This window comes from Neodiprion lecontei, chromosome 5 (assembly GCF_021901455.1).
Source record: "Neodiprion lecontei isolate iyNeoLeco1 chromosome 5, iyNeoLeco1.1, whole genome shotgun sequence".
In the NCBI taxonomy this organism is placed as follows: Eukaryota; Metazoa; Arthropoda; class Insecta; order Hymenoptera; family Diprionidae; genus Neodiprion; species Neodiprion lecontei.
This window is the reverse complement of record NC_060264.1, coordinates 14,780,850-14,852,938: the sequence shown is the minus strand read 5'-3', so window position 1 is coordinate 14,852,938 and position 72,089 is coordinate 14,780,850.

Genomic DNA, 72,089 nt, shown 5'->3' with positions numbered 1-72,089 from the left:
TTATCGGACGATTGTCTTGTAAGTTATTGTTTTGTTTTCTAATTTTTCATTAATAGCATGATTTACACTGTAATATTAACTGTTGTGCTTTTTCTCTTTTGATTCTTGGATATCTGGTGAACCCTCTTTGTTAACGAAACATTGATTGTTGTACAATGGAGCTGCAAAAACTTTGTCAACTAATCAATGATGTCGGCGAGGTTTTTTGTGAGTATTGCGTCGGGTACGTTTTCTGTTAATTGCTACTCTTTGTCCTCCTAAGCTTCGTGTTTAAGATGAATAATTTCTTTATTCCTTGTTACTCATCTCTTTTATTTATTTCATGTTCATCGGCACTAATTACTGACTTCTGGAGCACTGCACCGTAACGAATCTACTCTGGAAATACCTTCTACTGGGTCTCAACCATTCATTTATTTTTAATTTTATCTAAATAAAGAATCTGTTCACAATAAACATTGTTTTTACTTACCTACCTCTGTTTGTCCAGATTTCCACTTGTTAATGACATTTCACGTTGAATGTCAGATTTCTTCTTTTAATAAATAACACCCAATTTCTGTATCATTTGATATTTGCTTTTCCGTTAAATTCTTTATTGCGTCGGTTGAATATCTTCCGAAATCAACCACGGTATTGCTGAACGATACTATTCTTCTTGAACAATTCACGCTACGTAAAAATGAACAGCAGCATAACCTCAATCCACGGCTTTACGCGCGAGAGAATTACAGCTTTTGTTTCAATTTGTGTACGTTGGCGCCTTGCTCAGCAGATGAAAACATCACCGCGGCGCGATTTCACCGACCAATGAAATTAAATTATTTGGCGCATGCGCGTTATATGTATAGTTTCAAGAGATTGTCCCGGTATATATATATATACATGCACACACAATATATATATATATTTATATATATTTATACTAGTATATTTATATTATACATTAATATAAAGAATATGAATAGAGGTCATTAGGTTAAATGATTTATTGAAATAAGAAATGATTTATCTAAATGAATCATTTTTCTTAAATTGGAGGAAAATTAAATTTTAAACATTAAAAACATGAAAACAAAAAAATAATAATTTATCTGTCTGTACGTTTTCGGTAAATTCCATAATTATTTCCAATTCATTGTATAAATGTTCCAAATTACATTTTATAAAGTGAATCGAATGGCATTTTTTCATTGAATAACATTTTTATTTTGATCAATATGTGAGCAAATAATTAAAAACTATATAAGATTTTTCTAATTATTATATATAATTTTGAAAAATTTTAATAACGTCGGAAATTTTTTTTTTTCAAAAATTTCTCTTTTTTCAAAAGTAAATTGAAAATTATAATGTATATATATATATATATATATGTATATATGTATATATATATATATATATATATATATATATATATATATATATATATATGTATATATATTTACATTATACATTAATATTAAAGAATATAAATGGCGGTAATTGGGTTGAATGATTCAATGAGATAAAAAATGATTCATTCAAATGAATCATTTTTCTCAAAGTGAAGGATAATTAATTTTCAAAAATTAAAAATATGAAATTGAATGAATAATAATTCATCTATCTGTATGTTTCCTCCTAATTTCATAATTAGTTTGAATAAATTGTATGAATGTTCCAAATTTTATTTCATAAAGTAAATTAAATGGCATTTTCCTAATAAATTATGTTTTTATTTTAATTAATATGTGAGCAGAAAATTAAAAAATATGTAGGATTTTTCTAATAATTTTATATAATTTTAAAAAATTTGAATCATGTGAAAAAACATTTTTTTTGAAAATTTCCCTTTTTTTGAAAGTAAATTAAAATCATAATACATATATATATATATGCACACACACACACACACACACACACACACACACACACACACACACACACACACACACACACACACACACACACACACACACGCACGCACGCACGCACGCACGCACATATGTATATATATATATTTATATTATACATTAATATTGTTACAAAGGGTGAAATCACCCGTTTTGCCCCCTCTTTAATGATCTAGTAGTCAGCATAGATAAAAGACGTTTATAAACCTCTTATGTCTTTAAAAAGAATAAGGTTGCTGCGCCAACCGATATAATTGTAAAAACAGTCTTGTTTCAGACATTAAACAAGAAACACGTATTACGCATTAAAAGCTTTTCACAACATTTTAATTTCGCCTTTGATTTTGGCTTGTTATTCACGCTCTTGATTTCTACGACTTAATAAGTAAACTCGCGGATCCATATTTTATTAACGTAACGCCTAAAACGTTACAATTCGTGTCAGAAGCGGGATCTTGAGTTCTTATTAATCGAGTCAATTCAGTGCGCGAACTTTTACTATGAGTAGCAGTCGTTTGACGCGCTCTCGTCGTCGGGAAAGTGGCGGAGAAGAACATTCCATCACCGAAAATCCGCGGGTTCCCGAGACAATTTGTGCACCTTCAGTGGACTCTTTACCTGTCCCTACGATGGTCTCAGTCTCACAAATCGACCTACTAGAGATTATGAGACAACAACAAGAAGCGGCAAGACAACAACATGAAGCGGCAAGACAACAACAAGAAGTTGCTGCTCAACAACAGCAACAACTAATCCAGCTGCTTCAAAGAGCAACAGGAACAACGGAGGCGAGAAGAGGAGGCTCGAGAGCGTTCAGAAGCTAATCTTCAGGACCTTCTTCTGACGACTGGGGAGGCTCGAGAGCGTTCAGAAACTAATCTTCAGGATCTTCTTCGGACGACTGTGGCGGCCCTTCAATCCGTTCATCAAATGAGTGGTACTGGAGGACCGGCTGTTACACCACAGGGTTCTAGAGTCGCTACTCCTGTTCCCTCTCCTGTTCCCTCGCCTGTTTCTGTTCCCGTTGTTCAAGAGATCCGACATCCAGGACAAATCCAGGATGTTCGAGATTCAAGGTCTGTGCCTTTTACTAGGGGAGTAGTTGAATCCCCAGTTTGTAGAAATAGAGTAAACAATGAGGTTGATTTTTCGAGCCTCTGTCTCAGGTTCGGCCTCAATACTCTAATTTGAGTCAATTAAATAATTCGAGACTTCCTGGGGTTACTTCTCAGATTAATGAGAAACCTTTTTGTCCTTTGAAACCGCCAATTTTTGATGGAAAGATTCCATGGGCGGAGTATGAACGTCAATTTAATACAATTGCTAAACATAATCAGTGGGACTCCGCCATGAGGGCCCACAGCCTTGCTTCTTGTCTTCGGACGCCGGCTCTGAATGTTTTAACGGCATTGTCTGAAGAAGAAATTTCCGACTACGAAAAACTTAGTTCTGCACTAAAGTTAAGATACGGAAATGACCACTTGACGAAACTGTACACGGCTCAATTACAGACTAGGAGACAAGGACGGACGAAGACCTCGCATCTCTTAGCCAGGATATAGAACGGCTTTCACGTGTAGCATTGCCAGATCACGAGCCGTCTCGTAATTTATTAGCGACTCAAGCCTTTCTAAACGCAATTCGTGATCCAGAAATTGAAATGGCCGTTGGAACATCGGGCCTCACTTCTCTGCGGGAGGCAACGGCCAAAGCCATCGAGGTGGAGGCAATGAGGAAACAGTATTTTGGGCTGAACAAGCTTCGTCGGATTGAGGTGCACGAAAACACCTCAGAAAGACGAAGTTTTGGTCACTCGGAGGAGTCAAAACCTCAAAATTATAAAAATAAAAATAATAATAGTAATTTTAAACAAAGAAATCGAGGTTCTTTTCAAAACCAGCAAAACAAGCGTATAAATAAGAACGCGGTCATGACGAATCAAACCGGCTTGACTTGTATATTTTGTAAAAAAACAGGCCACGACGCCAATCAATGTTTCCTAATTAAAAAAATTAGTGGAAAACCGATGCAAAGCTCGAATTCAAACTCTTATAACTGGCGTAAGAAAAACATAGAAATAGGGGAAGCAAATCCTCAATCGAGTTCTTCAACAGGAACTCACTCAAAAAACTAGTTTCGGATGATTTGTTAGGGCCTAAATCATCGCAGATTGTTAGAAGTGAAAGCCCTCTTAGAGAACAGTTTTTAATTAGAAGTCTACGACAGTCTGGTCTTTACGCGCGTGGTACTGTTAATGGCGTCGATTGTCTGTGGGTAATAGACACGGGCGCGGAAGTAACCGTAGTTCGATCGGATCTCTCTAAATCTGATGACCAGATTGTTCCCTCTTTTTCTCTGCGAACAGCCACTGGAGAGACGACCCCGGTTTTGAGACAGGCTACTGTCCAAATTAACCTTTTTGGGTGTATCGACTCTCCACATAAGGTTTTTATAGCAGATATAGAGGATGAAGGTATTTTGGGAATAGACTTTCTTACAGCTCATAACTGTGTTATCTCGACTAAGAGAAATTCATTAGCTTCAAACAATCGCGAAATAACTCTTTGTACAAATAGAAATGGAATTTACTGGACTCCTCCTAGAATTCGGGAAATAGAACTTTCAGAGGATGATTTGCAACAACATTTCCCTTCACATTTACAGAGCCTTGTTGAGAAATCTTCGATTTCGTTAAATTCAGCTCAGGTAGAATCGTTTAAATCTCTTTTGCTAGAATTTATAGATTCTTTCGCCAAAGATAGTGGTGATAAGGGCCGATGTACTTCTGTCAAGCACAAGATCGACGTCGGAGAGAGTTCACCAATGAAACAAGCTCCTCGAAGACTCGCTCTCAACGCCCGAGAAGAGGTTAAGAAGCTTGTAGAAGACATGCTAAAAAACGATGTTATTGAACCATCGTCTAGTTCCTGGGCCTCACCAATCGTCCTTGTTAACAAAAAGGACGGATCCAAACGATTTTGTATCGATTACAGGAAGCTGAACGATATAACGAAGAAAGATTCTTACCCTCTACCCAGAATCGACGAGACACTCGACCTGATAGCTGGTGCAACTTGGTTCAGCACCATAGATCTTCAGAGCGGATACTGGCAGGTCGAAATGGATCCTCTAGATAAAGAAAAAACAGCTTTTGTTACGGGTTTAGGAGGATTATGGCAGTTCAAGGTTATGCCGTTTGGTTTGAGTAATGCCCTGGCTACCTTTGAACGAATGATGGAGGCTGTTCTCCATGGGCTCACTGGCAAAATATGCCTTGTTTATTTAGACGATATAATCGTTTTTGGCAAGAACTTTGAAGAAGGAGTTCAAAATCTCAGACAAGTTTTCGCTAGGCTGAAGCAAGCAGGTCTGAAAATGAGCCCGAAAAAATGCCATCTATTCCAGAGAGAAGTAGGCTTCCTTGGACATATCGTTTCAGCACAAGGTGTGAAGACCGACCCATCCAAAATAGAGAAGGTTTCTTCTTGACTGACACCTAAGAATAAAGAACAAATTCAAAGCTTTTTAGGCCTTAGTACGTATTACAGAAGATTTGTAAAAGGTTTCGCTAGTATAGCTAAACGTCTCCATCATTTGACCGGAATCAAGATTCCTTTTGACTGGACCCCGGAATGCGAAGAGGCTTTCAAGAAATTAAAGGAAAATCTTATTTCTTCGCCGATTTTAGCTTATCCAGAGGTCGAAATTCCTTTTATTTCAGATACGGATGCATCTCTTTTAGGAATAGGCGGGGTTCTGTCACAAATTCAAGGAGGTCAAGAGAGAGTGATAGGTTATTTCAGCAGAGTTTTGAGTAAAACCGAGAGGAATTATTGTGTCACTCGTAGAGAGCTTTTAGCTGTTGTTAAGACCGTAGTACATTTTCACCATTATTTGTACGGCAGGAGATTTTTGATACGTACAGATCATGCTTCTCTCAGGTGGTTACTTTCGTTTAAATCTCCCGAAGGTCAGGTAGCTAGATGGTTAGAAAGGCTCGGTCAGTACGATTTTGATATTCGTCATCGAGCAGGAATTCATCATGGAAACGCCGATGCTCTCTCTCGTAGACCCTGCGAGGAAATGCCAGAGTGTAAACAGTGTGCACGATTAGAGAAAAATCGTGACCCCTCTCTTATAATACGGAAGATTTCTTTCGAAAATAACCAGGAGGAATGGAGAAAATCGCAACAAGAGGACGACACTTTGAATCAAGTGAAGTCTTGGAAAGAAGCAGAAACTCGCCCAGACTGGCAGAATATATCTTTAGCCGAGTCAGATTTGAAAATTTATTGGGCTCAATGGGACTCTATTCTTTTAATTGATGGAATTTTATACCGAAAATGGGAATCTGCAGACTTGAAAGAAATCAGGTGGCAACTTTTGGTTCCCAGGTCACGAGTTCCAGAGATTCTTGCTCTTTGTCATGATTCTCCTGCAGGTGGACATTTCGCTTCGAATAAAACTCTGGGCAAAATTCGCAACTTCTATTTTTGGCCCCGTTGCCGGATGGACGTTGAAGATTGGTGTCGAAGATGTCGAATCTGCACGGCAAAGAAAGGACCTCGAGCGAAGGGACAAAGCTCTCTTCAAATTTACAACGTGGGAGCTCCATTTGAAAGGATAGCAATGGATATTCTTGGACCTCTCCCGATAACCCATTCTGGAAATAAATATGCTTTGGTTATTGCTGATTATTTTACTAAGTGGCCTGAAGTGGTTCCTCTCGCTGATCAAGAAGCCTCTACTGTAGCACAGGCATTCGTTAAAGAATTTATTTGTAGACACGGAGTTCCTCTAGAACTTCATACTGATCAAGGCCGAAATTTTGAGTCAACCTTAATGAAAGAGGTTACTCAGATTTTAGGGGTTAGGAAAACTCGTACAACTCCTTTGCATCCGCAATCTGACGGCATGATAGAGCGTCTGAATCGGACTTTGCTACAATATTTGTCGTCCTTCGTAGAGCAGAATCAGAGAGACTGGGACTCCTGGATCCCTTTCTTCCTCTTATCTTACAGATCTGCGATTCATGAGACGACGAAGCAGACGCCAGCCCTCATGCTTACTGGAAGAAATCTTCGACTTCCGTCAGATTTAGAGAAAGGCCCTGTTCCTGTGCAAAGACAACATCAAACAGATTATGCCTTTTTATTACAACAACGTTTAGAAGAAATTCATCACTTTGCTAGGAATAGAATTTTTATGGCTTCAGATAAATTGAAAACTCGTTATGATATTCGAGCCAGAGATTTAAAATTTAATCCTGGAGATTCTGTCTGGCTCTTTCAACCTCGAAGACAGAAAGGACGATGTCCAAAACTACAAAGAAATTGGGAAGGCCCTTACTTAGTGGTTAACCGGATAAATGATGTTGTTTATAGAATCCGGAGATCTCCTCATTCGCGTCAGAAGGTGGTTCACTTGGATCGTCTTGCTCCTTTTGAAGAGGATCAACCTGGAACAATTTCTCCAAGACCAGGGACATCCTTCGAGGTTAGATCTTCAAACGAACACCCTTGACGACTGTGATCGACTTGATCTTCTTTACAGACGGTCATCGATTGGGAGAAGAATTTACCTTTCGGAATTCATTTGAGTAAAACTCGACCGCTTACGATTATTATAGAAGGAAATATCGGATGCGGAAAAACAACTTTCACCAAGAGGTTTTTAGCAGATCGCCAGGTCTGTACACTTTTAGAACCTCTTGAAGAATATCGAAATGTAGCTGGAATTATTCTTTTAGATTTGATGTATCAGAACCCAGATCGTTATTGCTATTATTTTCAGCATTTCGCTCAAATGGTTATGTTAGATAGACATCTGCAGACGACTTCATTGCCTGTAAAGGTGATGGAAAGATCGATATTCAGTAGCAATTGTTTTGTAGAAGCTCGTCGAAGGTTAGGTAATTTTCGCGACTTCGAATCTCATTTATTGACAAAAAATTTTGATCTTCTCATTCGCTCGTCTGAGCTCAGAGTAGATTTTATTGTTTATTTGCGAGTTTCCCCAGAAACTTCTTTTGCTCGAGTTAGTTCCCGTTCTCGTGAGGAAGAATCGAGTATTTCTTTAGAGCTACTCAGAACTATTCATGAGGTTCATGAAGATTGGCTAGTAACACAAACCTTTTCTTCTTTATCAGCTCCTGTTTTGGTTATCAATGCAGAATCCACAGCCGACCAAGTTTATTCTAGTTTTTGTTTTGCAATGACACACGGACAAGGCTAGAGAAATTTCTTGTTTGGCGTTTAAGGGATTTATTCAATAAGAAATTTTATTCTAATTTCAACAATCAATGTAATTAAAAAAGAAAGTAACGAGTAACATTTTTAATTTTTTTAATTTCCTCTTTCACTTTTTCGCATTCATTGCACCCACTCGTCCCTCTTTTTGCAATGAATAGACTTTGGCCACAGATCCAACATTTAGCCTTTTCTTCGTGGAATGTGAGGTGAAAGGATATTATATGGTCCAGTAATTTGGGTTCTGAGCTGTTTTATTTTTAAAAAAAAAAATGTTTTTATGTTTTTTTTTATAATTTATTTGTGTTATTCGATATGATGAACTTACTGGAGGATGAAGCAAGATTCGCAAGAATAATCCGTTCTGCCTTTTTCTTGAAATCCTTCTAACTTGCCACAAGACATTTCTTCCCATTTTGAATCAAGAAAATCACAGATTTCTTTTTCTGAGAGATCTTCGATATTACCCGGGAGACATTTGCGTGATAATGCTCCCGCATTTAGGGAAATATGTTCTTTTGAGTTCGGGTTCATGATGTGTGCTTTTGAGTGGTTCGGCGGAATTGTATAAGGATTGTCTTCAATGACTACTTTTCTTATAATGATTTGTTATTTCTGCGTTGCTAATCAATTTGAGATTTGTTTTCTTCGGTTGTTTCTTTCTAGAAACTTCTTCTTTGGAATCGAGTTTTGTATCGGACAGGCTTTGGTTTCTTTTATTAATGTGAAAAGAGCCACGATTATTTTTCGAGGTCGATGAGCGATTGCTTGATTTTCACATTTTATTAACCTAAAGTGTCAGTTTTTGTGAGCACTTTTTCAGGTTATTTGACACAGCCTTTTCCTTTCAATCTTCCCCGATTCCTGAGGATGACTGGTGGCCTTATTTTGAAGAAATACGCAGAAAAGAATCAGATAAGATCGTTTCTTTTCTTTTGAATACATATTCAATTTACTTTATTCAAGTATTCTCCCAAATTCACTTAGTGAATTTGAATTGTTATACCATCACTCACATTTGTCCTTCCAAAACTCTAGGGTGAACTATTTCTAAAGAAGATTAGGATCAGTCACCCATCTATTTCCCTATTTCCTGTGAAAAGGAGTCTGTTTTTATCCTGTTGGGTCCTGGAATTTTCGGTTCCCGCCTCGATGTTTTCACCCGAACCTGTTTCGTTTGGGCAATCCTTCATGAAGAGGATTGGATTTCTTTTCGACATCGATCTGGACCGTTGCTGTTAACTTTGAATTCATGAAGCCACATAACACTCATTGACACTGACCTTTATAAAACATGGCACATAAATTCTTGAGATTATTTAACGCTCAACTATCTGCTCAAGGTTTTCTGTGGTTTACCTTGAGACTGTGGGCAAATGTCAGATAGTAAAAAAGGGAGTTCTTAAATTTTTAGAGCCACAGCTCCAACTCACCTTTGAGCACTGACTACTAGACTATTTTTGAAATTGTTTTATCTTTCCCGAGTCGGGACGACTCTTTTCCTCGGGGGGGAGTAGTGTTACAAAGGGTGAAATCACCCGTTTTGCCCCCTCTTTAATGATCTAGTAGTCAGCATGGATAAAAGACGTTTATAGACCTCTTATGTCTTTAAAAAGAATAAGGTTGCTGCGCCAACCGATATTATTGTAAAAACAGTCTTGTTTCAGACTTTAAACAAGAAACACGTATTACGCATTAAAAGCTTTTCACAACATTTTAATTTCGCCTTTGATTTTGGCTTGTTATTCACGCTCTTGATTTCTTCGACTTAATAAGTAAACTCGCGGATCCATATTTTATTAACGTAACGCCTAAAACGTTACAATATTATAAAATATAAATGAAGGTAATTAAGTTGAATATTAAATGAAATAAAGAATCATTTATTTAAACAGAGTATTTTCCTGAATTTGAAGAATAATTAATTCATGAAAATCAAAAATATGAAATGAAATAAATAATAATTTATCTATCCGTATGTTTTCTCTCAATTTCATAATTAGTTCTAATTCATTGTATAAATGTTCCGAATTTCAATTCATAAAGTAAATTAAATGGCATTTTTCTAATGAATAATATTTTCATTCTATTCATTATGTGAGCAGATAATTAAAAAATATATAGGATTTTTCTAATAATTATATATAAATTATATTATTTTTATATGTAATATTATTATTTTATATTATTATTGTTATTATTATTATATATTAATTATATATATAATTATATATGAAAAATAAATAATATTTTTATTTTAATTAATATGCGAGCAGATAATTAAAAACATATAGGATTTTCCTCATAATTATATACAATTTCAAAAATTTGAATCATGTAAAAAAAATTTTTTTTCTCAAAATTTCTCCTTTTTTAAAAGTAAATTAGAAATTTTGATATATATATATACACGCACAATCATATATATATATTTAAATATGTTTATAGTATACAATAATATAATAGAATATAAATGGAGGTAATTAAGTTAAATGATTTGATAAAATAAAGAATAATTCATTTAAACTAATTTTATTTTCTCAAATTGAAGGATAAATAATTTATGGAAATTGAAAATATGAAAATAAATAAATAATAATTTATCTATCTGTGTGTTTTTTTTAGATTTTATAATGAGTTCTAATTCATTGTATAAATGTTCCAAATTACAATTCGTAAAGTAAATAAATGGCATTTTCCTAATGAATAAGATTTTTATTTTAATTATTATGTGAGCAGATAATTAAAAAATATGTAGGATTCTTCTAATAATTATATATGATTTTAAAAAATTTGAATAACGTAGAAAATTTTTTTTTTTTAATTTTTTTTTCTCTAAAAGTAAATCAAAAATTATAATATATATATATATATATATATATATATATATATATATATGTATATATATGCAATGCTCACACAATACATGTATTTATTTATATACATTTATATTATACATCAATATAAAGAATATAAATAGAGGTCATTAGGTAAATGATTCATGAAAATAAGAAATGATTTATTTAAATGAATTATTTTTCTTTAATTAGAGGAAAATTAATTTTCAAAAATTAAAAATATGAAATTCAATAAATAATAATTTATCCATCTGTATGTTTACTTTAAATTTTATAATTATTCCTAATTTATTGTATAAATGTTCCAAATTACAATTTATAAAGTGAATTGAATGGCATTTTTTTAAAGAATAATATTTTTATTCCAATTAATATGTGAGCAGATGATTGAAAAATATATAGGATTTTTGTAATAATTAAATATCATTTTAAAAAGTTTAAATTTTGTGAACAAAATTTTTTTTCAAAATTTCTCATTTTTTGTAAGTAAATGGAAATTCATAATATTGTAACGATTTAGGCGTTACGTTAATAAAATATGGATCCGCGAGTTTACTTATTATCAAATCAAAGGCGTGAACAAAAATATCGTGATAAATGCTTTTAATGCAATATACGTGTTTCTTGTTTAAAGTCTGAAACAAGACTGTTTTTACAATAATATCGGTTGGCGCAGCAACCTTATTCTTTTTAAAGACATAAGAGGTTTATAAACGTCTTTTATCTATGCTGACTACTAGATCATTAAAGAGGGGGCAAAACGGGTGATTTCACCCTTTGTAACACTACTCCCCCCCGAGGAAAAGAGTCGTCCCGACTCGGGAAAGATAAAATAATTATAAAAGTATTCTAGTAGTCAGTGCTCAAAGGTGAGTTGGAGCTGTGGCTCTAAAAATTTAAGAACTCCCTTTTTTACTATCTGGCATTTGCCCTCAGTCTCAAGGTAAACCACAGAAAACCTTGAGCAGATAGTTGAGCGTTAAATAATCTCAAAAATTTATGTGCCATGTTTTATAAAGGTTAGTGTTATTAAGTGTTATGTGGCTTCATGAATTCAAAGTTATCCGCAACGGCCCAGATTGATGTCGGGAAGAAATTCGATTTTCTTCATGAAGGATCCCTCCGAAACAGGTTCGGATGAAAACATCGAAACGGGAACCGACAATTCCAGGGCCAAATAAGACGAAAACAGACTTCTCTTCATATGAAATAAGGAAATCGTGGGGTGACTTCTTTAGGAATAGTTCACCCTAGAGTTTTGGAAGGACAAATGTGAGTGGTGGTATAACAATTCAAATTCACTGAGTGAATTTGGGAGAATACTTGAATAAAATAAATTGAATATGTATTCAAAAGAAAAGAAACGATCTTATCTGAATTATTTCAGCGTCCTTCTTCAAAATAAAACCACCAGTCATCCTCAGGAATCGGGGAAAAATTGGATGGGAAAAGGCTGTGTCGAGTAACCTGAAAAGTACTCACAAAAACTGACACTTAAGGTTAATAAAATGTGAAAATCAAGCAATCGCTCATCGACCTCGAAAAATAATCGTGGCTCTTTTCACATTATTCCTTAAACCAAAGCCTATCCGACACAAAACTCGATTCCAGAGAAGAAGGTTTTAGAAAAACTTGGTCGGCTGTAGTTTCTTCAATTATAACCAAAACGGCAGCCGATAAAGAAGAAAAGGTTTGATTTACTAGCCAATCCTTATGAACCTCATGAATAGTTCTGAGTAGCTCTAAAGAAATGCTCGATTCCTCCTCACGAGAACGGAAGAAGTTTCTGGGGAAACTCGCAAATGAACAATCAAATCTACTCTGAGCTCAGGCGAGCGAATGAGAAGATCAAAATTTTTTGTCAATAAATGAGATTCGAAGTCGCGAAAATTTACCTAACCTTCGACGAGCTTCATTTCCCTGACAGGCAATAAAATAGGTTGGGAATGCCTGTCACGCATAACCAAAATAATTCAAAGAAAGAGGTTAGCTCCAATGATAATTTTATATAAAAACGTCTGAAACTAGTTCCTCAAACCAGCCTCAGAAGAAAAGTTAGTTTGAGGATTGAGGATTTTCTTCCCCAACCTCTTTATCTCTTCTTCGCCAATTATAGGAGTCTGAATGCGAGTTTTGTATCATTTCTCTACTATTCTTTTTAAGTAAAAAGCAATGATTAGCATCATGTCCTATTTTATGACAAAATAAACACGTTACTACATTTTGATCTGTCATAACTGCGCCTCTAATTTCGTGTCTGTTACTCTGGTTCTGAAGAGAACCACGATTTACACGATTATAATACTTGTTATTATTTTTATTTCTATAATTTTGAGGTTTTGACTCCTCCGAGTGTTCAAAACTTCGCCTTTCTGAGGTGTTTTCAGACACCTCAATCCGACGAAGTTTGCTTAACCCAAAATATTGCTTTCTCATTGCCTCCACCTCGAGGGCTTTGGCGGTTGCCTCCCGCAGAGAAGTGAGGCCCGACGTTCCAACGGCCATTTTAATTTCCGGATCATTAATCGCATTCAAAAAAGCTTGCGTTGCTAATAAGTTACGAGACGGCTCGTGATCCGGCAAAGCTATACGAGAAAGCCGTTCAATGTCCTGACTAAGAGACGCAAGGTCTTCGTCTCGTCCTTGTCTTCTCGTCTGTAATTGTGCTGTGTACAGTTTTGTTAAGTGGTCATTTCCGTACCTCAACTTTAATGCAGAACTAAGTTTTTCATAATCAGAGATTTCTTCCTCAGACAACGCCGTTAAAACGTTCAAAGCCGGCGTTCGAAGACAGGAGGCAAGACTGTGGGCCCTCATGGCGGAGTCCCACTGATTATGTTTAGCAATTGTATTAAACTGGCGTTCGTAATCTGCCCATGGAACTTTTCCGTCAAAAATTGGCGGTTTTAAAGGATAAAGAGGCTTCTCATTAATCTGAGAAGCAACCTCAGGAAATCCTGAATTATTTAATTGATTAAAATGAGAATATTGAGGTCGAACTTGAGGCAAAGACTCGGAAAAACCAACCTCATTATTAACCGTTACTCTACCAATTGGGGATTCAACTACTCCCCTAGTAAAAGGCACAGACCTTAAGTCTCGTACATCCTGGAACTGTCCTGGATGTCGGACCTGTCGAACAGCGGGAACGGGAACAGGAGAAGGAACAGGAGAGGGAAGCGGCGTAATGACTCCGGAACCTCGTGGAGTGACAGCCGGTTCTCCTGAGCCATTCACCTGATGAACAGCCTGAAGAGCTGCCACAGTCGTCCGGAACAGTTCGTGTAGACTAGTTTCGGATCGTTCTTGTGCCTCTCGATCAAGCCTGCGCTGTTCCAGCTGTTGTTCCTGTTCTCTTTTTCGCTGTTCCAACTGTTGTTCTTGTTCTCTTTTTCGCTGTTCCAACTGTTGTTCTTGTTCTCTTTTTCGCTGCTCTTGTTGATCAAGAAGCAGCTGAAGAAGTTGCTGTTGTTGGCGCTCAGCAGCCTCTTGCTGTTGAGACATGATCTTCAGCAGATCAATTTGAGAGATTGTCGAAGGAATTGGAAGAGGGTCCACTGAAGGCGATAAAATTGTTTCAGGGACCCGCGGATTCTCCATAACAAAAGGTTCTTCTCCGCTACTTTCTCTTCTTCGTGAGCGCGTCAAACGACTGCTACTCATAATTAAAGTTCGCGCACTGAGTTGATTCAATTAATAAGAACTCAAGATCCCGCTTCTGACACCAATTGTAACGATTTGGGCGTTACGTTAATAAAATATGGATCCGCGAGTTTACTTATTATCAAATCAAAGGCGTGAACAAAAATATCGTGATAAATGCTTTTAATGCAATATACGTGTTTCTTGTTTAAAGTCTGAAACAAGACTGTTTTTACAATAATATCGGTTGGCGCAGCAACCTTATTCTTTTTAAAGACATAAGAGGTTTATGAACGTCTTTTATCTATGCTGACTACTAGATCATTAAAGAGGGGGCAAAACGGGTGATTTCACCCTTTGTAACAATATATATATATTAGGGTGCTTTTTTATTGGACTATTTTTTTTTTTTCGGTCCCATCGTGAAATTTTGTTAGAAATACAACAAAATAAATTCCCTGAAAGATTGAGCCCTTAATATTAATATTAAGTGCTCGCCCAAGGCATGTAAAGATTTCCCGCTTAAAATACACGTAAACTTCAATTTTTTTCTTCAAAACATCTACAGTTCAGAGGCATTCTATGGTGTAGTCTAGAACGTCAGTAGGTTTTCTTCGGAATGAAATGCTCTACAAAAGTGCTCATTGCGGTGAAGTCGTAACTCACACCGGCGAAGTCGTACGGGCCACCCAAACCCAATTTTTTCATGAAATTCTTGACTTTTTGCCCGTATCTCGTAAATAACAAGAGCTACAAAAAAAAATATTCAACAAATTTGTAGGAAATTCAATTTACAATAAATGAGAAACAATTATGAAATTTAAGGAAAACATACAGATAGATAAATGAATATTTATTTGATTTGATATTTTCAATTTTCATAAATATATTATTCTTGAATTGAGGAAAAATAATTTATTTAAATAAATCATCCAACCTAATGACCTCTATTTATATTCTTTATATTAATGTATAATATAAATATATATAAATATATGTATATATTGTGTGTGCATATATATATAATATTTGATTTACTTTTGGAAAAAGAGAAATTTTTGAAAAAAAAATTTTTTACGTTATTCAAATTTTTTAAAATTATATATAATTATTAGAAACTTCCTATATATCTTTCAATTATCTGCTCACATATTAATTAAAATGAAAATATTATTCTTTAGAAAAATCCCATTTAATTTACTTTATGAATTGTAATTTGGAACATTTATACAATGTATTAGAAATAATTATGAAATTTAAAGAAAACGTACAGATAGATAAAGTATTATTTATTTACTTTGATATTTTCGATTTTCAAAAATTGATTATTCTTTACTTTGAGAAGAATAATTTATTCAAATAAATCATTTTTCATTTTATTAAATCATTTAACCTAATTACCTTCATTTATATCCTATTATATTAATGTATAATATGAATATTGTTAGAATGGTTGGGAAAAAACGAGACTCCAATAATTCTATTGGTATATTTATTCTGTAGAAATACGTTAGGTTAATATTCGAATTTTCTGGACAACACCTGACATTCGTGGCGCTTTCTCTGCGATCTTGTTTTCGACTCTGTTTGACTCTGTGTACAGCAAAACAACACTCTTGCTTCTCACACACTCACTCGGTATTAGAATACATACGTGTAGGTCAGATTCGGTTTCCTCAATGTCACTATACATTACAGAGTGTAGGTATATGTGTGTACAATATAAATGTATAGTACATACATCAACAAATATACATAAATATATATATATATATATATATATATTTATGTATATGTGTGTGTGTTGTGACGTGGTATTTCGTACCCCGTCACTTTGTTCGATTATCGCATTCCCCTAGGTGCAGATATCGCAAAAAATAACGAAAGCACGTCTGAGGCGAATACTCCAAAAATGAACGACTAATTATCTTTAAGTTGAATTCTCTTTACTAAGCTGATTGTATGCTATTTTCTAATTCTGTAATGCTCTTCGAGAACCATCTGCGAGACCTTCGCGTCAGGATACCAGGACACTGCCTGACAGGGGTCACGTACCAGCTCAACATCGACCACCACCGACTACAGACGAACGAATACCGCTGAAACCACTCCCGATGGATGCCTATCTAGTTGTCGAACAGGGTCGTGCGTGATGCACAAACAGCACCTCCAACTATTTGAGACTTATCGGCCAGGAGCCGAACCACGAACGAATGCTTCTACCGCTCGGATGCATCGTTTGGCGGCGTACAGGGCTGTGCGTCAAAAACACAACAAAGCCTCCCGTCGACGATACTTATCAGCCTGGAGCTGAACCGACCCTAACATCTACTAAGTCGTTGACTATCCAATAGAAGACGGTTTTCTCTTCACGAACCGTCTTATCGAAGGACTGCGGCGTGGAATAGGCTAATGATATGCTGACCACGTGGATGTGGTGGATCTAATGTGGGGATCCGGGTTGAGGGCCATCACCACCAGATCGTTCCGGCATGAGGGCTTCGATGAGCGAGGGCCGGGATGCAGCGCCGACGAAATAGCTACAACGGGGAGTACCAGTAAAGCAAGGAGTGAGTTACAGTCGATCGCAAGTCCAAAGGACCGGTGACTTAATATTGCCGCACACCTCAATATCGCAACACATGTGCAGTACGACCCCCCCCCTCTCGACAACGATACCGCATAGCTGAAGGAAAACACCTCTAACCACCTTCCGACGTCCCGATACCTCGATACCTGTCGTCGAGGGAAAAGAAAAACAAGCGGCGAGAGATTATCGCCGCCTACCCGTGGACCAGGCCACGCGACCTGCTGGTCCAATTAAAATACCGCAAATTTTAGAAAGAATCAGATGACAGCAGCTCGACGAAAATCAGGATCATCGCTCATCTCGTCACTCTACGTTCAGTTACTGATAACAGCGGACGTGCTTTTAGTAACCGCTCTTTTAGTAACTCTACTTCCAGTTTCGTTAATAGCGCCTTTATGAATCCTACCTTCAGCTTTCGTTAATTTCACAAGTGTTCCTGTTATCGCTTTAATTACCGCTATCGTATCGCATTCTCTCGCACCTGTGAGATCTTCTTTTACGTAAGTGAGGTTCCTTTTCTATTTTGTGAAGCCACGAGATTACTTGCAATATATCGTACCTTTACCTTTATCTCTTTCTCTCTTTACCTTGCAGTTAGTCTGCTTGAGCCAATTGGGCTCGTATCTTTTCTCTTTATCTTGCAGTTGGTCTGCTTGAGCCACCTGGGCTCGTACCTTATTCTCTCTTACCTCTTATCTTGTCCCTTTCTCTGTCTTATTGCAAGTAACTTCGCGACTGGTTGACTATTACTTACGCATTGTAGTGAATATTGCTTTATTTTATTATTTTTCTCTTCTGGAATATTTGAATGTCTAATATCTCTGTCTAGCAGCGCGTTCCGTTGAAGGATCAATTTTTATCTTAGCTACTGAGCATTGCTATTTTGTTATATTTTCTCTGATTAGTTTCTATCTGTCTCTTTACCTATTATTGTTGATTATCGTATCTTAGTGAGTGTACCGCGGGAGCGATCTTATATCGCTGCGCGGTCCCGCTCGTCGTTCATTTGACATTGGAGTATTGTGCCGTATCGCATAACATCTTTTTCACTATTTTCTTCGCCAATATCGCTGATCGTAGTTGTCCGTAGTCTATTTGGTTTGCCGTACGTTGCATATTAATTATCTTGAATATAGTTTGTCTTATCTTGAATTGCCTTTTATCGTACCGAATATTATCTCTCTTTCTCTCGCACTTACCGCAAACTAGAGACTACGTATTATCTGTTATTCTCTATATTTTATGATAATTTTCTATTCGACCTGTCGCTTGAATTTACCTTGTAATTAATAATTCCCTGTCTGCCTATTTCTGATCATTCAGGTAATGTGATAACTATTACAATTGTTGTATTTCGCATGTGTTCATAATCGCTTCTCATATTTTATGATTTATTTGCTTACCGCTCAATTTAAGTACAGTATATCTTTTCTGTCCAGCCTATCTATCCTAAAACCGTGTTAATCATTACCTTTAATATCGCGAGCTTGCGCATATTTCCCGCTTATTCGGAAAACGTTCCGTTATTTGTTAACTCTCTCGCTTAACTTTTCTCTGGCTGTAAATATTGTTAATTATCGCATTTATCGTAATTGTATCTCAATCTCTTCAGCTGCTTGCTTGTCATTAAACTTATCGCTTCTTGCTTAATATATTTGACATTATTCCTGCTTCACCTGTTTCTTATTTTATCTAATATCCTCTATTTATATTCTTTATATCAATGTGTCATATGAATACATATAAATACATATAAATACATATATATATTGTGTCTGTGCATATATATATATATATATATATATATATATATATATATATATATATATATATATATATATATATATATATATATATATATATATATATATATTTATATATATTCATATGATACATTAATATAAAGAATATAAATAGAGGATATTAGATAAAGTAAGAGACAGGTGAAGCAGGGATAATGTCGAATATATTAAGCAAGAAGCGGTAAGTTTATATATATATATATATATATATATATATATATATATATATATATATATATATATATATATATATATATATTAGGGTGCTCTTTTTTTGGACTGTATTTTTTTTTTCGGTCCCATCGTGAAATTTTGTTGGAAATACAACAAAAAAAATTCCCTGAAAGATTGAGCCCTTAATATTAATATTAAGTGCTCGCCCAAGGCATGTAAAGATTTCCCGCTTAAAATACACGTAAACTTCAATTTTTTTCTTTAAAACATCTACAGTTCAGAGGCATTCTATGGTGTAGTCTAGGATGTCAGTAGGTTTTCTTCGGAATGAAATGCTCTACAAAAGTGCTCATTGCGGTGAAGTCGTAACTCACACCGGCGAAGTCGTACGGGCCACCCAAACCCAATTTTTTCATGAAATTCTTGTCTTTTTGCCCGTATCTCGTAAATAACAAGAGCTACAAGAAAAAAACATTCAACAAATTTGTAGGAAATTTAATTTCCTACAAAAAAATTCCAGAAAACCAAATTGCTCACATCGATATTTATTGAGATATTGGGCTTTTAAGGTGAGGAAGTATGGAATTTTCATGAATTATTGAGTTAAATTGTCGAATTATTGATTGTCGAATATTTTTTTGTTTCGTAGCTCTTGTAATTGTAATGACAAGAATTGTAATTGTAATGACAAGAGCTACGAAACAAAAAAATATTCGACAATCAATAATTCGACAATTTAACTCAATAATTCATGGAAATTCCATACTTCCTCACCTTAAAAGCCCAATATCTCAATAAATATCGATGTTAGAAATTTGGTTTTCCGGAACTTTTTTGTAGGAAATTAAATTTCCTACAAATTTGTTGAATATTTTTTTTTGTAGCTCTTGTTATTTACGAGATACGGGCAAAAAGACAAGAATTTCATGAAAAAATTGGGTTTGGGTGGCCCGTACGACTTCGCCGGTGTGAGTTACGACTTCACCGCAATGAGCACTTTTGTAGAGCATTTCATTCCGAAGAAAACCTACTGACGTTCTAGACTACACCATAGAATGCCTCTGAACTGTAGATGTTTTGAAGAAAAAAATTGAAGTTTACGTGTATTTTAAGCGGGAAATCTTTACATGCCTTGGGCGAGCACTTAATATTAATATTAAGGGCTCAATCTTTCAGGGAATTTTTTTTGTTGTATTTCTAACAAAATTTCACGATGGGACCGAAAAAAAAAAAATATAGTCCAAAAAAAAAGCACCCTAATATATATATATATATTATAATTTTTGATTTACTTTTGGAAAAAGAGAAATTTTCGAAAAAAAAAATTTTTTTACGTTATTCAAATTTTTTAAAATTATATATAATTATTAGAAAAATCCTATATATTTTTTAATCATCTGCTCACATATGAATTAAAGTAAAAATATTGTTCTTCAGAAAAATCCCATTCAATTCACTTTATAAATTGTAATTTGGAACATTTATACAATGAATTAGAAATAATTATGGAATTTACCGAAAACATACAGATAGATGAATTATTATTTTTTTATTTTCATATTTTTAATTTTTAAAAATTGATTTCCCTTCAATTTTAGAAAAATAATTCATTCACATAAATCATTTTTTATTTTATTAAATTATTTAACTCAATTACCTCCATCGATATCTTATTATATCAATGAATCATATGAACATATATAAATATATATTTATATATGTGTGTGTATATATATATATATATATATATATATATATATATATATATATATATATATATATATATATATATATATATATATATTGTAACGTACTTTGACGTTACGTTAATAAAATATGGATCCGCGAGTTTACTTATTATCAAATCGAAAGAAATCAAGAGCGTGAATAGAATATCGTGAAAAATGCTTTTAATGCAAGATACGTGTTTCTCATTTAAAGTCTCAAACAAGACTGTTTTTACAATGATGTCGGTTGGCGCAGCAACCTTATTCTTTTTAAAGACATAAGAGGTTTACAAACGTCTTTTATCTATGCTGACTACTAGATCATTGAAGAGGGGGCAAAACGGGTGATTTCACCCTTTGTAACACTACTCCCCCCCGAGGAAAAGAGTCGTCCCGACTTTGGAAAGATAAAACAATTATAAAAATAGTCTAGTAGTCAGTGCTCAAAGGTGAGTTGCAGCTGTGGCTCTAAAAATTTGAGAACTCCCTTTTTTACTATCTGGCATTTGCCCACAGTCTCAAGGTAAACCACAGAAAACCTTGAGCAGATAGTTGAGCGTTGAATAATCTCAAGAATTTATGTGCCATGTTTTATAAAGGTTAATGTTATTGAGTGTTATGTGGCTTCATGAATTCAAAGTTATCCGCAACGGCCCAGATTGATGTCGGAAAGAAATTCAATCTTCTTCATGAAGGATCCCTCCGAAACAGGTTCGGATAAAAACATCGAAGCGGGAACCGACAATTCCGGGACCAAATAAGATAAAACAGACTTCTCTTCATAGGAAATAAGGAAATAGTGGGGTGAATGATCTTAATCTTCTTTAGAAATAGTTCACCCTAGAGTTTTGGAAGGACAAATGTGAGTGATGGTATAACAATTCAAATTCACTAAGTGAATTTGGGAGAATACTTGAATAAAATAAATGAAATATGTATTCAAAAGAAAAGAAACGATCTTATCTGAATCATTTCTGCATCCTTCTTCAAAATAAGACCACCAGTCATCTTCAGGAATCGGGGAAAGATTGGATGGAAAAGGCTGTGTCAAATAACCTGAAAAAGTACTCACAAAAACTGACACTTAAGGTTAATAAAATGTGAAAATCAAGCAATCGCTCATCGACCTCGAAAAATGATCGTGGCTCTTTTCACATTATTAAACCAAAGCCTATCCGACACAAAACTCGATTCTGAAGAAGAAATTTCTAGAAGGAAACAAAACCCTCAGGAAAACAAAGGATCTCCTGAAAACAAACAACTTCTTATCCGCATGTTAAGGAAGTACAAAAATCTTTAAAAACTTGATCGGCCGTAGCTTCTGCATTGATAACTAAAACAGGAGCCGATAAAGAAGAAAAGGTTTGTTTCACTAGCCAATCTTCATGAACCTCATGAATAGTTCTGAGTAGCTCTAAAGAAATACTCGATTCTTTCTCACGAGAACGGGAACTAACTCGAGCAAAAGAAGTTTCTGGGGAAACTCGCAAATAAACAATCAAATCTACTCTAAGCTCAGACGAGCGAATGAGAAGATCAAAATTTTTCGTCAATAAATGAGATTCGAAGTCGCGAAAATTACCTAACCTTCGACGAGCTTCTACAAAACAATTGCTACTGAATATCGATCTTTCCATCACCTTTACAGGCAATGAAGTCGTCTGCAGATGTCTATCTAACATAACCATTTGAGCGAAATGCTGGAAATAATAGCAATAACGATCTGGGTTCTGATACATCAAATCTAAAAGATTAATTCCAGCTACATTTCGATATTCTTCAAGAGGTTCTAAAAGTGTACAGACCTGGCGATCTGATAAAAACCTCTTGGTGAAAGTTGTTTTTCCGCATCCGATGTTTCCTTCTATAATAATCGTAAGCGGTCGAGTTTTACTCAAATGAATTCCGAAAGGTAAATTCTTCTCCCAATCGATGACCGACTGTAAAGAAGGCCAAATCGATCACAGTCGTCAAGGGTGTTCGTTTGAAGATCTAACCTCGAAGGATGTCCCTGGTCTTGGAGAGATTATTCCAGGTTGATCCTCTTCAAAAGGAGCAAGACGATCCAAGTGAACCACCTTCTGACGCGAATGAGGAGATCTCCGGATTCTATAAACAACATCATTTATCCGGTTGACCACTAAGTAAGGGCCTTCCCAATTTCTTTGTAGTTTTGGACATCGTCCTTTCTGTCTTCGAGGTTGAAAGAGCCAGACAGAATCTCCAGGATTAAATTTTAAATCTCTGGCTCGAATATCATAACGAGTTTTCAATTCATCTGAAGCCATAGAAATTCTATTCCTAGCAAAGTGATGAACTTCTTCTAAACGTTGTTGTAATAAAAAGGCATAATCTGTTTGATGTTGTCTTTGCACAGGAACAGGGCCTTTCTCTAAATCTGACGGAAGTCGAAGATTTCTTCCAGTAAGCATGAGGGCTGGCGTCTGCTTCGTCGTCTCATGAATCGCAGATCTGTAAGATAAGAGGAAAAAAGGGATCCAGGAGTCCCAGTCTCTCTGATTCTGTTCTACGAAGGACGACAAATATTGTAGCAAAGTCCGATTCAGACGCTCTATCATGCCGTCAGATTGCGGATGCAAAGGAGTTGTACGAGTTTTTCTAACCCCTAAAATCTGAGTAACCTCTTTCATTAAGGTTGACTCAAAATTTCGGCCTTGATCAGTATGAAGTTCTAGAGGAACTCCTTGTCTACAAATAAACTCTTTAACGAATGCCTGTGCTACAGTAGCGGCTTCTTGATCAGCGAGAGGGACCACTTCAGGCCACTTAGTAAAATAATCAGCAATAACCAAAGCATATTTATTTCCAGAATGGGTTATCGGGGGAGGTCCAAGAATATCCATTGCTATCCTTTCAAATGGAGCTCCCACGTTGTAAATTTGAAGAGAGCTTTGTCCCTTCGCTCGAGGTCCTTTCTTTGCCGTGCAGATTCGACATCTTCGACACCAATCTTCAACGTCCATCCGGCAACGGGGCCAAAAATAGAAGTTGCGAATTCTGCCCAGAGTTTTATTCGAAGCGAAATGTCCACCTGCAGGAGAATCATGACAAAGAGCAAGAATCTCCGGAACTCGTGACCTGGGAACCAAAAGTTGCCACCTGATTTCTTTCAAGTCCGCAGACTCCCATTTCCGGTATAAAATTCCATCAATTAATAGAATAGAGTCCCATTGAGCCCAATAAATTTTCAAATCTGGCTCGGCTAGAGATATATCCTGCCAGTCTGGGCGAGTTTCTGCTTCTTTCCAAGACTTCACTTGATTCAAAGTTTCGTCCTCTTGTTGCGATTTTCTCCATTCCTCCTGGTTATTTTCGAAAGAAATCTTCCGTATTATAAGAGAGGGGTTACGATTTTTTTCTAATCGTGCACACTGTTTACACTCTGGCATTTCCTCGCAGGGTCTTCGAGAGAGAGCATCGGCGTTTCCATGATGAATTCCTGCTCGATGACGAATATCAAAATCGTACTGACCGAGCCTTTCTAACCATCTAGCTACCTGACCTTCGGGAGATTCAAACGAAAGTAACCACCTGAGAGAAGCATGATCTGTACGTATCAAAAATCTCCTGCCGTACAAATAATGGTGAAAATGTACTACGGTCTTAACAATAGCTAAAAGCTCTCTACGAGTGACACAATAATTCCTCTCGGTTTTACTCAAAACTCTGCTGAAATAACCTATCACTCTCTCTTGACCTCCTTGAATTTGTGACAGAACCCCGCCTATTCCTAAAAGAGATGCATCCGTATCTGAAATAAAAGGAATTTCGACCTCTGGATAAGCTAAAATCGGCGAAGAAATAAGATTTTCCTTTAATTTCTTGAAAGCCTCTTCGCATTCCGGGGTCCAGTCAAAAGGAATCTTGATTCCGGTCAAATGATGGAGACGTTTAGCTATACTAGCGAAACCTTTTACAAATCTTCTGTAATACGTACTAAGGCCTAAAAAGCTTTGAATTTGTTCTTTATTCTTAGGTGTCAGTCAAGAAGAAACCTTCTCTATTTTGGATGGGTCGGTCTTCACACCTTGTGCTGAAACGATATGTCCAAGGAAGCCTACTTCTCTCTGGAATAGATGGCATTTTTTCGGGCTCATTTTCAGACCTGCTTGCTTCAGCCTAGCGAAAACTTGTCTGAGATTTTGAACTCCTTCTTCAAAGTTCTTGCCAAAAACGATTATATCGTCTAAATAAACAAGGCATATTTTGCCAGTGAGCCCATGGAGAACAGCCTCCATCATTCGTTCAAAGGTAGCCAGGGCATTACTCAAACCAAACGGCATAACCTTGAACTGCCATAATCCTCCTAAACCCGTAACAAAAGCTGTTTTTTCTTTATCTAGAGGATCCATTTCGACCTGCCAGTATCCGCTCTGAAGATCTATGGTGCTGAACCAAGTTGCACCAGCTATCAGGTCGAGTGTCTCGTCGATTCTGGGTAGAGGGTAAGAATCTTTCTTCGTTATATCGTTCAGCTTCCTGTAATCGATACAAAATCGTTTGGATCCGTCCTTTTTGTTAACAAGGACGATTGGTGAGGCCCAGGAACTAGACGATGGTTCAATAACATCGTTTTTTAGCATGTCTTCTACAAGCTTCTTAACCTCTTCTCGGGCGTTGAGAGCGAGTCTTCGAGGAGCTTGTTTCATTGGTGAACTCTCTCCGACGTCGATCTTGTGCTTGACAGAAGTACATCGGCCCTTATCACCACTATCTTTGGCGAAAGAATCTATAAATTCTAGCAAAAGAGATTTAAACGATTCTACCTGAGCTGAATTTAACGAAATCGAAGATTTCTCAACAAGGCTCTGTAAATGTGAAGGGAAATGTTGTTGCAAATCATCCTCTGAAAGTTCTATTTCCCGAATTCTAGGAGGAGTCCAGTAAATTCCATTTCTATTTGTACAAAGAGTTATTTCGCGATTGTTTGAAGCTAATGAATTTCTCTTAGTCGAGATAACACAGTTATGAGCTGTAAGAAAGTCTATTCCCAAAATACCTTCATCCTCTATATCTGCTATAAAAACCTTATGTGGAGAGTCAATACACCCAAAAAGGTTAATTTGGACAGTAACCTGTCTCAAAACCGGGGTCGTCCCTCCAGTGGCTGTTCGCAGAGAAAAAGAGGGAACAATCTGGTCATCGGATTTAAAGAGATCCGATCGAACCACGGTTACTTCCGCGCCCGTGTCTATTACCCACAGACAATCGACGCCATTTACAGTACCGCGCGCGTAAAGACCAGACTGTCGTAGACTTCTGATTAAAAACTGTTCTCTAAGAGGGCTTTCACTTACAACAATCTGCGATGATTTTCGCCCTGACAAATCATCTGAAATTAGTTTTTTGGGTGAGTTCCTGTTGAAGAACTCGATTGAGGATTTGCTTCCCCTATTTCTATATTTTTCTTACGCCAATTATGAGAATTTGGATTCGAGCCTTGCATCGGTTCTCTACTATTCTTTTTAAGTAAAAAGCAATGATTAGCATCATGTCCTATTTTATGACAAAATAAACAGGTCAAGCCGATTTGACTCGTCATGACCGCGTCCTTGTTTACACGCTTGTTTTGTTGGTTTTGAGAAGAACCTCGATTTCTTGGTTTAAAATTATTATTGTTATTTTTATTTCTATAATTTTGAGGTTTTGACTCCTCCGAGTGTTCAAAACTTCGTCTCTTTGAGGTGTTTTCGGACACCTCAATCCGACGAAGCTTGTTCGGCCCAAAATATTGCTTCCTCATTGCCTCCACCCCGAGAGCTTTGGCCGTTGCCTCCTGCAGAGAAGTGAGGCCCGATGTTCCAACGGCCATTTTAATCTCTGGATCATTGATCGCATTTAAGAAAGCTTGCGTTGCCAATAAATTACGAGACGGCTGGTCATCTGGCAAAGCTATACGAGAAAGCCGTTCAATATCTTGACTAAGAGACGCGAGGTCTTCGTCTCGTCCCTGTCTTCTTGTCTGTAATTGTGCCGTGTACAGTTTCGTCAAGTGGTCATTTCCATATCTCAATTTGAGTGCAGAACTAAGTTTCTCATAATCGGAAATTTCTTCCTCAGACAATGCCGTTAAAACATTCAAAGCCGGCGTACGAAGACAAGAGGCAAGACTGTGGGCCCTCATGGCCGAGTCCCACTGGTTATGTTTAGCAATCGTATTAAACTGACGTTCATAATCTGCCCATGGAATCTTTCCGTCAAAAATTGGCAGTTTTAAAGGATAAAGAGGTTTCTCGTTAATCTGAGAAGCAACCTCAGGAAATCTCGAATTATTTAATTGATTAAAATGAGAATATCGAGGCCGAACCTGAGTCAGAGACTCGGAAAAACCAACCTCATTATTTACTCTTGTTCTACTAATTGGAGATTCATCTACTCTCCTAATAAAAGGCACAGACCTTGATTCAGGAACATCCTGGGATCGTCCTGGATGTTGGACCTCCTGAACAGTAGGAACGGGAACAGGAGAGGGAACAGGAGAGGGAAGCGGAGTAACAACTCTGGAACCCTGCGGTGTAACAGCTGGTCCTACAGTGCCACTCATTTGATGAACGGACTGAAGAGCCGCCACAGTTGTCCGGAGTAGTTCGTGAAGACTAGTCTCGGAACGCTCTTGAGCTTCTCGTTGCTCTTGAAGCAACTGGACAAGTTGTTGTTGTTGTTGAGTAGCCGTATCCAGAAGCTGCCGTTGATATCTTTCGGCGGCTTCTTGTTGTTGGCTCATAATCCTTAGTAGGTCGATTTGTGAGACTGAGACCATCATAGGGACAGGTAAAGAGTCCACTGAAGGTGCACAAATTGACTCGGGAACCCGCGGATTTTCGGTGATGGAATGTTCTTCTCCGCCACTTTCCCGACGACGAGAGCGTGTCAAACGACCGCGACTCATAGTTTATTTCACGTATTTCACGCACTGAATCAACTTGATTAATAAGAACTCAAGATCCCGCTTCTGACACCAAATGTAACGTACTTTGACGTTACGTTAATAAAATATGGATCCGCGAGTTTACTTATTATCAAATCGAAAGAAATCAAGAGCGTGAATAGAATATCGTGAAAAATGCTTTTAATGCAAGATACGTGTTTCTCATTTAAAGTCTCAAACAAGACTGTTTTTACAATAATGTCGGTTGGCGCAGCAACCTTATTCTTTTTAAAGACATAAGAGGTTTACAAACGTCTTTTATCTATGCTGACTACTAGATCATTGAAGAGGGGGCAAAACGGGTGATTTCACCCTTTGTAACAATATATTTTGAATTTTCATTTACTTTCAAAGAAAAAAAAATTTTTAAAAAAAATTTTTTTTACATTATTTAAATTTTTTAAACTGATATTTAATTATTACAAGAATCCTATACATTTTTTAATCATCTGCTCACATATTGATTGAAATAAGAATATTATTCTTTAGAAAAATGCCATTCAATTCACTTTATAAATTGTAATCCGGCACATTTATACAATAAATTAGAAATAATGATGAAATTCAAAAAAAACATACAGATAGATAAATTAATATTTATTTAATTTCATATTTTTAATTTTCATAAATTAATTATTCTTCAATTACAGGAAAATGATTAATATAAATAAATCATTTAACCTGATAACCTCCATTTATATTCTTTATATTAATGTGTCATATGAATATATATAAATATATATATATATTGTGTGTGAATATATATGTATATATATTATAATTTTTGATTTACTTTTGGAAAAAGAGAAATTTTTGGAAAAAAAAAATTTTTTACGTTTTAAAAATTTTTTAAAATTACATTTAATTATTAGAAAAATCCTATGTTTTTTAATCAACTGCTCAGATATTAATTGAAATGAAAATATTATTCTTCAGAAAAATCCCATTGAATTTACTTTATAAATTGTAATTTGGAACATTTATACAATGAATTAGAAATAATTATGGAATTTACCGGAAACATACAGATTGATAAATCATTATTTTTTTGTTTTTATATTTTCAATTTTGAAAAAATTGATTTTCCTTCGATTTAAGAAAAATAATTCGTTTGAATGAATCATTTTTTATTCTATTAAATTATTTAACTCAATTACCTCCATTGATATTTTATTATATCAATGTATAATATGAACATATATAAATATATATTTATATATGTGTGTGTGTATATACATATATAGATATATATATTATGAATTTCCATTTACTTTCAGGAAAAGGGAAATTTAAAAAAAATTTTTTTTACATTATTTAAATTTTTTAAAATGATATTTAATTATTACAAGAATCCTATACATTTTTTAATCATCTGCTCACATATTGATTGAAATAAGAATATTATTCTTTAGAAAAATGCCATTCAATTCACTTTATAAATTGTAATCCGGCACATTTATACAATAAATTAGAAATAATTATGAAATTCAAAAAAAACATACAGATAGATAAATTAATATTTATTTAATTTCATATTTTTAATTTTCATAAATTAATTATTCTTCAATTACAGGAAAATGATTAATATAAATAAATCATTTAACCTGATAACCTCCATTTATATTCTTTATATTAATGTGTCATATGAATATATATAAATATATATATATATTGTGTGTGAATATATATGTATATATATTATAATTTTTGATTTACTTTTGGAAAAAGAGAAATTTTTGGAAAAAAAAAATTTTTTACGTTTTAAAAATTTTTTAAAATTACATTTAATTATTAGAAAAATCCTATGTTTTTTAATCGACTGCTCAGATATTAATTGAAATGAAAATATTATTCTTCAGAAAAATCCCATTGAATTTACTTTATAAATTGTAATTTGGAACATTTATACAATGAATTAGAAATAATTATGGAATTTACCGGAAACATACAGATTGATAAATCATTATTTTTTTGTTTTTATATTTTCAATTTTGAAAAAATTGATTTTCCTTCGATTTAAGAAAAATAATTCGTTTGAATGAATCATTTTTTATTCTATTAAATTATTTAACTCAATTACCTCCATTGATATTTTATTATATCAATGTATAATATGAACATATATGAATATATATTTATATATGTGTGTGTGTATATACATATATAGATATATATATTATGAATTTCCATTTACTTTCAGGAAAAGGGAAATTTAAAAAAAAATTTTTTTTCACATTATTGAAATTTTTGGAATGATATTTAATTATTACAAAAATCCTATATATTTTTTAATCATCTGCTCACATATCAATTGAAATGAAAATATTATTCCTTAGAAAAATGCCATTTAATTCACTTTATAAATTGTAATTTGGAACATTTATACAATAAATTAGAAATAATCATGAAATTCAAAGAAAACATACAGAAAGATAAATTAATATTTATTTAATTTCATATTTTCAATTTTCATAAATTAATTATTCTTCAATTTCAGAAAAATAATTTGTTTAAATAAATGATTTTTTATTTCATTTGATCATCTAACTTAATTACCTTTATTAATATTTCATAATATCAATGTATAATATAAATAGATATGAATATATATATACATATGTGTGTGTGTGTGTGTGTGTGTGTGTATATTTATATATAAATATATATATTATGATTTTTAATTTACTTTCAAAAAAAGGAAAATTTAAAAAAAAAAAGTTTTTTCACATGATTCAAATTTTTCAAAATTAAATAAAATTATAAGAAAAATCCTAAATATTTTTCAATTTTCTGCTCACATATCAATTAAAATAAAAATATAATTCATTAGGAAAATGCTATTCAATTTACTTTATGAAAAAAAATTTGGAACATTCACACAATCAATTAAAACTAATTATGAAATTAGGAGGAAACATACAGATAGATAAATTATTATTTATTTAATTTCATATTTCTAATTCTTGAAAATTATTTATTCTTCACTTTGAGAAAAATAATGTATTTGAACGAATCATTTTTTATCTCATTGAATCATTCAACCTAATTACCGCCATTTATATTCTATTATATTGATGTATAATATAAATATATATATATATATATATATATATATATATATATACATGTATGTGTGTGTGCATATATATATATATATTATATTTTTTAATTTACTTTTGGAAACAGAAAAATTGAAAAAAAAAAGTTTTTCACGCCATTCAAATTTTCCAAAATCATATATAATTATTAGAAAAATCCTATATATTTTTCAATTATCTGCTCATATATTGATTAAAAAAATATGTTATTCTTCAGAAAAGTCCCATTCAATTTACTTTATAAATTGTAATTTGGAACATTTATACAATGAATTAGAAGTAATTATGGAATTTACCGAAAACATACACATAGATAAATTATTATTCTTTTATTTTCATATTTTTGATTTTCAAAAATTAATTTTCCTTCAATTTAAGAAGGATAATTCATTTGAATAAATCATTTCTTATTCTGATAAATCATTCAACCTAATAACCCCTATTTATATTCTTTATATTAATGTATCATATGAATATATATAAATATATATATATATATTGTGTGTGTGCATATATATACATATATATATTATAATTTTTGATTTACTTTTGGAAAAAGAGAAATTTTTGAAAAAAAAAAATTTTTCACCTCATTCAAATTTTTTAAAATGATATTTAATTATCACAAAAATCCTATATATTTTTCAATCGTCTGCTCACATATTGATTGGAATAAAAATATTATTCTTTAGAAAAATGCCATTTAATTCACTTTCTGAATTGTAATTTGGAACATTTATACAATAAATTAGAAATAATTATAAAATTTCAAGAAAATATACAGATAGATAAATTATCATATATTTGATTTCATATTTTTAATTGCCGTAAATTAATTATTCTTTAGTTGTAGGAAAATAATTTGTTCAAATAAATGATTTTTCATTTCATTTAATCATTCAATTTAATTACCTTTATTTATATTCTATAATATTGATGTATAATATAAATATATATATATATATATATACATATGTGTGTGTGTGTTTATATATGTATTTACATATATATTATGATTTTTAATTTACTATCAAAAAAAGGGAAATTTTAAAAAAAAGTTTTTTAACATGATTTAAATTTTTTGAAATTATATAAAATCATTAGAAGAATCCTATATATTTTTTAATTTTCTGCTCACATATTAATTAAAATAAAAATATGATTTATTAGGAAAATGCCATCTAATTTACTTTATGAAATAAAATTTGGAACATTCATACAATTAATTAAAACTCATTATGAAATGAGGAGGAAACATACGGATAGATAAATTATCATTCATTTAATTTCATATTTTCAATTTTTAAAAATTAATTATTCTTCACTTTGAGAGAAATAATTTATTTGAATGAATCATTTTTTATCCCAATAAATCATTCAACCTAATTACCGCCATTTATATTCTATTATATTAATGTATTATATAAATATATATATATATATGTATGTGTGTTTGCTTTATATTTATATATATATCATAATTTTTAATTTACTTTTGGAAACAGAAAGATTCGAAAAAAAAAAACTTTTTTCACGTCATTCAAATTTTTCAAAATCATATATAATTATTAGAAAGATCCTGTATATTTTTTAATTATCTGCTCACATATTGATCAAAATAAAAATGTTATTCATTGGAAAAATGCCATTTAATTTACTTTATCAATTGTAATTTGGAACATTTATACAATGAATTGGAAATAATTATGGAATTCATCGAAAACATACAGATAGATGAATTATTACTTTTTTATTTTCACATTTTTAATTTATAAAAATTGATTGTTCCTCAATTCAAGAAAAATAATTTATTCAAATAAATCATTTCTTATTTTAATAAATCATTTAACCTAATAACCACTATTTATATTCTTTATATAATTGTATCATATGAATATATATAAATACATATATATTGTGTGTGTGAATATATATATATATATATATATATATATATATATATATATATATTATAATTTTTGATTCAGGCAAGCTGTTTCTGAGGACTCATCCGACGATGAATCTTCCGAACCGCCGGCCTACCGGAGGCAAAGAAGTGTATTACCGAATCTAGGTCTTGAACAACCTACTACATCCCAGGGAACGCAACAACCTGAACAAACAGACATTCAGACTGACGCACGAACCGACGACGACGTTGAATCTGATTCTGAGCCTGAAAATATAACAGTAAAATTAAAATCACCGCGTGATAGAGATAGCGATTCGGATGATGATGTATTTTTGCAAACAGAAGCGAGTCGTAAAGCTAAATTATCTATAGATCCTAAAGAATCAAGGAAATCATTTGACTTCTTTAATAAATCTTTGCGCGAAAGAAGTAAACTGAATCCGATGGAGTTGCAAGATTCATTTGAACTCTTTGACAAGACCTTGGACGAGAGGAGTCTTCTAGACAACTCCAGTAACTCGGATGCAGATGAAGTAGAATTACCAGGCCATATATCAGAGGGTGAAGAATTAGACGAAACCATACGTGAGGTACTCGACGAAAAAGACGAGACGGATGACGACGAACTGACTAACAAAATTGAGAGATTTTTAGAAAAAGTTAAGAGAAATCAAGGAGACAATAGCGAGGCTGGACAGACTAATACCAATCAAACTAATTTGAATGAGTCAGTAGTTTGTCGACCTTTGCAGAAATCGGCATTACCAACACCTATAGTCGCACCCAGACCAATAGCACTCTCAACCCCGTATCCTTTGAATATGATACCTGAGTTGAATGAGACAGGGGACATTTCAGTGAAAAGCAAGGTCAGCAAAACGCCAAGGCGTTTACAGCCGCAACTAGAATTCCAAGATTTACCAACGCGAATTGAAATTACGGAAAGTATACCACCAGATTTAGAAACTATATCACCATTAAAATTTCCAAAAACAGGTTACCATTCAGGGAATAGAATTTCATTCAGTCGTGAAAACTTGACATACAGAAAAGACAACTATGTACATTTCATATCAATAGATTCAGAATTTTCTACACCAGTCAGCAGACTATTAAACGATTTGGAATTAATAAATGCAGACGATCATCGTGATGCAAAACCAAAATTAGGCCAAGTCATTATTACAAAAACGGGAAAATATAGCATATTTAGCCTCGTAGTTAAAAGAAAACATTTTGACAAAATTGAATTACATAACGTCAAGGTAGCTTTGGGAAATTTGAAAACGACTTTATTAGATTTAAAAATAAAAACATTTAGAATTTCAAAATTAGGGGATATGACTGACGAACTATCAATAGACATCTCAAATTTATTAATAGATATTTTTGAAGACGAAGACATAGACATTACAATCTGTTCAGGTATAACCGAGATACCACCATCAGAAATACGACCGGGCATAATTTCGGAAATGCATAGTGCACTAATGGGAGGACACAAAGGCGTGACCAAAACATATCGAAGAATCCGCGAAAGATTTTATTGGCCACGAATGAGAGAGGATATCAGTAATTTCATTCGAAGATGCGAAAGCTGTCAAGAACAAAAGCTAGTTCGCGTAAAGACTAGGGAGCCAATGCTAATAACGGACACTCCATCTGAGCCGTTTCAGAAAATTTCACTAGATACAGTAGGTCCACTTCCGCAGACCCCTAGTGGCAACAAGCATAACTTAACTATGCAGGATAATTTGACAAAATTTTGTATCGCCGTGCCAATTCCCGATATAAGAGCTGAGACAGTGGCTCATGCAATGGTAAAACATCTGATTTTGCAATTTGGATCGCCTAAAACTATTCTAACAGGTCGAGGAACAAGTTTCGTAAATAAACTATCACAAGAATTAGCTAAACTTTTCAAAATTAAACATATTACTACTTCCAGTTATCGACCACAATCAAACGGCGCATTAGAACGTAGCCATATTGTTTTAACAGAGTACATTAAACATTATATTAATGAGTTTGACGATTGGGATGAACTAGTTCAATTTGCTATGTTTTCATACAATACGGCAGTTCATGAAGCCACAAACTTCACACCGTATGAGCTAGTTTTCGGAAGAATAGCGCGCTGTCCAACTTCGTTTGATACTGAGGAAAACCGTTTAACGTACAACTCGTATCTTGAAGACCTAATGATCAGATTAAACGAAATGCAGGCCTTGGCTGCGACCAACTTAGTGCAGGCGAAGGAAAGGTCGAAAATGTATTACGATCGGACAGTACATCCGTTCAAAGGCAAAGCGGGAGACATGGTACGCGTACAGATAGAAGCTAGAAAAGGAAAATTTAGCAAGCGATACCAGGGTCCATATAAAATTGTTAAAGTCTTGGAAGACAATAACGTAGTATTAGAAGGTAACAACGGTGAAAGATTCAATAAACATGTAGACAAACTCGAATTGGCTTACTGATGGAACGCATTGTAGACTGATTAATGCGATTACAAATATGAGATTGGGAGTAATGAACATTCATTTTCGAGGGAAACGAACTTGGAGGACTACATGATCACATCATTTACCAACAATCCTGAGATATTTCTAAGTAATTTTAAGCTTAACGCCAACGGATGGGGCGTGACCAACCGCAACGAGGGATATTCAACTGTAACTAGCTCTAAGTTTGAAGCCTAACACCTAAGAGGGAAGTTCAGCGATGAACTTGATCTGCCCTTAGAGTTTGTTCAGAAGCTTCTGAATGGATCAACTCAGTGTGATGTTAACCTTGAAACCTTTACTTTCTTTCAAATTCCTTTCATTCCAAATTAATGTTAAAAATGCTACAGTATATTAGAAAAATGACCATTGGAACTTCGGCAATTATTTAAGGGGGTATTCTAGTGTAGAGGCATGAATTTCAGGTGTTTTTTGAAGTGCTATAAACAAAAAACAAAAAATATTTTTACCATCCATTTTGTTATCAGGCGTTTATTATTATTTCACGATTACAAAAAAAAAAAAAAACAAGTCAAAAAATACAAAATTGAAAGTGCTATGAGTTGTTGAAGTGGGGGGTACAAAAAAATGGCGCGCCAATGATGTCACGATTGCAAGCATTTTCAAAATCAGAAAAAAAAAAAAAGATTATTATTCTACATAAATGCAGCTATCGTACTAACTAAAAAAAAGTCGAAAAAAAATTTTTTTTTGCCAAATTACGGCTGTCCGAAAAAATAATACGTTTTTTTTGACTTTTTTGGACGTTTCTGAATTTTTTAAAAATAGTAAAAATTATTATTTCGTTATAATAATAGTTCGTGCGATAGAGACATGTATTGAGAAGATTCTCACCAAATTTCAAGTAAATCGGTTCAATAGAACTTGAGAAATCATGTCAACCGTTTTGAAAAATGTAGTTTTGAGAAAAATGCGTTTAAAGTTTCGAGTAAAATTCGTTCCAGCCGAGCCATTATTGAAGACGTGTCACTAAAATAGCTATATCGCTGAAAATAATTGAAATTTTGACTTGTCCTTTTAAGGACACATTCTTGAAAGGTTAAGCTTTGAAAATATTAAAAAAAAAAAAATCGATTTTTTCAAATTTCTACACTAGAATACCCCCTTAAGGCAAATGGCAATTTGGTGAAAACTTTTACAAAACCTAACAGGAGAAAAGGCGAGTTCGAGTGGCTGAATGCAGTCGACGAGCTGTTTGGGTCCAGAATGCACTACTCCAAATGAACCCAGATGCCAAAACAAGGCAGCACTTAAAAGTACTGCCAGGATTCCTGTTCGTCGACCTATTAATGAGTATCCGCTACGAGGGTACACATACGACTACGACTCTCAGTGGGTCACATGATACTGGGCCCACCACAAAGATCTAAATGCACGGAATCTGGCCTCTACCAAGGCGTAAGGCTCTCCAGCTAGCCGAGCATCCAGATCTCGTTCACCAATCAGAGGACACGGTACGCCTGATGTCCAGCAGCGCCAAAGCCAAATGTCAACCAACGCAGAACATACTAGCCGTTCCACCAACGTTTCGCATAAGTCATTTTCGCTATGAAGAACTCGGCTGACCAGTCTCACTGATCATAGAGAGTTATTCTCCCGCCGACCTTACATCCTAAATTGCGGTAGCAACGATTGTCACAGTACTCTAAGATATTCCACCTCTAATAATGATATTACTCCCTTACGTTAACCTGAGTTATAGTTGTCCTTAATGTGAAGGCCGGCTGATCAGTTACTGATCACAGAGAGTTATTCTCCCGCCGACCTTACATCCTAGATTGCGGTAGCAATAATTGTCACCATGTTATAAAATATACCACCTTTAATCATGTTATTACTCCCTTACGTTAACCTAAGATATAGTTGTCGGTAATGTGAAGGCCGGCTGACCAGTTTACTGATCACAGAGAGCTACTCTCCCGCCGACCTGAAATTTGTTTTTATATCTATATAATACGTTAATTCATCATTATCATTGTCACACACACACATACATTATCATTTTGTTTACTCTCAATTTTCATATACCCACTAGCCTTTAATTATTCATCAACGGGGACGTTGATGGTTTTTAAGTGGGGAGGGATGTTACGCCCCGACGTACCGCCTTGGCGTAACTTTTTCAAAATTCCATTTCATTTCATTGCTTTAATTTCTTCAATGCACAGATATCATTTCATCAAAATCTCATATTCTAATAACGGCGAGTTCCACCCCTCCTGGCAAAAGTCACGTAGAGACCAACAATGATCCCTAGTATAATAATTGTTTCTTATAACTGGTACCAAGAACTGAGATAGGAGACTGCTAAATTAGCATCAGTAGCGCTCAGACTGGAAATATCCTCCTTTTTAAGTTAAAATTATAATCAATAACTAGGATAAACCACTACCTTTAGAACCACCAAATTGAAATAGATTACTTGTTGGAATGTATGAATGAATGTGTGAACATTGCATGCAAATATCTTTTGTTCATATTTTCAATGTTCACCGACGAGATTGAGAATCGTCGGCACACCGTCGAAGAGCGAGAAGTAACGCTGACCATGTGGATTTGGGCACCAGGAGGTCGCCCTCGCACCTCATTGGCTAATTACCGTTGTGACTAATTACAACTGCAGCTCCTTGGACCCTCGGACCCAAGAAGCCGCGTCTTTCGTCTGTCAAGTCGCGAAGTGCGTGGACGTAAACCCGGATTAGCCCTCTCGAGCAAGATTAGCGTTTGGAAAATCTTAGTTGTGACCGACCTAAAGTCTCGCGCTAATTCGTCAAATTCGAGCATTCAGTTATTCTGTTAATTGCAAGAGACTCACTATCTTCTACATTTCCATCTTTTCTGTTCTTTACTAAATCTCATCATTTCGCGAATAGACATTTTTATGATATTCCATTTTCCACAATTAAATTGAGTTCGGCCCTGATTCAAGCGAATCAAGTAATCTTAAGTAAAAATAATAATAATTACACTATCATTTTTAATAAATAATCGTTCCAATCAATTTTAACTTATCATCAAAATCAGAAAACAGACACTTTCAAACTTTCGATAACAAGATATCATTCTAAATTCACAAAGACTAAGTGACCAACGTTCAACATCATTCGATTCATCAACTCTTCCAAATTTGAGGTAAGGCCCCTGGTCCAGCATTCTACCGACGCAGACCGACACGATCCGACGGCTCTCAATCTCGTCGACCGATTCACCAAAAAGCTAAGTCAATCCGAGTGTTAATCTTCGAAATTAGACGAATTCTTGTTTCACCTTGATAATCAAAAACTATTTCAGTAAATTCACAACAACCAAGTCTAGAATTGGTGGCTAGCTTCACTACCCCCAATTAAATTGTACTTATTGTTTCCAAGAATTAACGAATAAGACTTAACAATTATATATATATAATCGATTTAAGATAATCTAAAAAGAGAGATACAATACAATAATCACGACCAGCTAGTTATAACCATCGTTCAGAGTAGATGTTCCTGGTACCAAATAATAATATCCTCTAGAATAGTATAACACATGATTTTTATAAACTTGGAGACTTTATAAATTGTTATTTTCGGCTCATATATATATATTTATCACCATTGATTGTTATCAAACATTTCAATAACCAAATCGAAATAGAATATACTTCATCTTTTACCAGTCAAATTATATTAATCATTTATTTTGAACGACCTTCTACCTATTTTTATTATTGTAATTGCCTCAACAATTTAAACAAACATCACAGACCTGTACAGGTCTATAGCAACACGATCCTACAAATTACCGGCTTATCGAAAGGTAAGTCTTTTTCTTAGTTTTAATTATTATTCATTGTCGTTACGTGGGAGCTAGATTATTCAATTAATCATTAACTACCACCGCTCAGTACACCCTCACCCCCACGTAACACATACAATGAATTAGAAATGATTATGAATTTTACCGAAAACATACAAATGGATAGATTATTATTTATTTGATTTCATATTTTTGATTTTCGAAAATTAACTATTCTTTAATGAGGAAGGAATAATTTATTCAAATAAATCATTTGCATTTTATTAAATTATTTAACTAATTCACCTCCATTTATATTCCATTATATTATAATGTATAATATGAATATATATAAATAAATATATATATGTACATGTGTGTGTGTATATAAATATATATATATGTATCATAATTTTTAATTTACTTTTAAAAAAAGATGAAATTTGTAAAAAAAAATTTTTTTCACATGATTTGAATTTTTTAAAATCATATATAATTATTAGAAAAATCCTATATATTTCTCAATTATCTGCTCACATATCAATTAAAATAAAAATATTATTCATTAGAAAAATGCCGTTTAATTTACTTCATGAATTGTAATTTGGAACATTTATACAATGAATTAGAACTAATTATGAAATTTGAAGAAAACATACAGATAGATGGATTATTATTCATTTGATTTCATATATTTAGTCTTAAAAAATAATTATGCTTCAATTGAGCAAAAATAATTCATTTGAATGAATCATTTATATTTTATTAAATTATTCAACTTAATTACCTCCATTTATATTCTATTATATTTATGTATGATATGAATATATATATGTGTGTGTGTATATATATTTATATATATGTAAATAATATAATATAATTCTTGATTTACATTTAAAAAAAGGGAAATTTAAAAAAAAAAATTTTTCTACATTACTTAAATTTTCTCAAATTATATATAATTATCAGAAAAATCCTATATGTTTTTCAATCATCTGCTCACATATTATTCAGAATAAAAATATCATTTATTAGAAAAATGCCGTTTAATTTACTTTATAAATTGTAATTTTGAACATTTATACGATGAATTAGAAATAATTATGGAATTTAAAGGAAACATACAATTAGATAAATTATTATTTGTCTGATTTCATATTTTCAATTTTCATAAATTATTTATTCTTTAATTTGAGAAGAATAATTTGTTTGGATAAATCATTTTTAATTTTATTTAATCATTTAACTTAATCACCTCTATTTATATTCTATTATATTGATGTATAATATAAATATATATAAATATATATACTTATATATATGTGTGTGTATTTCAATATATATATATATATATATATTATAATCTTCAATTTACTTTTGAAAAAAGTGACATATGAAAAAAAAAAATTGTTTTCACATTATTTAAATTTCATAAAGTTATATATAATTATTGGAAAAATCCTATATATTTTTGATTTTTATCTGCTCTCATAATGAATAAAATGAAAATATTATTCATGAGAAAAATGCCGTTTAATTTACTTTATGAATTGTGATTTGGAACATTTATACAACGGATTAGAACTTATTATAAAATTTGAAGAAAACATACAGATAGACAAATGATTATTCATTTGAATCCATGTTTTTAATTTGTGAAAATTGATTATTCTTTGATTCAAGAAAAATTTATTTGAATTAATCATTTTTTATTTCATCAAATCATTTAACTCAATTACCTCCATTTATATTTTATTATATCAATCTATAATATAATGTATAATAGTAATGTATAATAAGAATGTATATGTGTGTATCATGATTTTTGATTTACTTTCAAAAAAAGAGAAATTTTGAAAAAAAAAATTTTTTCACATTAGTTAAATTTTTTAAAATTATATATAATTATTAAAAAAATCCGATATATTTCTTGATTATCTGCTCACATATTAATTAAAATGGAAACATCATTCATTAGAAAGATGCCATTTAATTCACATTATAAACTGTAATTTGGAACATCTATACAATAAATCAGAAATAATTATGAAATTTAAAGAAGAAATACAGATGGACAAATCAATATTTATTTAATTTCATATTTTTAATTTTCATAGATTAATTATTCTTTAATTTCGGGAAAATAATTTGTTTAAATAAATGAGTTTTTATTTCATTTAATCATTTAACTTGATTACCTTCATTTATATTTTATAATATTAATGTATAATATGAATATGTATAAATATATATATACATATGAGTGTGTGTGCGTATATATATATATATATATATATATATATATATATATATATATATACATATATTATAATTTTTAATTGACTTTTGAAAAGAGAGAAATTTAAAAAAAAAAAATTTTTTCACGTGATTCAAATTTTTCAAAATTATATATAATTATTAGAAAAATCCAATATATTTTTCAATTATCTGCTCACATATTGATTAAAATATAAATGTTATTCATTAGAAAAATGCCATCTATTTTACTTTATAAATTGTGATTTGGAACATTTATACAATGAATTCGAAATAATTATGGAATTTACCGAACACATACAGATAGATGAATTATTATTTTTTCATTTTCATATTTTTAGTTTTTGAAAATTGATTTTCCTTCAATTTAGGGAAAATTATTTATTTAAATAAATCATTTTTTATTCTATTAAATTATTTAACTCAATTACCTCCATGGATATTTTATTATATCAATGTATGATATGAACATATATAAATATATATGTATATATGTGTGTGTGTATATATATATATATATGTATATTCTGAATTTTCATTTACTTTCAAAAAAAGAGAAATTTAAAAAAAAATTTTTTTTACATTATTTAAATTTTTTAAAATGATATGTAATTATTACAAAAATCCTATATATTTTTGAATCATCTGCTCACATTTTAATTGAAATAAAAATATTATTCTTTAGAAAAATGCCATTTAATTCACTTTATAAATTGTAATTTGGAACATTTATACGATAAATTAGAAATAATTATGAAATTTCAAGAAAACATACAGATAAATGAATGATTATTTATTTGATTTCATATTTTTAATTTTCATAAATTAATTATTCTTCAATTTAAGGAAAATAATTTGTTTGAATAAATGATTTTTCATTTCATTTAATCATTCAACTTAATTACCTTCATTCATATTTGATAATATTAATGTATAATATAAATACATATAAATATATATATACATATGTGTGTGTGTGTGTGTATATATATATGTATATATGTGTATATATATATATATATGTATATATATATATATATTGTGAATTTTAATTTACTTTCAAAAAAAGGAAAATTTAAAAAAAAAAAGTTTTTTTACATGATTCAAATTTTTTCAAATTGTATAAAATTATTAGAATAATCCTATATATTTTTTAATTTTCTGCTCAAATATTAATTAAAATAAAAATATGATTCATCAGGAAAATGCCACTTAATTTGCTTCATGAAATAAAATTTGGAATATTCATACAATTAATTAAAACTAATCATAAATTTGGGAGGAAACATACAGATGGATAACTTATGATTTATTTAATTTCATGTTTTCAATTTTCAAAAATTGATTATTCTTCACTTTGAGAAAAATAATTGATTTGAATGAATCATTTTTTATCTCATTGAATCATTGAACCTAATTACCGCTATTCATAATCTATTATATTAATGTTTAATATGAATATATATATGTCGGAGAATGGCCAGATAACACTCGCGAACTTTGTGTTTTACCTGTGGGACGCATGATGAACCACCTTTTATTCTTTTACAAGATAAAAACGGAACTTAACTTATTGAACAAAGCTTTTTAAAAAATTCAACGTTTATAACAAGATCCAAATTGCTCAATGTTTATTCTGTTATTGATCTTTGCCGTAGTTTCTCTGGAGACCGAATAGAAGAAAGCGGTGATAATCCTCCTCGTTATTCATTTCATTATCCTTGACACGGCTAATCCTGACAATCACACGTCCTCGTGTGCTGTAATACAAAAATTAGAAGATATTTAGACCGTTCGGCCAACCTGATCATATTACCATTCCAAAAATCACGATGTGCTTTAACAAATCCATAAGTTATAACAAATTCCGTACTAAATAACAAGTCCGGTGACAAACTGTTGACAACACCCCATTTCATAGAAATCATCTTCTTTCCACAAGAGCAAGAACTACAATCTTCTCAAAAGACTTGCATTCCTCTCATGAGACTTATATTTTTATCCAAACATGTAATTTCCACACACATTGCCAATTATCAATTGGGCTTCACATATGTGACCGTATGACAACGTCAAGCCGTCCATACATCAACATTTCCACACACAGTCGCCTCATGCGACAGCACCACACCATTAGCCGTTACATTGCGCCATCTCCGCTCACCGAAATGAGTAAGGTTTTTTTTTTGACTTGCAACTAATAAGCGTAATGAATGTGTGCACTAGGATCAAGCTCAAACCAAAGGGAATGACAATCATTTCCTACTCCAATATTCTGATGAATTTCTTATAACAGGTGCGCCAACAAGGATGTCACAGGTTATTAATCCAAAAATAACACATTTAAATTTGTAATTTAATACCTTGAATACTCAATGACTCTTCAGAAGATTTATCAAAATCAATATCCAATTCTGAAGGTACAGAACAGTCAGGCATTGCTCGAAGACGGTCATGAGCGTATTTGTACGTTCGATTACAATTTAAAGATTTTAAAATGTACCGATCTCCGTCTAACACTTCAATAACACGAAATGGCCCCTTAAATTTTGAATTCAATTTTGTTTGATTTCTTTCGTGATTTTCAATTAAAACATAATCCCCAACAGAAAATTTTAAAAATTTTGCCTTTCGGGCATCAAACCGCGATTTTTCAATTTGCGAGTTAATCTTAATCATATTGGCTGCTCGCTCTCTGATTTCCGATAAGTCAATTTCTTTTTCACAATCAGTAATCGGTAACAGATTCAACGGTCTAGCTACGCGACCAATCATCAATTCCAGAGGAGTAGCTTTAGTCACACTACTGACGGAACAATTCAGTGCCAGTTGAATATCTCCAAGAGAATCCTGCCAAGATCTATTATTATCAACCTCAACAGAAGTGAGCATATTTTTAAGTGTACTCATAACACGTTCGACTTGACCATTGCCTCGACTAGTACCAGTAGCAATCAAATGAAGATTAATGCAATGGGAAGCACAAAAATCACGAAAATTTTTGTTTGCAAAACATCTCCCCTGATCAGCAATCACACGAACCGGTGCTCCAAATAATGTGACGATTGATTTTAAAGCTTTTATAGCACTTACAGCATCAATAGAAAAAGTATGGTAAAGAAAAACAAACTTAGTAAAGGCATCAATAAACACAAAAACATATTCTTTAATATTACTTTTGCCACTAAGCTTTCCAGTAACATCAATATGAAGAGTATGCCAAGGAATACTCTTTGGGATTGGATGTAATTCAGCTTGAATTTTACCAGAAGTAGATTTGGAAATTCGGCAAGTAATGCAATTTTCAACAAATTTTCGGACATATTTGGACATATTAGAAAACCAATAATGTTGGTAAGCCTTCTCTAAAGTTTTATGCCATCCCAAATGAATAATCGATTCATGAACATGATTTATTATAGACCACTGAAAAGCTTTAGGGATTATTGGTAAAATACGAGTGTCATTATTTCGCTGTATTTTTCTGAACAAAATTCCAGATTTAAGTTCGTATGTATTAGAAACATTTGAATCAAGCTCATCGTTTTCTAATTTAGAAATAAGATCACGAATTTCGGCATCCTTCTGCTGCTCCGCTTGTAACCAACCGTGAGAAATTTTTGAAAAATTTATACGTTTTTGCTCAACAGTTTCAACATTCAGTTTGTCATTCTCAGGTAAAGGATTTCGAGAAAAGAAATCTGCATGTGATAGATTTTTTCCTTCTCGATAAACAATATCAAAGTCGAATGACTGTAAAAATGCCCACCATCTATAAACTCTTGGGGATAAGTCAAGTTTTGCACGAGATGCCTTGAGAGTATCACAATCTGTAACTACTGTAAATTTTCTACCATGTAAATAATGCCGAAAATGCCTAATAGCATTCACAACAGCAAGTGTTTCCAATTCATACGAATGATATCGCGACTCTATTTCTGTAGTTCTTTTGCTAAAATAAGCTACAACATGGGCCTTTCCACCAACTTTTTGGATGAAAATTGCACCGTAACCAACTGAGCTAGCATCTGTATGTAATTCTATAGTAAAATTTGGATCAAAAATCATTAAAAGAGGAGAACTCGTCAGGTGAGAAACAATTTTTGTTCGAATTTCCTCAAATTCAGGTTTCCAATCAATCCTACCCTTTCCATTAGTAAGTTTATACAAAGGACAAACAAGTTTAGAAAACCCTTTTATAAATTGCCGAAAATACGAGGCAAGTCTAATAAATTGTCTAAGTTGAGTAACAGTTTGAGGAGGCGGGAGTGCAGTCAACGCGATAACCTTGCGAGGATTTGGTCAAATTTCTCCTGCCGAAACTTGATAACCAAGAAATTCTATTTTCGTTTTCAAAAATGAACATTTCTTTAGATTGACTGAAAATCCAGCTTTAGTCAAAGCCCCTAAAACAACTTCTAATTTTCAAATACCCTCAATAATTGTTTCTGATGGGATGAGAATATCATCCATATAACAAATAATAGACGTATTCACTAGATCTCCCAAAGCTTTGTTAATTGCTCGCTGAAAGACAGAAGGTGCATTTTTCAAACCAAAATGCATTGCTAAATATTCGTACTGCCCGTCAGGAGTAACAAAAGCAGTCCGTTCAATAGAATCTGGGTGAATAGGAATTTGGTGAAAACCGCTAGCCATATCAAGAGATGTAAAATAATGAGCACCTCCTAGTCTATCTATCTGATCAGCAATAAGCGGTAACGGATATTTATCAGCCACCGTATTATTGTTAAGCTCCCGATAATCAACACACATTCGATCAGAACCATCTTTTTTTTTAACTAAAATAATGGGACTAGCAAAAGGAGAACAACTGGGTCTGATGACATTCTCCTCTTGTAATTCCTTGATTTTATCTCGCACTATTTGATGTTCAACAGTCGAAAGACGATAAGGTCGTCTTTGCACGGTTCGGTTAGGATCTAGCAAACGAATTTCAAGTTGTCCGGTCGTTACTCTAGATTTAGGTGTTCCTATGACGAAAGTTGAACGAAATTTGTTTAAAACATCAACCAAGAGACGTTTGTCAAGTTCAGAAACGTCTGTTTTTATTTCGTCAAAATTGAATGAATGATAGTCTACTTCACAAACATTAACCCTCGGAATTCTTTTTAGAACTAAACTGTCAACTGTCATTTCTATTGAATAACCAAGAGATAATATTTCTCTTCCAACAAGAATTTCAGTACTAAGAAAATCATCATGAATCACATGAAATAAAATTTCCAGGCAATGATCATTTATAGTCACTTGTGCCAAGATTTGAGTGACACTTTGAATACTGGAAGGACCGATACCGGAAAGAATGACTACAAAGTTCTGACGTTTTCCTGAAAATTTTTTAGCAATGCTTTCTTTAATCAGAGAGCATTCAGCACCGGAATCAAAACAAAATGAAAACTTCTCACCGGAATGTAGTAACTCGCCAAAAGTCGGTTGAATAGAACACGAATTAACACGACGCTCCATTTGACCTTGAGCAAGGGTATTTTGTCCAGATCCAGAAGACTTCTTGCAGCTTGTAGAAACATGTCCAACTTCTCCACATTTGAAGCACGTCACAGAAGATTTCACAGCGGTGGAGGGTATTTTCTTTGAAAGATTTCCAAAGTTGTCCGGGATGGTGCTCAATGAACGACTTCGACACTCCGATATTTTGTGTCCAAATTTTCCACAGTGAAAGCATTTTAATGAAGATACATAAGTTCTCAATCGTTTGGAATCGAACGATGAGCCCTCTCTGGCTTGAGAAAAAGGAAAAGCTCTTTTTCGGTAATCAACTGCCATAAGTTCTTGTTGTAACTTCGTTCGAGAACTTATTTCCGTAGTAAGAGCCAAACGTTTTAAACGTGGATCCAACTGAGCCACATGAGAAAGAACAATCGAAACAGCAATTTCTTCGGAATTCATCAGTTGTAGTCGTGGAACAAGAACACTTAAAACTCGACTTGAATATGCAGCGATATTTTCATCTCCATTTGGCTGTCCAGAATATAACGAAAGTAACGTCGCCGCGGGAGTTTCAATAATTTCATATCGCGCGAGAAAAATGTTTTTAAATTGTTCCCAAGTCATTCCGTTAAAGCTGATTCGAGGAAACCAAGATGCAGCTGATCCTTTCATAGCTTTACTCAACGCATTTACTAACTTGCTCCCTTGAAGTTCCTGTTCTTGCATACACAAGCTAGCTGTCGAGCACCAAGCTTGTGCATTGATATTTTGCTCATCCGGATTGAATAGCGGAAAAGTAACTTCATGATGAGAATCAGCAGTTGGACTTTGCATTTTTTCGAATTAACTCCATCATATTTTTATTTTGATTCTCAAACAAAATTTGCCAACGATCTTCCGAAGTATCAGAATTGCGTTGAGGAGTCTCGGACGGTAATTCTGAAATGGATGGTTCCGCGTCCCTTCGGTATCCCACTTCTGATGTCGGAGAATGGCCAGATAACACTCGCGAACTTTGTGTTTTACGTGTGGGACGCATGATGAACCACCTTTTATTCTTTTACAAGATAAAAACGGAACTTAACTTATTGAACAAAGCTTTTTAAAAAATTCAACGTTTATAACAAGATCCAAATTGCTCAATGTTTATTCTGTTATTGATCTTTGCCGTAGTTTCTCTGAAGACCGAATAGAAGAAAGCGGTGATAATGCTCCTCGTTATTCATTTCATTATCCTTGACATATATATATATATATGTGTGTGTGCATATATATATATATATATACATATATATATATATATATATATATATATATATACATATATATATATATATATATATATATATATATATGTATATATATATATATATATATATATATATTATGAATTTCCATTTACTTTCAAAAGAAGAGAAATTTTGAAAAAAAATTGTTGTTACATTATTTGAATTTTTTAAAATGATATTTAATTATTAGAAAAATCCTATATATTTTTTAATTATCTGCTCACATATTGATTAAAATAAAAATGTTATTGATTAGAAATATGCCATTCAATTCACTTTATAAATTGTAATTTAGAACATTCATACAATGAATTGAAAATAATTATGGAATTTACCGGAAACATACAGATAGATAAATTATTAATTTTTTATTTTCACATTTTTAATTTTTGAAAATTAATTTTTTTCAGTTTGAGAAAAATGATTCATTTGAATGTATCATTTCTCATTTCAATAAATCATTTAACCTAATGACCTCTATTTATGATCTTTATATTAATGTATAATATAAATATATATAAATATATATATATATATTGTGTGTGTGCATATATATATGTATATATATTCTACAATTTCTGATTTACTTTTGGAAAAAGAGAAATTTTTGAAAAAAAAAATTTTTTACCTTATTCAAATTTTTTAAAATCATATATAATTATTAGAAAAATCCTATATATTTTTTAATCATCTGCTCACATATTAATTGAAATGAAAATATTATTTCTCAGAAAAATCCTATTCAATTTACTTTATAAATTGTAATTTGGAACATTTATACAATGAATTAGAAATAATTATGAAATTTGAAGAAAACATACAGATAGATAAATTAATATTTATTTAATTTGGTATTTTTAATTTTCATAAATTAATTATTCCTAAATTTCAGAAAAATACTTTGTTTGAATAAATGATTTTTTATTCCATTTAATCATGTAACTGATTTACCTCCACTTATATTCTATAATATTGATGTATTGTATAAATAAATATAAATATATATATACGTATGTGTGTTTGTGTGTGTATATATATACATATATAGATATATTATGATTTTTAATCAACTTTCAAAAAAAGGAAGATTTTTCAAAAAAAAGTTTTTTTACGTGATTCAAATTTTTCGAAATTATATATAATTATTAGAAAAATCCTATATATTTTTTAATTATCTGTTCACATATTGATTAGAATAAAAATGTTATCCATTGGAAAAATGCCATTTAATTTACTTTATCAATAGTAATTTGGAACATTTATACAATGAATTGGAAATAATTATGGAATTCACCGAAAACATACAAATAGATGAATTATTACTTTCTCATTTTCATATTTTTAATTTTTAAAAATAAATTTTCCTTCAATTTAAGAGAAATAATCCATTTAAATGAACAATTTTTTATTCTATTATATTATCTAACTCAATTACCTCCATTGATATTTTATTATATCAATGTATAATATGAACATATATAAATATATATGTATATATGTGTGTGTGTGTATATATATATATATATATATATATATATATATTTTGAATTTTCATTTACTCTCAAAAAAAGAGAAATTTTTGAAAAAATTTTTTTACATTATTTAAATTTTTTAAAATAATATTTAATTATTACGAGAATCCTGTATTTTTTTAATCATCTGCTCACATATCAATTGAAATAAAATCATAATCCTTTAGAAAAATGCCATTTGATTCACTTTATGAATTGTAATTTGGAACATTCATACAATGAATTAGAAACAATTATGAAATTTAAAGAAAACATACAGATAGATGAATGAATATTTATTTGATTTGATATTTCCAATTTTCATAGATTAATTATTCTTGAATTGAGGAAAAATAATTTATTTGAATAAATCATTCAACCTAATGACCCCTATTTATATTCTTTATATTAATGTATAATATAAATATATATAAATATATGTATATATTGTGTGTGCATATATATATAATTTTTGATTTACTTTCGGAAAAAGAGAAATTTTTGAAAAAAAAAATTTTTTACGTTATTCAAATTTTTTAAAATTATATATAATTATTAGAAAATTCCTATATATTTTTCAATTATCTGCTCACATATTAATTGAAATGAAAATATTATTCTTTAGAAAAATCCCATTTAATTTACTTCATGAATTGTAATTTGGAACATTTATACAATGTATTAGAAATAATTATGAAATTTAAAGAAAACGTACAGATAGATAAAGTATTATTTATTTACTTTGATATTTTTGATTTTCAAAAATTGATTATTCTTTACTTTGGGAAAAATAATTTATTCAAATAAATCATTTTTCATTTTATTAAATCATTTAACCTAATTACCTTCATTTATATCCTATTATATTAATGTATAATATGAATATGTATGAATATATATATATATATATATGTATATGTGTGTGTGTTGTGACGTGGTATTTCGTACCCCGTCACTTTGTTCGATTATCGCATTCCGCCAGGTGCAGATATCGCTCAAAATAACGAAAGCACGTCTGAGGCCAATACTCCAAACATGAACGACTAATTATCTTTAAATTGAATTCTCTTTACTAAGCTAATTGTATGCTATTTTCTAATTCTGTAATGCTCTTCGAGAACCATCCGCGAGACCTTCGCGTCAGGATACCAGGACACTGCCTGACAGGGGTCACGTACCAGCTCAACATCGACCACCACCGACTACAGACGAACGAATACCGCTGAAACCACTCCCGATGGATGCCTATCTAGTTGTCGAACAGGGTCGTGCGTGATGCACAAACAGCACCTCCAACTATTTGAGACTTATAAGCCAGGAGCCGAACCACGAACGAATGCTTCTACCGCTCGGATGCATCGTTAGGCGGCGTACAGGGCTGTGCGTCAAAAACACAACAAAGCCTCCCGTCGACGATACTTATCAGCCTGGAGCTGAACCGACCCGAACATCTACTAAGTCGTTGACTATCCAATAGAAGACGGTTTTCTCTTCACGAACCGTCTTATCGAAGGACTGCGGCGTGAAATAGGCTAATGATATGCTGACCACGTGGATCTGGTGGATCTAGTGTGGGGATCCGGGTTGAGGGCCATCACCACCAGATCGTTCCGGCACGAGGGCTTCGATGAGCGAGGGCCGGGATGCAGCGCCGACGAAATAGCTACAACGGGGAGTACCAGTAAAGCAAGGAGTGAGTTACAGTTTGCCGCACACCTCAATATCGCAACACATGAGCAGTACGACCCCCCCCCCCCCCCCCCCCCCCCCCCCTCTCACCAACGATACCGCATAGCTGAAGGAAAACACCTCCAACCACCTTCCGACGTCCCGATACCTCGATACCTGTCGTCGAGGGAAAAGAAAAACAAGCGGCGAGGGATTATCGCCGCCTTCCCGTGGACCAGGCCACGCGACCTGCTGGTCTAATTAAAATACCGCAAATTTTAGAAAGAATCAGGTGACAGCAGCTCGACGAAAATCAGCATCATCGCTCATCTCGTCACTCTACGTTCAGTTACTGATAACAGCAGACGTGCTTTTAGTAACCGCTCTTTTAGTAACTCTACTTCCAGTTTCGTTAATAGCGCCTTTATTAATCCTACCTTCAGCTTTCGTTAATTTCTCAAGTGTTCCTGTTATCGCTTTAATTACCGCTATCGTATCGCATTCTCTCGCACCTGTCAAATCTTCTTTTACGTAAGTGAGGTTCCTTTTCTATTTTGTGAAGCCACGAGATTACTTGCAATATATCGTACCTTTACCTTTATCTCTTTCTCTCTTTACCTTGCAGTTGGTCTGCTTGAGCCAATTGGGCTCGTATCTTTTCTCTTTATCTTGCAGTTGGTCTGCTTGAGCCACCTGGGCTCGTACCTTATTCTCTCTTACCTCTCATCTTGTCCCTTTCTCTGTCTTATTGCAAGTAACTTCGCGACTGGTTGACTATTACTTACGCATTGTAGTGACTATTGCTTTATTTTATTATCTTTCTCTTCTGGAATATTTGAATGTCTAATATCGCTGTCTAACAGCGCGTTCCGTTGAAGGATCAATTTTTATCTTAGCTACTGAGCATTGCTATTTTGTTATATTTTCTCTGATTAGTTTCTATCTGTCTCTTTACCTATTATCGTTGATTATCGTATCTTAGTGAGTGTACCGCGGGAGCGATCTTATATCGCTGCGCGGTCCCGCTCGTCGTTCATTTGACATTGGAGTATTGTGCCGTATCGCATAACATCTTTTTCATTATTTTCTTCGCTAATATCGCTGATCGTAGCTGTCCGCAGTCTCTTTGGTTTGCCGTACGTTGCATATTAATTATCTTGAATATTGTTTGTCCTATCTTGAATTGCCTTTTATCGTACCGAATATTATCTCTCTTTCTCTTGCACTTACCGCAAACTAGAGGCTACGTATAATCTGATATTCTCTACATCTTATGATAATTTTCTACTTGACCTGTCGCTTGAATTTACCTTGTAATTCATAATTCCCTGTCTGCCTATTTCTGATCATTCTGGTAATGTGATAACTATTACAATTGTTGTATTTCGCATGTGTTTTTAATCGCTTCTCATATTTTATGGTTTATTTGCTAACTGCTTAATTTAAGTACAGTATATCCTTTCGTGTTCTGCCTATTTATCATAAAACCGTGTTAATCATTACCTTTAGTATCGCGAGCTTGCGCATATTTCCCGCTTATTCGGAAAACGTTCCGTTATTTGTTAAATCTCTCGCTTAGCTTTTCTCTGGCTGTAACTATTGTTAATTATCGCATTTATCATAATTGTATCTCAATCTCTTCAGCTACTTGCTTGTCATTAAACTTATCGCTTCTCGCTTAATATATTTGATATTATTCCTGCTTCACCTGTTTCTTATTTCATCTATTGGATTCGACTCCGCCCCTCTACCATTATCTTGTCTGTCTGAGCAAACCGTGCAAAACCGTTGTAGAACCTGACCTTATCTTTATCTATTACCTTTACCTTTACCTTTGTCTTTTTCTCTAATTATCTATTTTTGACGCATGTGCGTCTGGCGCCCAACAATCGTATCTTTCTCCCTTAGTATCTCTCTCTCTATCTAATTATTCAGGTTAGTGACTGCGCCGTAGGGTAACCAATTATCGTTCTTTCGTTTTACCCTCAACTGTATGAAAAATATTGGTTACAGTGTATACATATATATATATGTATAATAATTTTTAATTCACTTTTGAGAGAAGAGAAATTCTTAAAAAAAAATTTTTTCCACATTATTTAAATTTTTTAAAATTATATCTAATTATTAGAAAAATCCTATATATTCTTCAATTTCCTGCTCACATATTAATCGAAATAAAAATATCATTCTTCAGCAAAATGCAAGTAGATTTACTTCATGAATTGTAATTTGGAACATTCATACAATAAATTAGAACTGATTATGAAATTTGAAGAAAACATACAGATAGATAAATTATGATTTTTTTATTTTCATATTTTCAATTTTTAAAAAATAATTTCTCCTCAATTTAAGAAAAATGATTCATTCGAATAAATCATTTTTTATTCTATCGAATTATTTAACTTAATCACCCCTATTGATATTTCATTATATCAATGTATATCATGGACATATACAAATATATATTTACATATGTGTGTGTGTATATACATATATATATATATATATTATGAATTTCCATTTACTTTCAGAAAAAGAGAAATTTTTAGAAAAAAATTTTTTTTCACTTTATTTACATTTTTTAGAATGATATTTAACTATTAGAAAAATCCTATATATTCTTTTATTATCTGCTCACAAATTAATTAAAATAAAAATATTGTTCTCCAGACAAATGCCATCTAAATCACTTTATGAATTGTAATTTGGAACGTTTATCCAATAAATTAGAAATAATTATGAAATTTAAAGAAAACATACAGAAAGATCAATTGATATTTATTCAATTTCATATTTTCAATTTTCATAAATTAATTATTCTTTAATTTCAGAAAAATAATTTGTTTATATGGATGATTTTTCATTTCTTTTAATCATTTAACTTAATTACCTCCATTCATATTCTATAATATTAATTTATAATATAAATGTGTATAAATATATACACACACATGTATATTATGATTATCAATTCACTTTCAAAAAAAGGGAAATTTTTGAAAAAAAAATTTTTTTTACGTCATTCAAATTTTTTGGAATTATATATAATTATTAGAAAAATCCTACATATTTTTTAATTTTCTGCTCACATTTTGATTATAATAAAAACATGATTTATTAGGAAAATGCCATTCAATTTACTTTATGAAATAAAATTTGGAACATTCATACAATTGATTAAAACTAATTATGAAATTAGGAGGATATGTATATATTATGATTTTCAATTTGCTTTCAAAAAAAGGGAAATTTTTGAAAAAAAAAATTTTCTCAGGTCATTCAAATTTTTTGAAATTATAAATAATTATTAGAAAAATCCTATATATTTTTTAATTCTCTGCTCACATATTGATTGAAATAAAAATATGATTCATTAGGAAATTGCCATTTAATTTACTTTATGAAATTAAATTTGGAAAATTCATACAATTAATTGAAACTAATTATGAAATAAGAAGGAAACATACAGATAGATAGATTATTAATCATTTAATCTCATATTTTTAATTTTTAAAAATTAATTATTCTTCAATTTCAGGAAAATAATTTGTTTGAATAAATGATTTTTCATTTCATTTAATCATTTAACTTAATTACCTTCATTCATATTCTATAATATGAATGTATAATATAAATACATATAAATATATATACATATGTGTGTGTGTGTCTATATATATATATATATATATATTACGAATTTTAATTTACTTTCAATAAAAGGAAAATTTAAAAAAAAAAAGTTTTCTTACATGATTCAAATTTTTTGAAATTATATAAAATTATCAGAAAAATCCTATATATTTTTTAATTTTCTGCTCACATATTGATTAAAATAAAGATATGATTCATCAAGAAAATGCCACCTAATTTACTTCATGAAATAAAATTTGGAACATTCATACAATCAATTAAAAATAATCATAAAATTAGGAGGAAAAATACAGATAGATAAATTATGATTTATTTAATTTTATATTTTCAATTTTTAAAAATTGATTAGCCTCACTTTGAGAAAAATAATTTATTTGAATGAATCATTTTTTATCTCATTAAATCATTCAACCCAATTACCGCCATTTATAATCTATTATATTAATGTATAATATAAATATATATATATATATATATATACATATATATATATATATATATATATATATATATACATATATATGTGTGTGCATATATCTATTATAATTCTTAATTTACTTTTGAAAAAAGAGGAATTTTTGAAAAAAAAAAATTTTTTTACGTCATTCAAATTTTTCAAAATTATATATAATTACTAGAAAAATCCTATATATTTTTTAATTATCTGCTCACATATTGATTAAAATAAAAATGTTCTTCATCGGAAAAATTCCATTTAATTTACTTTATAAATTGTAATTTGGAACATTTATACAATGAATTGGAAATAATTATGAAATTTACCGAAAGCATACAGATAGATAAATTATTATTTTTTTATTTTCATATTTTTAATTTTTGAAAATTAATTTTTCTTCAATTTGAGAAAAATAATTCATTCAAATAAATCATTCCTTATCTCTCTATCTAATAAAAAAGTTTCAAACAAATGAACGTAGAAAAAGATTATAATAACAATAGTAAAAAAAGATTATAATAACAATAGTATACGCATGAAGTTGGCGGTGGGGTGAGATCCCGAAAACAGAACAAAAAGCATCTAGCAAACCCTTTGACAGCTGTCATCGGCTGTTTATGACAGTCTTTGACAAATATCTTTATAGGTATCTGTTTCTGACGCGCAAAAAATGAACATGCAAACGAAAATTATCAAGATGATTCCCGACGGGAATTGTCTTTTTCGCGCGTTGGCGTATTGTGTATACGGCACTCAAGATTGACACGCAGAGGTGAGACTGAGTATCGTTTCAAATATAGCGGATAATTGGTCTACATTTGCGGGTTTTATTACAGGTAATGAGTCAAACGGTGCTGTGATTAGGTCACCTGGTGATTACAAATCACATATGAATAAAAATGGAATATACGGGGGAGAAGCAGAATTAGCTGCAGCTGCGGACATTTTTAAGATATATTTAATCGTGTATCGCGAAGAACAAATTCATCCACACCGGATCGGATCACAAAATGAAACACAATTCTCGCTACTCTTCACCGGCGACGGAGACAGTGGACACTTTGATGTCTTGCAGTACCAAAATAAAATTCAGATAGTGAGTAATAAGTATGAAAAGTAACAATCAAATAATAGTAAATCTAAATATATCACCAAACAGTCAAAAGGACAGCCAGGATTTACGATGACGGTGGAGAAAGGAGGAGTTTCAAGCAGCAGACAAGGCGAAAAAGATAGTGGATGGTCGGAAGTATCACAAAAGAAAGAGGAAAATAAAATTGTAAGCGCGAAGAACCAAAGAAGCCATAGAATAATATCCATCAAATATTCGTATAACCAGGTAAGAGGACGACCAGGATCGATGTTGACCACAAGAGAAAGAGGTGTTTTGCGGAATGAACAGCAACGCAAATATAAAGAAAAAAAAAATATAATAAAGGTGATTTTGGAGAATAACGGGCAGAGCGGTAGTAAAAATAATTCAGCAAGTCAAGAAGATAGATCGATATCAATAGAGAAGGAACACCAATTTTCAACCAACGAATGGAAGCTTAGATTGATGAAAAAAAGAAAAGTAAGCACAGAAGGAATTGAAGTGGACAGCAAGTGCAGACCTGTCATCAAATCAAAATAAAGGAATTCGCCTGTCTACTAGACAATGCGTAAGGAAATAGTGAGGCGCGTAGCGCCGAGATGGGGTTGGCGCGCGAAGCGCGCAGGGGCAAAGCCCCTAGTTAATTGAAATAAAATTATTATTCTTTAGAAAAATGCCATTTAATTCACTCTATAAATTGTAATTCGGAACATTTATACAATTAATGAGAAATAATTATAGAATTTACCGAAAACATACAGATAGATAAATTATTATTTATTTAATTTCATATTTTTAATTTTTATGAATTAATTTTTCTTTAATATAAGAAAAATAATTCATTTAAATAAATCATTTCTTATTTTAATAAATGCATTAACCTGATGACCTCTATTTATATTCTCTATATTATTGTATAATATAAATATATATAAATATATATATATATATATATATATATATATATATATATATATATATATATATATATATGTTTATATATAAATATATATATATATATATATATATATGTGTATGTATATCATAATTTTTTACTCACTTTTGGGAAAAAAGAAATTCTTGAAAAAAAAAAATGTTTACGTCATTCAAATTTTTTAAAGTTATATATAATTATGAGAAAAATTCTATATTTTTTGATTATCTGCTCAAATATTAATTGAAATGAAAATATCATTTTTTAGAAGAATCCCATCATATTTACTTTATAAATTGTAATTCGAAACATTTATACAATCAATTAGAAATGAATATGGGATTTACCGAAAACATACAGATAGATAAATGATTATTCTTTTATTTTTATATTTTTGATTTTTAAAAATTAATTTTCCGTCAATTCAAGAAGAATAATTCATTTAAATAAATCAATTTTCATTTTATTAAATTATAGAACCGAATTACCTCCATTGATATTTTATTATATCCATGTATAATATGAACATATATTAATGTATATTTATATATGTGTGTGTGTGTATATATATATATATATATATATATATTATGAATTTTCATTTACTTTCAGAAAAAGAGAAATTTCTTAAAAAATTTTGTTCACATTATTTATATTTTTTAAAATGATATTTAATTATTACCGAAATCCTATATACTTTTTAATCATCTGCCAACATATTAATTGAAATAAAAATATTATTCTTCAGAGAAATGCCATTTAATTCACTTTATAAATTGTAATTTGAAACATTTATACAAAAAATTAGTAATAATTATAAAATTTAGAGAAAACATACAGATAGATAAATTATTATTTATTCAATTTCATATTTTTAATTTTTGAAAATCAATTCTTCTTTGATTTGAGAAAAATAATTCATTTAAATAAATCATTTCTTATTTCAATGAATGCATTAACCTGATGACCTCTATTTATATTCTGTATATTAATGTATAATATGAATATATATAAATATATATACATATGTTGAGTGTGTGCATATATATATGTATATATATATGTATATATATATATATATATATATATATATATATATATATATATATATATATATATATATATATATATATATATATATATATATATCTATATGTATAGATATACGTATATCATAATTTTTGACTCACTTTTGAGAAGAGAGAAATTTTTGAAAAAAAAAAATTTTAACGTTATTCAATTTTTTTAAAATTATATATAATTATGAGAAAAATCCTGTATAATTTTTGATTATCTACTCAAATATTATTCAAAATGAAAATATTATTCTTTAGAAGAATCCCATCGAATTTACTTTATAAATTGTAATTCGGAACATTTATACAATTGAGTAAAAATAATTATGGAATTTACCGAGAACATACAGATAGATAAATTATTATTCTTTCATTTTTATATTTTTGATTTTCAAAAATTAATTTTTCTTCAATTTTAGAAATATAATTCATTTAAATAAATCATTTTTCATTCTATTAAATTATTTGACTCAATTACGTCCATTGATATTTTATTATATCAATGTATAATATGAACATATATAAATATATATTTATACATGTGTGTGTGTGTATATATATATATATATATAGATATATATATATTATGAATTTTCATTTACTTTCAGAAATCGAGAAATTTTCCAAAAAATTTTTTTTACATTATTCAAATTCTTTAAAATGATATTTAATTATTACCAAAGTCCTATATATTTTTTAATCATCTGCCCACATATTAATTGAAATAAAAATATTATTCTTCAGAAAAATGCCATTTAATTCACTTCATAAATTGTAATTTGAAACATTTACACAAGAAATTAGTAATAATTATGAAATTTAGAGAAAACATACAGATAGATAAATTATTATTTATTTAATTTCGTATTTCTAATTTTTAAAAATTAATTTTTCTATAATTGAGGAAAAATAATTCATCTGAATAAATCATTTCTTATTTCAATCAATCCATTAACCTAATGACCTCTATTTATATTCTGTATATTAATGTATAATATAAATATATGAAAATATATATATATATTGTGTGTGTGCATATATATATACATATATATATATATATTGAGTGTGTGCATATATATATACATACATATATATATATATATATATTCTAATTTTTGACTCACTTTTGGGAAAAGAGAAATTTTTGAAAAAAAAAAATTCTCACGTTATTCAAATTTTTTAAAATTACATATAATTATGAGAAAAATCCTATATATTTTTTAATCATCTGCCCACATATTAATTGAAATAAAAATATTATTCTTCACAAAATATCATTTAATTCACTACGTAAATTGTAACTTGGAACATTTATACAATAAATTAGAAATAATTATAAAATTTAGAGAAAACAAACAGATAGATAAATTATTATTTATTTAATTTCATATTTTCAATCTTTGAAAACTAATTTTTCTTCAATTCAAGAAAAATAATTCATTTAAATAAATTATTTCTCATTATAATGAATCCATTAACCTAATGACCTCCATTTATATTCTGTATATTGATGTATAATATAAATATATATAAATATATATATATATATTGTGTGTGTGCATATATATATATATATATATATATATATATATATATATGTATATTATAATTTTTGACTCACTTTCGGGAAATGATAAATTTTTGAAAAAAAAAAATTCTAACGTTATTCAATTTTTTCAAAATTATATATAATTATGAGAAAAATCCTATAAATTTTTTGATTATCTGCTCAAATATTATTAAAATGAAAATATCATTTCCTAGAAGAATCCCATTGAATTTACTTTATAAATTGTAATTCAAAACATTTATACAATTAATTAGAAATAAATATGGGATTCACCGAAAACATACAGATAGATAAATTATTATTCTTTCATTTTTATATTTTTGATTTTTAAAACTCAATTTTCCTTCAATTTAGGAAGAATAATTCATTCAACTAAATCATTTTTCATTCTATTAAATTATTTGACTCAATTACCTCCATTTTTTTTTTTTTTTTTTTTTTTTTTTCCCGAGGAGTTGCGGAATCCAAGTTACGGATTCGCGCCAGTCATACGGGCTAGCGCGGATGTGGGACTCCAGGGTGGCCTACCCACTAAACCGCCACCCCCTGTGCAACGCTCCCAGCCAGGAACTATGGTGATATTACTTCTAGCTGGGAGCTCTGTCGGTGTGTGTCTCGTCAGTCTGTCCGTCCGTCCGTCCCGTGCCGGCAGTCCGTCAGTTGCGTTACGTCAGGCAGCCGTCTGCGTTCTTACGTCGTAAGATTGTCCCTGTGTGGGTGGCCACAAGTTGCCACCTTTCTGTACTATGGAGCATCACCCCGACAACGTTGTCGGGAGTGATGCCTCCCACGACCGTCTCCAGTCTATGTCTTAGTTCTGTCCAGCGGTCACATTCAAAGAACGTGTGTTCCGCGTCGTCTCGTTCGTGTCCGCAGTACGTACAGTTAGGCGTCCGTACTCGGTTCAGGTTGTGTAGGTAGCGTCTGAAGTAGCCGTGGCCCGTCAGAAGCTGGGTGACGTAAAAATTCACATCCCCAAACCCCCTCTGGATCCACGGTCTCAGGTCTTTAATAAGTCGTCTCGTCCAGTTTCCCGTTGTTTCTTCCGTCCACCGTTCCTGCCACGTCTGTATCGTCGCGTCTCTTTCTGTCGTTGCCGCGTCCCGTCGGGTCACGTCCGCGTCTCTTCCGTAGACCCTCTTGCGCTCGAACGCGAGAAGGTCTATGGGAATCACGCCTGCCACCACCAGAACGGCCTGTGCTGAGACCGTCCGATAGGAACAAGCGATCCTCAACGCGCTTCGTCTCTGTACCGTCGTCATTGCGTGACAGTATTTCTTAGTCTTCAGGGAGTCTGCCCAGATCTCCGCACCGTAGAGGAGGATCGAGTTCACCATCGACATCAGAAGTCTCCGTTTCCCTGGTCTCGGTCCGTTCGTGTTTGCCATCAGGCGGCTTAGGGATGCTATCCTTTCAGCCGCCTTCTGAGCCGTTCGTCGTATGTGAGGCCAGAAGGTCATCTTCGTATCCAGGGTCACCCCCAGGTACTTGACTTCCCCTCTGGTCTCGATCTCGTCCGTTCCGACCGTCATGCGTAATGTCGTCGGTATTCGTCTCCTGGTGAGAAGCACCAGTTCTGTCTTTTCCGTCGCGAGTTGCAGTCCGTGGTCAGTCATCCATCGTCCGACTCGTCTCATCGTCTGGTTCAGTGCGTATTGTGCCAGATCTGGAGTTCGCTCGACTATCACTGCCGCCACGTCGTCAGCGTAAGCGACCAGGCGAACGCCGAGCGGGAGCTCCAGTCTGAGCAGGCCGTCGTACATCCCGTTCCAAAAGTCGGGTCCTAGTATGGAACCTTGAGCGACCCCCGCGGTAATCTGTCGCGTCACTTGGCCTTCGGTCGTTTCGTACGTCAGTCGTCTGTTCCGAAGGTGGTCTTCAACAACTCGGAGCAAGTAAGGCGGGACCCCGAAGTCGCCTCTCAGCGACCCTAGGATATCCACCCACCTGGCCGAGTTGAAGGCGTTCTTAACGTCAAGTGTCACCAGCAGCGCGACGGGTCGCACAGCGTGGCAATGTCTGTCTGTCGACCGGAAGGAGTCAACCACCTCTTGGATCGCTCCAATCGTTGATCGACCCCTCCGGAAGCCGAACTGCTGGTCAGAGAGGCTTCCGCCGTCCCGTATCGCGTCCGTAAGTCGTGGTCGCAGAAGCTGTTCGTACAGTTTCCCTGTCGTGTCCAGTAAGCTCAGCGGCCGGTAGGCCGACGGCGTGCTGGGGTCACCCTTATCCTTTGGGATAAGGACCAGCCTCGCCACCTTCCACCGGTCGCTGAATGTCCCTGTCGTAAGGCACGTGTTGTAGAGGTCGAGGAGTATCTCCGGCCTCAGGCTCGCCATCAGCCGAAGAACCTCCGCCGGTACCCCGTCCGGTCCTGGCGCCTTACCCCTCTTCATTGCTTTGGTCGCTCCGACGAGCTCCTCGGCGGTGAAGACGGGGGGCGTCGCGGTCTCGTCGTCGTTCGTCGCGTCCGTACGCGTCGGGTGCGTCGGGAACAGTCCGTCGACGATCCGTCGTGCGGTTTCAGCATCCTTGAGTTCTGGCGGGATCCGGGCCCCCAGCCTACCGGTCACAATCTTGTAACCGGCACCCCAGGGGTCGCGGTCCACCTCCTCGCAGAGCTTCTTCCAGCATCGTGTCTTGCTGTCTCTGATGGCGTACGTCAGTCGTTTCCGTTCAGTCTTGTACTCGGCCTGAAGGGTTTCCCTTTCGGGTCTCCCTCCAGCCCTCGTAACCTGTCGTCGTTTTGCCAGGCAACTCTTCTGCAGCTCGGCTATCTCGTCCGTCCACCAGTATTGTGGTGGTCTGTTACGTCCGTACCGTCGTTTTGGCATTGTGCTGTTGCACAGCCGCGTCGTCAGTTTGGCCGTCTCGTCCGCTAGTCTTTCCGCCCTTTGCCGGCCAGTCAGCTCTGGGGGGGCGTCGGTAGTTGGGGCCGGCGCTGCCGCCAGCTCCGCCGAGAATTTCAGTACGTCGAGTTTGTCTACGTTCCACCGCGGGGGGTGCCGTGTCCTCGTCCGTGTCGTCCTTGTCTCTCCTGCCACTTCGAAGGCGATGTACTGATGATCGCTGGCCGTGTAGCCCTCGAGCACCCGCCACCGCCCTATCCGTGGCAGAGTTCTGTCCGTCGTCATCGTTACATCCGGGATGGAGTCTCCAAATCCCGGTCGTCTGTACGTTGGTACGTCTCCTGTGTTTGCCACTACTAGGTCCAGCCTTGCGGCCATCTCCAGCAGCAGCCGTCCGCGTCTGTTCGTTGCCGTCATGCCCCACTCGACCGCCCTCGCGTTGAGGTCCCCCGCGACCACGAGGTCCCCGGGCAGGTCCCTGAGTCCGTCCTCGAGGAGCGCAACCTTCGCCCGGAACTCCGCCGCAGCGCAGTTTGGGGTCAGGTAGACGCTGACGTAAGTGACAGCGCCCACCCTAGCCCAGACGTAGTCGTCCCCGACGCCACGAGCGGTTATCCGGGCTCGGGCAGCGCCCCTCACCCAGATAGCCGCTGTCTTGGTCTCGTTCGTGATCCAATCCTGCGTTTGTCGCACCCTGTACGGCTCGCACAGGATCAGAATGTCGGCGTCGTGTTCGTCTGCTATTGTGGTAGTAGCATGTCTGCTGTCCTACTACGGTTCAGGTTGCCCTGAACTATCCTGTCCGTCTTCCGGCCTGCTTCTTGCACTCCTCCAGCGCAACCCGGTACACCGCGCACCTCCCGGAGCCCGCGAGATGCGCCGCATCGCCGTGTCCCGCCTCGGCGCACAGTGGGCAGGCCGGTCTGTTTTTGCAGTCCGTGGCGTAATGTCCTGTCTCGCCACGTTTCCTGCAGCACTTCGTCCGGTCTGTATTTTTACATTTTGTCTTGGTGTGCCCGTATCCCAGGCACTTGTGGCATTTCGTCACCGTCAGTCGTGGTCGGACGCGGCAAGCTACCCATCCAATCCCGATCCGTCCCCGGCCGAGCAGCGCTCTGGCTTCCTGCGACTCCAGGTCGCATACGGCCATGAACTGCTCCGCCCGGTTCGGGCCGAAGATGTGGACCCCAAAGTCCGCGTCTCGTCCCGTCTCTCGTCGCAGTGCCTGTATCACGTCGTGTCTGGTCGTGACACAGTCAAGATCCATGATCTCCAGTTGAACCCTGGAGGTCCCGGTCCTGACGTTGCCTGCGTCGCCGACCGCGTCCTGCAGGACGCGTCGGAAGTCGTCTCGTCCGTTGGCGTCTGTCTTTATCTTCAGAAGACACAGACCATTCTTCGTCTTCCTGAGAGTCGTCACTTTAACATGACTCTTCGCAGGGTCGACCGTGGTCCGTATCTTCCTTACGATGTCGGAGTACGTCGTGTCGTTCCCGGGTTTGACGAGCACCGCCGTCCCCCAATGTTTGGAAGCCGCTCTGCGCCCCTCAGCCCCGGCTGTCGTGTCCGTCGTCGCGTTCGTCCCGTCCGTCCGCGTCTTCCGTTTCTTCTTTTCCTTACTTGTCTGTGTCACTGTCTGCCAGTCAGCGACCGGTTCCGCAACCGTTGCCCTCTTCTGAGAGGTTTCCGGAGTGGTTCCAGTCGCCTCCCGTTTCCGTTTCGTCCGCGGAGTGTTTTGTGTCCGTTGTTCAGTCTCAACGTCCGTCTCCGTCGTCTCGTTGTCCGTCTTGTGATCCTCCGGGGCTGCTTTAGCGCGCCTGTTAAGCGCAACGTCGGCAGCCTCGAGAATAGTCTTGATGCCCAGTTTAACGGACATACTCATGTTTTTTTGGATGGCCGCTGCCTCGGCCATCCTTGTCGCCGTACTGTGAATCAGTAGCAATACGTCCGTCAGGTCCATATCGTCCGTGATTCGTGTCTTTGTGCCGATCGTGGATACAGCGGAAGCGCAACTCGCTCCGCTGCCCGTGCTCGACACGCTGTCCGTCCTGTCTCGTCGTTGGAGTCCCAGTGTCGTCCTGTCCGCTGTTCCAGTTTTCGTGTCCGCTGTCTTTGTTGCCGTCTTTGTCACCTGGTCTTTGCACAATTTGCGGCCCTCAGAATCCATGCCGCTGCCATGAGCCACCGGGGCTTTCACCCGATCGGAACTCAGGGTGGATTTCCCCTGTGCTGGGGCTACCACCTGAGGTATATCGTTGTTTACCTTGTGCATCTCCATAAAGTAAATATTTTTCGCTAAAAATCAATAAAAATTATCATTTGTCAAATTATTAATAATTTCGGATCTGCATTCCGTCAAATATATGCCTATATTTATTGTTCAGTTGATAATTCTGGGTTTATAATACATATAAATTAATTTTTGTTGTATTTACGAAAAAAAAAAGCATAATTTTAAACAGTCCGAAGATTGAGGCTCGATATTTTTGAAACGGCTGGATTTACGCAAAATGTCAATCAGACCTTTTTTGTAGAGCATCAAATTTCCTATAAGACCTGATTTTGTCATACTTATGAAGTAGCTCGTTATCCCATCACAAAATTCCAAAGTTCAAAAAAAAATTTTCCTATGTTATTTAAATGGGAAATAGAAAATTACAAATCGCCACCTCTAAATATTAATATTAAGAGCTTATATTTTCACAGGGTCATTTTCTAGAGATACTCTGACGATTTTTCAATGTTCTTTGAAAAAAAAAAAATAGTCGGTTTTTTTGGGACACTCTAATATATATATATATATATATTATGAATTTTCATTTACTTTTAGAAAAAAAGAAATTTTTAAAGAAAATTTTTGTACATTATTTATATTTTTTAAAATGATATTAATTATTACAAAAATCCTATATATTTTTTAATCATCTGCCCACATATCAATTGAGATAAAAATATTATTCTTTGGAAAAATGCTATTTAATTCGCTTTATAAATTGTAATTTGGAACATTTATACATTAAATTAGATATAATTATAAAATTTAGAGAAAACATACAGATAGATAAATTATTATTCATTTAATTTGATATTTTTAATGTTTGAAAATTAATTTTTCTTTATTTTGAGAGAAATAATTTATTTAAATAAATCATTTCTTATTCAAATAAATCCATTAACCAAATGACCTTTATTTATATTCTGTATATGAATGTATAATATGAATATATGTAAATATATATATATATATATATATTGTGTGTGTGCATATAAATATATATGTATATATATATATATATATATATATATATATATATATATATATATATATATATATATACATATATATATATATATATATATGTATACATATATGTATATTATAATTTTTGACTCACTTTTGGGAAAAGAGAAATTTTTGAAAAAAAAAAATTTTAACGTTATTCAGTTTTTCCAAAATTATATATAATCATGAGAAAAATCCTATATATTTGTTGATTATCTGCTCAAATATTATTTGAAATGAAAATATTATTCTTTACAAGAATCCCATTGAATTTACTTTCTAAATTGTAATTCGGAACATTTATAAAACTAATTAGAAATAATTATGGAATGTACCGAAAATATACAGATAGATAAATTATTATTCTTTCATTTTTACATTTTTGATTTTTAAAAATTAATTTTCCTTCAATTTTAGAAAAATAATTCATTTAAATGAATCATTTTTCATTCTATTAAATTATTTGACTCAATTACCTCCATTGATATTTTATTATATCAATGTATAATATGAACATATATAAATATATAATTATATATGTGTGTGTGTGTGTATATATATATATATGTAGGCCAATAATTATATTGTTAGGAAGGAATGAAGATTAGGGTGATAATCTACACATGTAAGATGCAGTTAACAACTGGAATATTAAAAATATGTACAAATTAGTGAAATACAGAGGTATTACCATTTACTAATAATCTTATAGCTAACCTGAATCTATACAATTGCCGATAGCAAACCCTTGTATACATCAATATAATAACATTGATGCTAACAGCTCGGAGTCTTGTTACATACTGACTCTCACACGCGTGTCAATAAGCGACGCAGCCAAGCTTGATTACGCACAAGCTTACATCCCCCCTTTTTAAGACCGAGGGTATGTTCCGTCGGTGTAAGGAACCAACTTACTAGCATGAAAAATATTTGATTCCCTTTTTCTCAATCTACTGTCTAACAAGAACATTACATCAGAAATTTTCCCTTTAATTTTAAACGGACCTACTCTAATTGGATCTATTTTATTTTTATTTAATTTATTTACATTTTGTACATAAGCTAAGTCTCCTACATTGTAATTTATTTGCTTTACATTCTTATCATAGTATTCTTTATTTTTGTTGTGAATTTCTTTTGATTTCATAAAAGCTATTTCTCTATTGTTGACTAAGTTTGTTAAATTATTGTCGTTCACTTCTTTGGGTAAAAATGAATCGTTTAATCCTGTCAGCAAATAATTAGGAGTGAATCCGGTCGAACTGTGAATTGTGTTGTTGTAATCCTTTACACATTCTTCCGCCACCTGAGGCCATGATTTATTTTTATCATCATAAATTTTACATCTTATTCTGTTTACCAAAGTCTGATTTGTCCTCTCATTTAATCCATTAGAGAATGCGCAATCCACTGCTGTAAAAACTAATGTTATTTTCTGTTTATTTAAATACTGCTTAAACTGTGCTGAATTTATACCAGGATACTGATCTGATAAAACTAATTTAATAGTTCCATTTTTTTCTACTTTCTTGATTAGATTTATAAAATCTTTTGCAACTTGAGTCTTTGAGGTTATTATGTATGCAAATCTTGTGAAATGGTCCACCGCCAAATGTAAATATTTTTTTTTTTTTTATTGCCTTTGAAACCTCCTACTGTGTCTATAGACACTATTTCGAAAGGTTCTTTTGCTGGTCCAAGTTGAGATAAGGGGGCTTTAAAGATGCCTATTCTCGATTTGTTTTTAATACATGTTTCACAGGCTCTACAAGTTAATTTTATGTGTTTATACATATTTTTGAAATAAAACTTTTGGCCAAAAGTTAAAATTAACTGTTTTGTGCCTATATGACCTTGATCAACATGTACCTTGATGATAAGAGACTTTCCAAATTCTTCAGTGATCCATATTTTTTCTCTATTATTTAGAATTTTATAAATTATTCCCCTTTTAATAACACATTTATCATCAGTTTTTAACTTTTTTTGATTTTCTTTGATATCCTCCAATTTTAGTAAGTTTGTAGTTTTTATCACAGAATCACTTATTGTATCCTCGTGTGATTCCAAAACCGGATTTCTAGACAAGCAATCGGCTTCAATGTTTTCTTTACCTGGATTATACACAATTTCAAAATCAAAATGTGAAATGTAATTCAAAATCTGAACTAGTTCCATATCATTACTTTTTTTTATATTGAATTTTTCCAATGGTCTATGATCAGTGAATACAACGAACTTCTTGCCTATCAAATGAAATTGCCAGTATAAAATGGCTTCTTTAATAGCTAAACATTCTATAAAGATAGCTTTCTTCTTTTTCTGAGCTTCTGTCAACTTTCTAGAAAAGAAAAACACCGACTTTAACGAGTTATCTTCCTGAGGCTGCTTCAATATTGCCCCAACTCCTTCGATACTTGCATCAGTGAAAATAAAAATTGGAGCCTCTGGATCAAAAATTGCCAAAGCGGGAACTGTGCACAAATATTCTTTTGTTGAATTAAAACTGTTCCTACACTCTTCAGACCATTCTAAGGATACATTTTTCCTTAACAAGTTTCTTAAAGGATCTAGTAAGCCAACATGATTTGGTATAAACTCCAGATAAAAATTTATCTTGCCTAGAAACTGTCTAATTTGTTTTTTTGTCGTAGGAATTGGAAACTTCTTAATAGCCACTAAATTATCGTTTATTGGTTTAATCATATTCTTTCCAATTTCGTGTCCCAAATAAGTTATTTTTTCTTGGGCGAACTGACATTTATTTTTATTCAATTTGAAACCTTGTTCATACAATGCTTGCAGTACTCGCTCCACATGATATAAATGTTCTTCGGAGGTTTTGGAGAACACCAATATATCATCTATGTAGTTCACTGTGAAAGCATCTAATTTATTTTTCCTTATTACGCTTGCTTAGACTCTTTGAAATATAGCAGGAGCCGATTTCAGACCAAAAGGTAAACATCTCCATTGCCAGTGTCCATGATGGGTTACAAAAGCCAATTTATATCTATCTTTTGCACGCACCGGAATCGACCAAAACGCCGAGTTTACATCAAATTTTGAGAAAAATTTACAATTTCTGGCTCGTATTGTGAGATCATCTATCCTTGGAAAAGGTTGTCTTTCTGGCACTACAATTTTGTTTAGCTCTTTAAAATCGATACACAAGCGTGATCTTTTTCCTTCTTCTCTCTTAAAAACCATGGTTACAGGAGCTGCATAAGGACTGCTTGACTCCTCTATTAAACCTGCATTCAACAAATCCTCTATTTGTCTCTCAATCTCTAATTTATCTTGGAAAGAGCATCTGTAAGGTTTCTTTGAAATATATCTATTTTCTGTCAATTTCACTGTGGCTTCATAATCTTTTACTATTCCTATATCAAACTTTGATTTGGCAAATATTATTTCATGTTTCTTTATCATATCCTCTATTTTATTAGTACTTATTTCATTATTGTTACTTTTCTTATCTAAGTTTTTATTTTTCTGTTGTTTCTGTGATATACACAAATTTTCGCTCTGACAGAGTTTGAATTTTTTTATTGAATCCAATCCCAGTAGAAAATCACAATCAATACCTTCCTTAACTATGAAAAACGGAAAATCTTCTTCTAAGTTACCAATTTTAGTACGTATTATTGCAATCCCTTCTGTTTTCGCCGTTCCAGCTACACCTTTAATAGTATCTCTCCCACCTATTATTTGTTTAAAATTTCTTTTATCATTCAAAAAAAAACCGTTAACCATAGAAATGTTGGATCCAGAATCATATAAACCAATTGCTGGGCAACCATTTGCAAAAAGCTTAATTTTAATAAGTGGGAGAACTATTCGTTTTTTGCTTCCTCATAACTTGCTACTACTTCCTGTAATTCATTATTATTTGTAACTTTTATATTTTCATTTTAAAAATTTTTAATTTGCCTATCTTTATTACGGCATATATTTTCTGGATGTAATCTATTTTTGAAACCTAACTTCTCACAAATAGTGCATGGTTTTTTTTCACTTTGCATTCTCTTGTTTATGTTATCATTTTTCGGATCGTTGATTTTACCTAATTGTTTTAATTTTGACATTAAATTTTCTATATTTGCGATAGATTTCCTATCTAACTTATTTTGAATGAATTTTGGTAAACTGATTACAATCATATTAATTTGTGTGTTTGTAGATAAGCTATCATCCGCTTCCAACAACAATCTCCTTTTTTTTAACGCATATTCTAATAACGAGCCGTTATAGAATTTAAAATTATAGGCATACGCTATATCCGTCCAGGATTGTACAGAGAAGGTATCAATGAAGGCGTTATCCCATGCCTCCCAATTTAACAAAGAGTTCTGCCTAAGAAATACATTATACCAATCTAAAGCGGATTTCTCTAAAAACAATCGTAATACTTCAGCGTATTTATTTTTTACAATCCCTACTCTGTCACATTCCTGCACAAATAAATTAATCCACACACTAGCATTTATATTTTCCGTGTCGAACTTTTCAATCACTATATCTTTTATCAAATCGCTAGTTTTTCTTTCAAATGTGATCGTTGACCGTTCGTTTACCTCTGACTCTTGCTCTGTTGTGATTTCTTCTAAGTATTCATCAAACAACACGACGTTTCCTTCTGTATCCAAGTAAATATTCTCAAGGTCTTCAGATAAGGTCAATACCACATTGCGAAATTTATTGCGGATCTTCAAACTTTTAACAACATTCTTCACTATTGGATTTTCAAAAAGCTCTTTATGTTGAGCACTAGTCTGCTTATCTGCCGGAAACGAAAAAATTTCCTCTTGGCCGAGCAGCTGTATTCTTTTCACTTTAACTACGGTGCTTTTTGAATCTACACCAGCCTCCGAGACAAAATAAAACCTTGCTTTACTCTCCATTGTATAGATTTGTAGGCCAATAATTATATTGTTAGGAAGGAATGAAGATTAGGGTGATAATCTACACATGTAAGATGCAGTTAACAACTGGAATATTAAAAATATGTACAAATTAGTGAAATACAGAGATATTACCATTTACTAATAATCTTATAGCTAACCTGAATCTATACAATTGCCGATAGCAAACCCTTGTATACATCAATATAATAACATTGATGCTGACAGCTCGGAGTCTTGTTACATACTGACTCTCACACGCGTGTCAATAAGCGACGCAGCCAAGCTTGATTACGCACAAGCTTACATATATATATGTATATATTATGAATTTTCATTTACTTTCGGAAAAAAAGAAATTTCCAAAAAAATTTTTTTTACATTATCTAAATTTTTTAAAATGATATTTAATTATTACAAAAGTCCTATATATTTTTTAATCATCTGCCCACATATTATTTGAAATAAAAATATTATTCTTTAGAAAAATGCCATTCAATTTACTTTATAAATTGTAATTTGGAACATTTATACAATAATTTAGGAATAATTATAAAATTTTGAGAAAACATACAGATAGATAAATTATTATTTATTTAATTTCATATTTCTAATTTTGAAAAATTAATTTCTCTTTAATTCAGGAAGAATAATTCATCTGAATAAATCATTTCTTATTTTAATAAATCTATTAACCTAATGACCTCTATTATTATTCTGTATATTAATGTATAATATGAATATATATAAATATATATATATATTGTGTGTGTGCATATATATATATATATATATATATATATATATATATATATATATATATATATATATATATATATAATA